Here is a 66,319-nt window from a genome sequence, read left to right on the forward strand (position 1 = left end):
GCAGGCTGTGTTGCCTCAAGTCTTCCCCTATATAAAGCAACACAGCCACATTGTATTAAGTGCGTCTTGCCGTCTAAAAAGTGTGTATCACTTGTAATTGCTTAAGTTTTCCTTTTCTGTCTAGACTTAGCAATTATCTTTGTTCTTTTGTATTCTTGTAAGTCAAGTGTAAGATCAACCATGTATTCATCGTTTAATCAATGATACATATGATTATCCTTGCATTGATGTATTACAATTGAACTTTACATTGTTCTTGTTATTTACTTGCTTACTTACCTTCTTTCTTGTCTACTTAATTAAAACATAAGTTGTGCATTCGTGGACCATCAACATTATATTATTTTTTATTAATTTAATGATAATTATCTTTTTTCAGAGTAGATTGTTTATTTTATCATGTCATTGGTTGGGTTTCTTTTTGATCCAGAATAATTTTCATGGATCTGTATGCAAAGATGTTTATTCGATTTTTATTAGTTTGGGGTTTATTTTTTAAAATTGCATTAAATACATAGAAACACGTTAAAAGAACTTACCAGTTTTTCCATATTTTTTTTTGCTATTTGCAATGCAATGTCATACATGGTTCGGTCAATGGTGAATGAACGTACAATTTTATGAGTATTTAACCGATGGAGTGGCTATTCAGTTTGTAAATTTCCAAGTTGATTTCGGTATGTCTATTTAACATATTTTAATTCCAGTTTTTTAGCTTTGATTAATATATTTTGAGACTACCCGTCCATAAGACTAGCCTGAATACTAGTGTATATATATACACGTACGTAATGAAAATTCCACTTCGTCATACCCTTTTAACTGGCAATATAATTAAATATAACTCTTCTAAAATATGATCGAGTAGTACATGCTTGGATTCCACGAAACAGAAATTCGAGTTTAAGTGCAATACTTACCCGACTTACCTATAAAGTTAAAGCCTTCATGAGTCGTCGTAGGCATTTTCCAACAAAATTAAATCCCTAATTAAAAATTAATTAAACCAAAAGCGCATCATAATGAATCGACAATCGATCATTCTTTTCGTTTTCATTTTTCTACTCTCCGTTTCCTCTTTGGCTGTAGGTGCCAATAACAACGAAAAGAAGATCGAGGAGCTTTTCAGGTTTTCGGTTATTAAAGCCAACACGCGCCAAGCAATGCAGAGGCCCAAGAAGCTCGCCTTCAAGCGCTAAGTATACCCCTCATCACTCATCAGAAGATCGAAGCTTTCAGGTTTTCGGTTTTAAGGTCAACATGCGGCAAGCAATGCATAGTCGTAAGAAGTCGGCTGCCCATGGATTCACTCAGTTTTCTCCTATAATGACGTGTCTTGATGTTCATATTAAGTATATATCTCTACTTTAATCGATCTTCCTAGCTTGTTCGTATCTATATATTATCTCTTCAAATATAATTAGATACATATATCAATAAGACCAATGTACTTTTGGAACCAAATAAATTAAACAATGCGATTATGTCTTTTAATTAAATATTATTAGTTTTAACTAATATCATTTGTTTTAATCATAATTAATTTCCTGCTTTCCTTAGACCGGGGTTAATTAATTAGTCTCCTAGCTAGATAAGAGAAGAGACAAGCTTTTGGGGCAATTTTCTGTGTTTTCGTTTTATTCAATTAATACTTCACACTTAAATACACCACAATAAGAAACATAAAAGTACAAACAAAGACTTTGGTAAACTTAAAGAAGAAAATATATATGCGTGTAACAATTTTTTAGGATGACTTTAATTTTTTGGGTCTTAATTTGTTGATGGTCTTGTTGACTTGGACTGGAAGAATCATCGATCACTTAATTAATTCCATACAGAACTTTGATTCCTTGGATATCATCAAAGTTCAAACCTTTGACAGCTCCTGGAGGGATGTTGGCAAACATTATGGCGTTTGGATCTTGACTGTGTTCTAACCCAAGTAGATGTCCTATTTCATGAAGCGCCACGGTCTTTAAATCAAAACGATTTCGAACTGGTCTTGGTCCAACTGACCATTTAAAAGCTGTATTATAATGAAACAATCCACCTGGTGGTGCTTGTGCATGCGCCAAATGATTCAGTTCAAAGTTTTTATCATCATGGACCGGGCGTTTGAATGAAATCTTTAGATCTGCGCCTTGAATATTCCTGACTCTAGTAAATGTGAAGTACTTAGAAGAAGTAGCCCATGTATTGAAGGCACGAACAACAGGTGGTACATATCGCCTTGGATAGGCGGAGTCGAATGCATAGGTGAGACGTGATTTACTTGGGGGCCATTTATCTTTGTTTGGGAAAAATGCATAATGGGACACCGTATGCAACGTATTTGTCCCGTGTTGATGAATTATCTTATCGGGATGTCCACAACGCGGTACAAGCATTTGTGAAACGGTATTTTCATCTAGCACCCCGGTAGCATTGAGATGGTAAAAGTTTTGGTAACTTTTGAGTGCGGCGTCAAGCTCTTCATCAAATGCGTCGGCATTGGTATGGTCGTCAGGGCTATGTTGGTAATTTAGGTAACCATATTTGGCAAGGTATAGTTTGAGTTTATAGAGGCCTTGTACTTTGTCACCCTTGTGACAACCTTGAAGGTGTTTGATTGGGTTATTATCAAGTACTTTTCCCCAGCTTGGAGAGATGAAAAAGAAAAAGACATATATAAATGGCAAAAGAGTACCTATAGATGCCATTAGTGATTTCTTTGTTGTGTTGGGTTATTATATATTTGGTATGTCTAGCTAGGCCTATTTATAGTAGTTTATGTTGTGTGAAAATCTTGTTAGTTAGATTGACTCATAATAAGTCTTCCTCGTTATCCATGTGGATATTCCAATTACAACTAGATATAAACCGAAACCAACACACGAAATCATTGAAATCCATGAACCAAGTGCTAATTTTATTATACTTAAGAACCATGACAAACGAAAATAAAAATTTTTTTTTGCAAGGCATCAATGAGAACTCGGTCAATTATGTAATCAAAGTTAAAATTTCGCTTCTCTGGAAGAGGTTGTATAAAAGAAACTTTGATCCACCATCCAACCTTGAACTTGATATGAGTTAGCATTCAGTATTTACATTTAAATATCTCAAAAAAACTTTAAGTATATTTTTACATTTTAAAATACAACATTATTTTTTATTCCATATATTAATTCTTGCATGAATAATGTTATAAAACCCGTGTATTTAACAGAGACTTAAGATATAGTCAGTCTATATAACTAAGAAAGGATAATTTTTTGCTTAATTGACAATTATGAGAGAATGTCATGTAGGATTTTTCATGATGTGTCATTTTTCCATTAATTTTTTAATTTTAAGCATTCCATGTCCTTTAAATTATTCCTAATCATTTATCTTAATCATCATTAATTAATAATAAAAAAAATTAAAACATAAAAATGAAACACTACATGATAACAAGTCAGTTGCGCTGCAATGTGGGTACGTATAAATGCCTAAAATTTGATTTTATTATTATTTTAATTAATTGTTTTAAAACATATATATTTTAAAACATATATAAATTGAATGGTATATATGCATGAATAATCGAATATTTAAATCTCTCTATATAATTAAGAGAGGATATATTTTTTCCTAAGTGGTATTTTTAGTTTTTTGCCACAATGAATTTTTAATGAGTTGTTATTTTTTCCATTAAAATTGTTATATTTATGTTGCCATATATGATCTTAATTATCAATTCTAGTCTTAATCATCAATCATAATACTTTTAACTAATATTTACTTTTTTATTTTCGATATGAGTTCAAAGATGTTTATATACATTATATTATTTTTTATTAATTTAATGATAATTATCTTTTTTCAGATGAGATTGTTTATTTTATCATGTTTATTTTTTTAAAGTATTTATTATATTATATTTAGTATATATATATATATTTTAGAAAATATTTTTATGATTTATTAATATTTATGTTTCATTAGTCATGCTTTAATATATTTGACATATATTATATATTCATAAAACATAACTTTATTGTTTGCATCAATTGTAATCTAACAGTCTTTTATATTATCATAAATTATGAAAAATAATGTAACTATCAGTTATTGTATTTTTTATTTATGTTCTCAGTCAGTCTCGCACAACATGCGGGTTTAATCTAGTATATATCTCTACTACATTATAAAATATTTGTTCCTTCCATTGTTTTAACTTTACACAAGTGAAAACCCTAAAATACCTCTATCACTTATTCATAATATCTTTAGAATAAATTTCAACCGCTTATTTTTTTTCTCTCTCCTCAAATCCCTACCACTCATTTTTCTCTCTCCTCCATAAATTTCTCTAATTCATTCAAATTCTTTTATCTCAAAAACCGTAAATTGATAAATTATAAAATTATATTGGTGTTCTTAAAATTTCATGCTCTTTCATTAGAGATGTCATTCGATATACTTTCGACGAATTTTTAAATCCGAGGGTGGAGCCCCTACGGCTAAAGCATTTGGCTATGACACTCTATGTCGACATATCACAACTTATGACCTATCACCCTACCATCTTACCTACTCTTGTATATATATATATGTGTGTATATATAATATAACTAAAAGAAGGGTTGTGGGTACACTTGACACCCCTGATCCACCTCCTTGAATCTAATACTTTCTCCTTATTAATCCTCATATTTTTTTACACTTTTTGGTTTTGCATCACCAATTTAGACTTTAACCCCAATCTAAAACAATTAATTTACACTTTTTGATTTTCAATCAGCAATTTACAATTTAACCCATTTTAAAAATAATTAACTTACACTTTTTGATTTTTCATCATCAATTTACACTGTAACTCAATTTAAAAATATTTAATTATACTTTTTGGTTTTCCATCTTCAATTTACACTTGAAAATAATTAATTTACACTTTTTGATTTTTCCATCACTAATTTACAATTTCACCTCAATTTAAAAATAATTAATTTACACTTTTCGGTTTTATTGGTAATCTATAATATAACTCACGTACGACAACAAAAAAGACGCTACGCTCAACTATAAAAGGGTTTTTCTTTTTATATACTTTGCACATAATTAATCATTATTATTATTTTTTAACATTGAATTCTTATGTTATAGTTATTATTATTTCTTTTAATTAGTTTGTTGTCCATTATAGGTTCGTTATGGCTTTTTCTTCAACAACAAAAAATATGACCACATTAGTTCATCTTGAAGATCTTAATCCAACACATATTAACCATCATTTAAGACTTCGTGTTGTGCATGTATGGACTGTTTTGGAGAAGAACAACCCAAAGAAAATCAAAACGTCCGACATGGTCTTTGTTGATGAATTGGTGTCTTTTTCAAGTTATATAGTTTACACTTTTAGAATATAAGACTGTAAATTTTTTATCTAACTAAAGTTGAAAAAAAATGGGTAAACTGGATATAATATTTATATGGAGTTAATTTTCGTATGTTTCTTCTTTAGCTTTCGTATTGATTAAGTTGTGATATATGACTTAACTAATCTAAATATTATATATTAAATTTTGTATTTGTAACCTATATTAACTCTTAGTATTTACGATTATATCTTTCTATAACCTTTTAGATATGAAGTCTAAATTTGCTATGAGTAGATTTTTGATTACTTTAATATATTGACTTTTATTATTTTGATATCATTTTGAAAGTAGCTCAATAATGGTGCATACTTAAGATTTACGATTATATCTTTCTAATAGCTTTTAGATAAAAAGTCGAATTTTGCTATGAGTAAGATTATGATTATTTTGAATCTGATTTGAAACTAGCTCATTAATGGTGTAAATTTTTAGCCGCTGTTATTCTATCAGGGGAAAACGCTACTTATTGAGATGGTGTTGAATGTTTAGTATGATTATTTAGCATTGTGGAACAATTCAGCATTTTACTTTATGTATGACAGATATACTTCGGATCTTATGAAAAACATGATATCAATTTTATATAATACCTTTAGATAAAATCCTTTGATCCATGTTATGTTTAAGATTTAACACAACAGGAGATGGTTTTGCAAGGTTTTTGGCTCGACTCCTTGATTGGGTTATTATCAAGTACTTTTCCCCAGCTTGGAAAGAAAAGAAAGAAAACTACATATATAATGGGTAAAAGAGTACCTATAGATAGGGTTATCAATGGGTTTAGGTTCGGGTTGGTGGGTTGAAAAAATTCGACCCTAACCCAACCCGCTAACAGTTTCAGGTCAGAAATTTCAACCCTAACCCACAACCGCCAACCCATGACCCAACCCGTATGGCCTGATAAGATAATATATATACATATAAAATGGAATAAATCAACCAATATAAAGCTTTATCATTGATGGTGTAAGCTGAAAATGAAGGGTACAAAAAAAAAAAAAAATGCGAGCGTATTGTTAATACTTAGCACAATGTTAATAAACTTATCGTCTCATTCAACATGACTTATCATCTTACAAAATTTTGAATCTACCTCTTATTTCAGATTTGGAGTAACTTTAGGTTAGAAATATAGAAAATAAGAATGAGGCGTATGAGTTTGTGTAATGTGGAGTAGAAAATAAGAAACTTTATAGAAATATTTGATACACGTTTCCCAACTTTTATGGTGCAAATATATCAGTTGACTTTATGTTATGTAATCAATTTTTTTCATATATATATTTGCTTCTTTACTGGTTACATAATATTTTTTAATAAACTACCATGCTTTCTAACATAATTCATCTGATTTTGATTTGGTTTATATTCTTAGCACCTAACACATGAAGTAGTCGCATTTATCAATGAAAAATTGTTGGAAATGATGGTTGGTGATCCTCAAATATATCTGAGTTCAGATTCATTGTGTGAGTCAGAACAAAGTACAAAAATTGATGCAGCTCTGTTCTCCATTGAGGTTATAAACAGCCTTAAATTATCCAGTTTACCAAATCACAAATTGGTATTAAAGGTTGGAGTTCCAGTCATGTTATTACGTAATCTTGATTAAAAAAAATAGCTTGTGTAATGGAACATGTTTAGTCTCATTTATCAATGAAAAATTGTTGGAAGTGATGGTTGGTGATCCTCAAATATATCTGAGTTCAGATTCATTGTGTAAATCAGAACATATTAGAGAAATTGTGCACCTCTGTTCTCCATTGAGGTTATAAACAACCTTAAATTATGCAGTTTACCAAATCACAAATTGGTATTAAAGGTTATTATGGAATCTTGATCAAAAAAATGGCTTGTGTAATGGAACACGTTTACAAGTTGTTAAACTGGGAAAGCATGTTATAGTAGCAAAAATTATAACAGGATTGGAAATTGGTCACCAAAATCTTATTAGAAGACTCACGATGACTCCCTCCAATAAAAGGATTCCTGTTAAGATATGTCGGAAACGATATCCAATTTTTGTTTGTTTTGCAATGCCAATTAACAAAAGCCAAGCTCAATCACTTGATCATAATGACAACTATCAAAGAATATCAATTCAAGATCAAAGTTTAATAGTAATCGAAGATATATTTATAAGGTTAGGACCGATTACACACACCATATACATATGTTGTTAACAAAAGTTATATATACAAATTGATTGAGTTTTAAATGTATTTTTCATTGATATAACTCTAATCAACTAATATATAACACAAACAAAGATATATACGGTTAAAGTCGGAAGAAGAAGACTTGACCAGTCAAAATAGGATAATTAATAAGGGACGGAGGGAGTAGATGACTACAGAAGACAACCACCAGGGATACAAGTATAATGATAAAAAAAAAAGTATAATCTTCAGAGACCAAGTACTTTCAATATCGATCAACCTCAACAAACACTAAATATAACCTTTCCAACTTGAATGCTTTTACTTTCCTTAAATGCAATGATCACTGAATCTCCAATCTTCAAACCTGTTACCTTCCAAAAAACTGTCACACCCAACCTTACGTGGAATCGTAGGATATGACGAAAAAACATAGCATAGCATATGAAATTTATAATAGAGTCATACTTAATGAAATCCAAATAAATGTATTTTCCACAACCTGGATAAGTCTAGGCAACACACCTCAAATAGCAATAGATGTAGCAAATAGCAAATAGAGTTCAATGTTTAAATGCAACTAGGAGTCCGTGAAGGATCTCTTTATTAGTCTTCCTAAAGTCCTTATGCTCAATCTCTTTCAGCATTGTTATTACCTAAAAATGAATGCTCGAAAATGTCAACATAATGTTGGTGAGTTCGTAGGTTTAAAGTAATACAAATGAATTGGTGTGCATGATATAAGTAGTTTGAACAATAGTGTAAATATAAACATGTAGTAGTATATATGAATACCAAATACTCAATGCCATCATAGTTTTGCAACAACATAAACTCATCAGTGCTTGCTAACAACTCAATCACACATTGCCTACCAACAACTCAATCACACACTGTATACCAACAAACTACCAACACCAGCAAAGCTAACATACACATTTCATAATTACACGTAATTGTCCAATAAAACAACTAGTTTGGCACAATTAGTAAAAGAAATGAAAAGTGTTTTGAGCATCATTTTCCCCCAAAGAAATAATATAAAAAGGGGCCACGAAACTCACCTCAACAAGTAAGTAGTTGTGCAAGTCCAAAAAGATCACTAGAATCTACACAATATATATAAGAACAAGTTACAATTATGGACATTGTCAATAATCGTCCATTGTAACCCGTATATGATGAAATACACATATGGCTACTTGTCAAAATGATCACAATTTAATTTGTCATAAATTATTAAGTTACAATTCACATAACTTAATATAGAGTGTTAGATGATGAATTTTACAATCTCATATTTACTAGAACTTTTCGTATTACTCTAGATGAAATGAGCTAACCAAGATCCTAAATTTTTACCACTGTAACTTCAGAGTGTTAGATGCTTACATGAATTTTTCGGAATTTATTTTGTACGTTACCTATTATAGAAATTCTATAATTACAGACTAGTCAGAAAAGTTACTGTTTGTGCACAGAAAAGTTTTATAAAAGTTAAAGACCTTCAAAGCTTCAAAAAAATCCATTCTTTTTGTTATCAACTCTTAACATCTTAAACATGTTCCTGGAAAAGCAAAAGATTCCAGTTCTTAAAATTGACCAAGATATGATTATTTAAAGTCGACCTAAATCTGTTCTGAAAATCCAGCTTTGTGCAGTTTTGTTATAAAATTCGTTTGACAAACTTAAACTTCATATTTTGACACGAAAAAAATTCCACCGGAAAGTACGCTTCCTGAACTTAATTTTAGACACCAAAAATGTGACTCAACCATCTTCCATGACCAATGATGATATACCCTATATGGAGCTCTAGCCCCGTATCTGAAGCAGAAGCAGAACCACCTTCGTACAGGTAAAATTACTTATCTATATACCCAGAACGGAGCTCGACCTCCGTTCAAAATAATTAATCAGGAGCTTAAGGTAACAAATACCCAGCTCCGAGAAAATAACAAAGATTGGATATAGATCTCTTCCACGATTATCCGATTAAGCATATATAAAAGTTCCGACTTACTCGGACACGGTTTGATAAAAGATTGACACAAATCTCCTCAAAAAGGAAATAGAATATATAAAAAAGAGGGAGAGATTTACCTTAATTTTCTTACCCTCCTCTCCAAGTTATTTATCCTCAATATAAATAGAGAAAGGAGCCTCACGGCATATATCATACATACGATATATATTATCATACAATATATTCGACCTCCAAATAAACCCTCAACACAATCTCTTAAACCCAATGTCATATATAACGGTTTGGGATCAATCAACAATAGGCGTAAAACGGTCTACGACCCTCTGATCGGAAGGGAAGCGCCCACAAAACACTACCAAACCCACTCACACCTCCGGTTGAGCCATAGTGCGATTATTTGATCAAACAACCAAGATATGACTCTTCAAAGTTAACTAACTGAATCTGTCTAAATTCTGAAATAATTCCAACTTACTGTTTTAAAGACTAATATAATTAAATATTTATCAAGACTTTCCGATCTTACTGACACTTATTTAAACCTGTTATTATGATGTACATGTCTTCATAATTAGGTTTCTTAGATTATATTAATTACTACACTAAAATTAATACGTAAACTCTTAAGATTAATGTGATGTATACCTCAAGCTTTTGATTTAACATTAAATAGAATTTTACTAGTTCTTGTAAATTTTGCCATAATATATATCCCTCAAATAGGTTACTTAAAATAAAAGATCAACAAATATAAGGATATATTTATAGAGTTGTATCCATAAGAAACCACCAAAATTGGTAAAACCTGTAACATCCTAAACATTTTATGTCAACCATTGACCATGTCGTTAGTCATTGTTTGCCTTCCGTTGAATTTGTAACACCCCGCTAAAGCGGAATATGCGGGATGCACAGATAAGCACAATTGCACATAGTACAAGTTCCAACACAGCCATTAAGATTAATCAAAGAACAAAAGTACGATAGTTATTACAGATCATAAGAAGTACTCAAACTCAGTCAATGAACAAAGACAGAACAATTGTCTTTAAGAACCATTACTTGAACTGAACAGCAAGGGAAAGATCTTCACAACTCCCGATCTTGGATGCTCGAACAATCGCCAAAAGATGAGCTTAAGAGAGGAAGACTCCTATGCTACAAGATCTACTTTAACCTAGCCTGAAAAACATGTAAGTTCAAAAGGTCAACTACAAAAGTAGTTGGTGAGATTCACATAATGTACTTTTAGTTTACATATACGTATATATGTATAGTAAGAACAAGATCATAAGTTTTGTACGTCGATCCAATGTACTTTATAATAATCAGAACTAGATTAAGAACTGCACTTTGAACATAAGTACTTTATAATAACATGAACTGAACAAGAACATATAATAAACTTTAGGTATAAGTTGTCACTGCTACACCGATTGACCAGAACTGAACTTTAGTGTAATAGTATGCTCATATAGCTCTAGTACTTTATTTAAGATCTATGTCAGAATAGATGACATATATAAGAACAAGTAATATGCATCCTCCTGAACTGTGGAGAATGAGAGTGCGCCTACCCTAAACAGCGCTGTCCATAATTACCTACGGTTCATTCCCTGAACTGTGGGATACGAATTGATAGCAGTGAACAAGAACTGAACAAGTACATATACGAACTAGAACATAATAAAGATCAAAGATCCTGCCCATTCAAGACTTAAATACTCCTTCAAACAGTTTAAGAATCATTTCATAAGTAGTTCAAGATCAAACTCATAATATAGTACGTAAAATAGTTCAAGAACATATGTACAAGTACGAAAATAGTTTTCATGCTTTTCAGTCCCCGATAAAGAACTTTGAACAAATGTACGAAAGGGGGATAAGTGAACTCACAGTGATTTGGTACAAGCACAAGTAGTATTAGTACAGAGAACTAGCACAAAGATAGATAAGTATATCTATCGAAATCCAAGCACGTCTTGATGGATGCCTAAGTACATGTTGACCATAAATAAGTACATATATTAGTTCATGTGATTATTCAATCACAAAATGCCCTTGATGAACTGATGATTTGGTCCTTTGAAGATCTTTGAACGTTTTGACTCAAAAGAGTTTTAAATTAACTTCAAGTACATGAACTAGACTCGAACTAAACGTATTTGAACTCACAAATAAGTAATTATCGTGTTAATGAGTTAAACATGTCTTTAATGATGAACTTTTAGTCTTTAGAACTCATTTTAATTGATCATAGAACTCGTACTTTGATAATCAAGATAGAACATGCTTTATTTGCACTTAATTAGGGTTTGCACTTTATATGTTGTCTTATATCGAACCATGATCTAGCTTTGGTGTAGATGATTAGCCTTAGATGTGTTTCATCGAGTGATGATGTTGTTATGAACAGATTAGATGATTAAGGATCAAGTGTGGTGTGTTAAAGAACAAGTACAAGTTGTTTAATGAATGTACAAAGTCGTCTTAGGGTTTTGGGATGCAAAATCATCCAAGCTGTTGGGTCTTTTGGGTTTTATCAAAGTCATATTTTCCTTATAAACATGAAAAACGCAGCGGAAGAAATGAACCTTTCATTATGTTATATGTAGTTAAAATCAAATTTTAACATATAAAAGAAAACCCCAAACAATAAGGATCCATGTATATGAATGTCATACAATCAAAATAACAACCATAGGGTGTTTAGAAGACTACCTTCTTCCAAGCTTATGAGAAGGTTGATATGAAGAAGATGATGTTCCTAGAAAGGCCAAGTGTTCAAGATAGAAGTACCTCAAGCTTGCATACCCCAAGTCTCCAACAAACACCCAAATATGCTAGGATTTAGACTTAAAAAAAACTTTCTCCTTTTGCCTTGTTTGTGCCAAAATCAAGAGAAGAAAAAGAGAGAGTTTTTGCACTTGAGAGTTGAGAGAACACTATAGCAAATGCATGTAACAATTGTGTGTTTCCAATGTAGCTAGTGGGTTATGTAAAACAAGCAAATGCATGTGCATTTTTGGGTGGGGTTGGCTGGCCACAAGGTGAGACCACATGGGTCTCACCAACTCAAAATCCACTTGCATTTTCCTTTTATACAATATATATAAATGTATTATAACATGTTATATACCTTATGTAACATATTATGTATTATACATAACACACATAAGTGTTTATTTTGCCAAATAAACACATTCACATATTTCTCAAAATAAATTATCCATATAATTTACTTATATTTCTCAAGTGCATTTATTTAGAAACCCATTTCCTAAATGCTTCAAGTATTGATATTTATTTAAAGATCATATCATATAAATACATATCATAAGTGTTTGTCTAACTTGTTATTGGGTATGACCTGACTTGGATCATCACATACTAGCCACGTCAATTTAATATGTGTCTTGGGCATCCGAAATTCCAACAATAGCTTCCCTTCAAGATCGTTCCACTGCTAGCAAAGATCGTTCCAAGGATCCCAGTCACAAGATCGTCTCACATAGTCTAGCACAAGATCGTCTCAGGTGTACATCAAGTGTAAGGTCGTTTCTAGTATTTATGGACTCAAGATCGTCTTAAAGGAACAAACATTAAGATCGTCCTAGGGAACCAGAGGCAAGATCGTCCTAATGGACAGCTCATGATCGTCCCATTCCAAGGACATGAACAAGTGTTTGAGCAAAACCAATCCAAAGGATCGGTTACCCATTATACGTACCAACAACATCACAACACCACACGAGATCAAATGAACACGAACAATGAACAATGTGGGTTGGCCAGGACGATCTTGGACTCAAGATCGTCCCACCTAGACCGTTTTAGGTGCCAAACACGGCTGAACCAAGAACAAAATCAATACACAAAGATCTAGGTCGAATCCGGGACAAGTTAGAACATGAAACTTGTACATACATGCACATAAACACTAACCAATGACACTTTCAATGCTTTTCAAGATTAAATAACATATGAACAAATCATGACACTCAAGAACAAGTTGTACCTTCATATTCAAAAATGGGTTTTGTAAATTAAAGTATGTTATGACCCAAATTTGTTCACACAAATGTTGTTAGACACATTTAGACACAAACCCATTAAACATTAACACGATTTCATATCAAAATTGGACCAAATCATCAAGAACATAGAGTTGGAAAAGTTCACTTTTAATTTGATCAAAAACTCATAATTTGTTGTTGTTACCTGAGATTTGATTCCAGAAACACGTTTTGATTATCACAAGGATGCTAAAAGTACAAGTGATTTTGATTTAACAATCCAAAATCAAAGGATGAATTTTGTGTGTGAAAATGTGGCTGCACTATGTGTTTTAGTGTGAGAAAGAAGAAAGAAGAAGAAGATGAAGTATAAATGTTTCTCTCTCTAGGTTTCCATCTTATTTCTTTATATACCTTTCCCATATTAAATGAACCCAATAAATGTAAGAACCATTTGCGAACATTTTGAACTAGAACTTTAATGAACATGAACGTTTATGAACCGAACTTTAATATTTCATTGTACATAATTATGAACTCGTCATATCAATCAAGATTTAAGATCAATTTGACCTTCATATAAGCACATAATTGAGGTCTAAAGCACGTTAAGAACTTAGATAAATTGAACTGTCTGGCCGTTCTAAAGGCAAATGTACGTTTTTAAGAACTTAATAAGAACATTTCTAAGACGGTTGTTACAGAATTTATACGTCTCAATAGTAAATATGTCTATGTGATAATGACTACGGTAATTATATATGATTAATGTGCCTATGTGTTAATGATTAATTTCATTAAATATGTTTAAGTGATGAAAATAATGACGAATGATAATTAATTAAGTCACAAAGTGTTTTCGATAAGATTTGAAAGTCGTTAAGCGTTCCCGTAAGTTAAACGAGCAATTAGGTAACAAAACGAGTTATTGTAAAGTGCAAGGACCTAAATGAGAATTTTAGAAAGATGGGTCCAGCAGATTTAGGGTCATACGTGACCTTTCATTATCCCTAATCTGATTTTAATCTCAAAACAATCCTCCCTCAAGAACCCTAGAGCCTTTCCTCAAGATTTGTGCGATTCGGGAGCAATTCGATGGTGATTTCTTATAGTTTTTGACCCATTAATCATTCCTTTAAGTAAAGAAAGATTTATTGATCAATTGATGTGTCTTTTCATTAGGGTTATTCATTCGTTCCTGGACAAGAAGGGTTGAGTATGATTTAATTGCAAAATTTTTTTCGATTTGATGTTATTCGGGTGATCAATCAAGTGATCTATGTTTGAAAAGGATCAAGGAATCAATTGATGGATTAAAGTCATCAATTGTACCATAAAAGATGTTAATTTTATGTCTCCGGGTCGATTTAAGGGGTAAAAGTCGTATAGGTTTCGGTTGGGAGCCAAAAAGGGTTTAGATCTGATCTGCACATCGATATCACCGATATGCACCACGGTACCTTCGTGGCCACAGTTTGGTTTTTGGGTCTGGATTGCGATATCGCCGATATCCACCAAGGTACCTTCGCGCCCACTGTATGGTCTTTTGTTTGGGAACACGATACCTTTGATATATACCAAGATATTCACCACGATATCATACTTCAGAGTGTTCCAAAGTGTGTTTAAGTGTCTAGTTGACTTATATTTCAATCATTATTTTACCATCGGTTGTCGGGAACACTTGTCAAGCACGGTATACTCGTTTATGATTGTTGAGTACTCCATTGAGGTAAGATACACTACTTTGACATGCGGAGGGTTCAACAAAAACATAGTTTTCATATAATAACTTCCCCAAATGTTATCTTGTTTGCTTATGGGTATTCAGGATTATACGGGAGGCGATATGGGCTATGTAAATGACTATTGAGGCCTGAAATGAAGTCCTTATGGTATGAAATGTAATGATATGCTATGATATGTTATGCAATGATATGAGACGTAATGGTATGCTATGCAATGCTATGTAATGTGATATATGTTGATGATATGTGAAATCTGCATGATTATATGGCTTGTTCATCTAGATCACTAGACTTTTTAATTTGCCATGACATGTGCACGTTTAAGGGCACAGACGTAAAAGATGAATATGTGATGATGTTTAGGTAACGTGGATACCTAAACTATATGTGATGTAAACCGAGCTCGTAAATCATGTGAGAAGTGTTAAGCTTAACCCATACTTGCCCTTTCCCGGCGGGTGCGTATATATGGTTGCTTGGGTGGCTCCTTGCAACATAATTACGTGGTTTGAGTATCTTCGAGTGGCGTGATTACCCACCAATGTCTTTGAACATACGGACTACTCCTGGATTGGTTTGTCATTTCTTAACGACATTGATGTACAACCGTAAGGTTTGTCCATCTAGTCGGGTGTGACTTCTGTCACACTTAATGAGATGCATATGTTATATGATATGCGTGTATTATATCACACTTGCAAAGATGATATGTGAAAAAGATATGAAAGATGTCTAGGCACATTTAAGGTGGTTCATCTTAATATGAAAGATGTTGATGCTTTGATATGTATGTGTGATGATATGATTGATGATATATGTCTTAACGATTCGAATGACTTTTCTATAAAGTTTTAAATGGACAAATTTTATTAATAATGTGTTATCTTACTTAGCTAATTCGTTAGCTAATACTTGCTCTTTTAAAATGTGTTGTGCCCTCAGGTTCAACATGGTGAGCAGGTAGATGTGAGAAGATGTGAGGCATGGGTAGATGGTCTTAAAGTTGGCTTTAGTTTACCCATAGTGGCTGCTCATTTTAGACATTTGAATTATGTCATGATATTTATGATTTTGTAATGACTTTGTGGTCGGTTGTTTAATGTTGGAAAACCGATGGGTTTTCATTTGAATCTATTTTGATGATATGGCTAGTAACACCAACTAATAAATAAACCAAACAGATTTTGTTGGTTTAGTCGTTTAAAGTTTAATTCCGCTTTCTTTTAACGTCGTTAGGCGAATATTTTTGGAAATCTAATGACGGGTATTTCAAACTCAAGGGCTCAATATCAACCATTGGATCAAATCTAATGAATATTCAAGATTAAAGGGAAATTTTCATCTTCGGTCGTTTTCCGTTGTCATCTCCGACGATCCCTTCATCTCCGGCAAATTATTCCGGTCACCACCGCCGTCCAATAACTCCGGCGAACCAGTATCCAATCAAATTTGATTGGTAATCATCACCGCCGTCGAAAAACTACGGTGAATTGCTCCGGCGTCGTTTTCGGGTGGATACGGTACGGGTCAGTTGCCCTTATCCGTTCTAAACTGACCGTCAAGGGACACATATAAGAATCGTATGGATTTGATGGGCGGCGATCCAAGGGATGGTGGCAGTTTGATAAGGTACGGGGTCCGCCCTTGATGCCGGCACCAGCGCCGTGTCTAGTGGTCGGAAAAGAAGGAGGAGGTGGTGGTGACGACGACATATTATGAATTAGCTTTACGAAGACTAATAAACTAATAAGTTGATAAGTCGATTCGAATGAGAAAACACGTCGTTTATTCTATCTATAACTCTTTATAAAGCGTATCTACATTAATTATCTACATCACTCGACGCCGCCTCCACCACCAACAGTTGCCCCCACCACCACACCGTTGCCGCCCCCACCACCACACTGTTGTCGCCACAATTACCCCGCATTGCGGGGGTACCATGCTAGTTCTTAATATAGTAGGTATTAGAATTATGAGTTAAGCCTTCTACTCCTAAAAATTAATTGCCTACACATATGGAACAATAGAATTATGATTTATATTTGAAAATTCAACGATTTAATTATATTGTTGCACCAGATAGTACGCACTCGATGACAAAATTGAATATAGATTTTCATCACAGTTATTATTTTCAATAATAATTTTAATTTATAACTTATATATAAATTCTTTTTGTAAATTAAAAACATATCTATATTTATAACTTATAAATTAATATTATTAATTATTTATTCATCTATTAATATAATAAAACGTTTTATCAACATGTGGCTTTTATTTAAACGACATGTGTCATACTAAACCTATATTGAAAAATCCTATTTTTTGGTTGCCATATAAAATTAAACTTTTAATTAGTTCAATACATCCTAATTTTTAGTTGCCATATAAAATTAAATTTTTAATTAATTTAATATATATATCTATATATTTATTAAAACAATAGGAATCTTAACCTTTTAAAACCCTTATCAATATAAAGCTATTTTTAAAATTTGCCACATAGGTTTTTATCCTATGTGTCATTATCACATTTTTTTGACAATAGTTATCCATTAAATATTAAATAAAAAAGATATTTATACACAAACTTAAGAAACCAAATCCCTTATATTTAAGAAACAAATCCCATATGCAAAAAAGAAAACTAAAACCGTATAAACTTAAATATGAGTTTAAATTTTCTATATATCTTTTTTTTCCCAGTAAAAGCAATATTTTTTATCTAACTTTTTTGATCTTGGATTCATTTAATCCAATCGTATATTATTACACAAAAATTTAATTTTATTTTTGTTAGCCATAGCTGTGAAGAACAATAAATAACAGTTGATTCGTGGAGTTTTCAATGATTTTGTGTGTTGTGATATTATTTGTAGGATTCAGTTAATTTGAGAAAAACTTGTATCCTAAATATAGCTTGATTATAATTACTAATAACAACAATAATTATCCTAATTAGCATCTGATTACAATTACTAATAATAGATTATATTATTATTATTATTATTATTATTATTATTATTATTATTATTATTATTATTATTATAAGATTTGTCTACAATAGGAAAGGGTTAATAGATATGTATAAGTTGGCTTTTATGTACAATCTTGAGATTTATCCATACGCAAAGGTGGACTTAGATGTGTAATTTATTTTGAATTATCTACTATACGTATCTTAGAGTTAAATTATATTTATTTATTTAGATATATCCATGAATTTTATATTATAAATTTTATACTTATATTTATGACATCATCAATTTTCAATTTGATGAAATCAAGAGATATGATTAATTAATAAACTATTACATCAATTATCTTTTAGTATATATTAAGTTCTTAATATAGTACGTATTAGAATTATAAGTTAAGCCTTCTGCTCCTAAAAATTAATTGCATACACATATGGAACAATAAAATTATGATTTATATATGAAAATTCAACGATTTAATTATATTATTGGACCAGATAGAATGCACTCGATGGCAAAATTGAATACAGATTTTTATCACAATTATTATTTTCAATAATAATTTTAATTTATAACTTATATATAATTTTTTTTTAAATTAAAAACATATCTATATTTATAACTTATTAATTAGTATTATTAATTATTTACGAGTATGCATCTATTAATATAATGAAATGTTTTATCGACATGCGGCTTTTATTTAAACGACACGTGTCCTACTAAACCTATATTGAAAAATCCTACTTTTTAGTTGCCATATGAAATTAAAGTTTTAATTAATTTAATAAATCCTATTTTTTAGTTGCCATATAAAATTAAACTTTTAATTAATTTAATACATATAATATATATATATATATATATATACACTAGCATGGTACCTGCGCAATGCAGCGGTGACCGTGATGGCGATTGGTGGTGTTGGGTGACGGGTGGTCATGGTGGCGACTATTGGTGGTGGTGACAATGTCGAATGGTGCAGGTTGATGTAATGTAAAGGTGGTGGTGGAAATATTTAGAATATTAAGAACCCATGGTATAATTTATTAAGGGTAAAATAGTCATTTCATAACTCTTCTTTTCACCAAAGGGGTATAATTTTTATATAATATGTATGTATGTATGTATATGTGGTATAGATTCCTAATATTATTAGAGCACTTATATAAAAAATCATATTATGAATTAGCTTTACAAAGACTAACTAGATCTATACCCGGTCGTTGATCGGGTTTGAAACAATATATATATTTATATATAGTTAAGAGTACACAAAACATATTGAACTTTATATATAAATATGAAATAAATAACAAAAATGTAAAGATCCAACTTTTATTAATAACGCGTAACATAAAACGTTGCAAACCCAAACGTAAGATGAGTGAAAAACATATAAACTCTAGAAGTTCAAACAAATAAATTGACGGTGCAAAAAGTAAATGAAAAATATATAAGGCTATGTACTTTCGAGCATATCATTAGAACCGCCAACTTCTGTAGTAACTTCAACTATGGAATCATTAGCATCATCAATTATCTTATTATCTATATCGTCAATAATATCTCCAACATATGAATTTTCACCTTCTATAGTAACATTATTAATCATGTACATTCACCAATCTTATTAAATAATTAATAAATACAAAGTTACCTTTAAAAATTGATTAATTAATAATATGATTAAAAAGTTGCCGTATTTTAAAGAATGACAGTCTTTGCAATTTTAATTAGTAATCTAAGTGTCCAAAGATGTTCAACTCGTTCATGTAAGTAATAAAGTCTAACATGTTATACATATACATATTTTCAATTCTTACATGATATCACTTTTACGATTACAATGGTAAAATATAGATGGTATTCCCGCAAAAACTTATTACAAATGTTATGTATAGAAATAAGGTTTCAAAAAAAAACTTAGATGCAAAGAAACAATAACCTTATGAAAAAAATTACAATTTTGCAATGTCATACATATCAAAATAGCATTTAAACATTTGATAAAAATCAGTTATAAAAAAGAACTTTAATTGTAAATGAATATGAGCTTTGGTGCTTAAAGCTTGAAAGAGAATAACAGTCTTTATTGATAAGCAAATATAAAAATGAATTAACACAATATATATAACCTTGTGGTGGGAAATTTTTACTTTGTAGTAAATAAATTTTTTTAGTAGGAACACTTTTACTAATTGACTACATGTATTGACTAATTGTATTAGTGTAATTTTGATTTTAATTGAAGCAGTAATTGTCGTAAAACCAATTGTTTAGTTAAGGTACATATCTTCTACTCTTCCGTCCTAATTTAAATGTCTAAATTTAACTTGTTGAGTCTTTATTTTCTAATTTTGACCGTAAGTATTTTTGTTTGTATAATATAATACTTAATAAAAGTTATATCAACGAAAAGTAAATCTAAAACTCAATCTATTCATATATTTTACATCAATTATGGTATAACACACACGAAACAATTTACGGTCAAAATTACAAAAGAAAGACTTCAAAAGTTAAAATTGGACATTTAATTTGGGACGGAATGAAGTAATTAATAAGATAATGAATTTTATTTGAAATATGGATTTGGTAGTATAGTTGTCTAATTTATTTGAATATAGTAAATTTATTGACAGTATTTTTTAAATTATAATGTTTGTTTTGGTAACGTTGACTTTATTTTGAATGTATATGTCAATTACATTGATGTAAATAATTTCTAAAAATGTTGTAGACATTAAATAGATTTATAAGAATTTTGCCTATAGGTGTTTCTAACTTTCATTTTGGTGGAATGTTTTTAGTTAATTTTATTAACGTTTAGATAAAATCTTTCAAGAATAAAAAAACATTATTTTAAATTAATATCTTTTATGTTGCCTATGTTTCGTTGTTATCAGTCCAATGTTTGTATTATACGTAGAGTGGACGTAAATAAATTTAGATATTATAAAGAAAATAATGGTTCGATTTGAATTTAGAATGGATGTGATATATTTTATTCAACTTTTTGTGTAATTAAGGATGTATGTATTAGATATATTTTATTCAACTATTTTCTGTAATTAACAAAGTGTATTAAATACAATTATCATTTATAAAACAAATTAATTGATTTTTAATTACCATCCATTATTACGTAGTACATGGCATGATTTATAAACCAAACTTTAAGTTGACTTTGACTTTTATTTCAATGATTTAGATTGTTTTTATTTATATTTTCAATGGTCAAGATCTATCCTTAAAATGATTTTTTTCTCTTGGCTATGATAGTCATATATATATATATATATATATAATAAACTAATAAGTTGATAAGTCAATTCGAATGAGAAAACATGTAGTTTATTCTATTCTTGATATAGTACGTATTAGATTTTAGACTTGTGTTAAATACACGGGTTTTACAACGTTATCAATGTAAGAATTACTTGCGTTAAATGTAAAAATATACTTAGAAAGAAATTGAGATATTCAAGTTTAAATACTGAATACAAAATCACATCAATGCTAGATGACGTAGCAGAGTTTCTTTTATACAAACTCTTGAAAAGTAATATCTTAATTTTGATTACACAATTGACGGAGTTCTCATTGATGTCTTGCAAATAATTTAATTTAATTTTTGTTAGCCATAGCTCTTAAGAACAATAAAATTAATAGTTGGTTCATGGAGTTTTCAATGATTTTGTGTGTTATGATATTATTTGTAGGATTTAGTTAATATGAGAAAAGCTTGTATCTTAAATATAGCTTGATTCTAATTACTAATAACAACAATAATTATCCTAATTAATATCTGATTACAATTACTAATAAAAGATTATTATTATTATTATTATTATTATTATTATTATTATTATTATTATTATTATAAGATTTGTCTACATTAGGAAAGGGTTAATAGATATGTATAAGTTGGCTTTTATCTATAATCTTGAGATTTATCCGTACGCAAAGGTCGACTTACATGTGTAATTTATTTAGATTTATCTACTATACGTACCTTACAGTTAAATTATATTTATTTATTTAGATATATCCGTGAATTTTATATTGTAATTTTTATACTTATATTTATGACATCATCAATTTTCAATTTGATGAAATCAAGAAATGTGATTGGTTAATAAACTATTAGATCAATTGTGTTTTAGTATATATATTAAGATAAGATTAAGATTAGAATTATGAGTTAAGCCTCCTGCTCCTAAAAATTAATTGCGTACACATATGGAACGATAGAATTATGATTTATATATGAAAATTCAACGATTTAATTATATTATTGGACCATATAGAGCGCACTCGATGGCAAAATTGAATATAGATTTCATCACAATTATTATTTTCGATAATAATTTTAATTTATAACTTATATATAAAATTTATTTGTAAATTAAAAACATATCTATATATTTAACTTATTAATTAATATTATTAATTATTTATTCATCTATTAATATAATGAAACGTTTTTAGAAGTTGTGAAACGATGTGAACTATATTTCAAATCACTTATTAATATATATAGTTAATCCGTATATCGTACGCATATTAAGACTGAATACGAAGATGAATACCTCAAATAACTAAATCTCATCAAATTAAAATATACTTATGCCATAATTAATCAATTAAAAATATTAGTAAACGTTAAAAAAAACTATAATGAAAGTATTAATCTTAATAAAATTATACATAGAGCAATCTCAATTATCAATTTCTCAAAATTAATTAAATCAACATCATGTCTAAATTATTTTACATTTTTTGATTTTGTATCAGCAATTTACATTTTAACTGAACTTAAATATAATTAATAAATTATTGCATAATGTCTATCTAATAACAAAATATAGCTAGCAATTAGAAATTCTTCTTAGAAAAAATGATTAATTCAAAATATATATCTAATAAAATTTTATCTAAATGTAACTAGACTATAATTAGGATAATCATTGTTCTTATTAGTAATTAAAATCAAACTATATTTAGGATATAAAATTTTCTTATATAAACCGAACCTTACAAGTAAAATCAGAGGACAAGAAATCATTAAAAATCTCACAGATGAGCTGCTACTTTTACTTTTTTTAACAATCATGGCTAATGGTAATAAAATTATTTTTTTTCAACATATCAATGAGATTTCGGTCAATTGTGTAATCAAAGGTTAAAATATTGATTCTTTATAAAGATTTGTATAAAAGAAACTCTGTTATATCATCCAACGTTGATATGATTTAGCATTCAATATTTACATATGAATATCTCAATTCTTTTTTAAGTATATTTTTACGTTTTAACGTACAAGTAATTTTTTTTGTTCCATATACTAATTATTATATTGATAATGTTTTAAAACCCGTTTATTTGGCACGGGTCTAAAATCTAGTAGTAGTTGTAGTAGTAGTAGTTTTCTGTAAAATAAAAAAGAAGTTATACAAACAAAAGGATTTATCACTGGGAAATGATGGATCCTTTTTAAAAATTAGCCTAAAAATTCTCCTAAAATCTAATAGTTGTGACATGTGGATTCCATTAATTATTTTTTCAAATTTTATTTTTTAATTTTGCCACTTGTTTCCATCTCTTAGTTAAAAGGATTTTTAGAAGGATTAATCATTCTCTTTTTATCAGTAAACATGGGATTAATCATTCTCTTTTTATCAGTAAACATTTATTCACTGCAACTAGTTATGTCCATAGAAAACTTTGATTCCTTGGATATCATCTGCATTCAAACTTTTGACAGTTCCCGTAGGGATAGCACTCCACATTACCGCGTTTTCATCTTCACTGTGATGCAACCCAAGTAGATGTCTGATACGATCCGAGATCATGTGCACGTACTAGAAAACCACTCCTCATACATTCATGCATAATAATAGGAGTAGTGGCACCTTTCCATTTGCTTTCACACTTTCTGTAACCCTATTAATTACTATTTCATAGTAATTATTTATATATCCTATATATATTATGAATGAATGAAATGAAAGTTTAATCTTTTTCTTGTCTCTTGTTTTTGGAGTCTCACCCGCTCTACGGATTTTATCTTGGGAGTTTGGAGGTTTTCTCCGTAAACCTATCAATGTCCTATTTCATCAAGTGCCACAGTCTCTAAATCATTAACATTACGAGCTGGTCCTGGTCCGTCTGACCAACTAGTATTTGCATTGTAATGAAACCTTCCATCAGTTGGCGCATAAGCATGCGATGTGAAGAAGTTCCAAAAAGATGGTACTTATAAGAACAGGCCTAAAATATGATAATCGTGTAGTAAGTATTACATACTTGGATTCCACAAAACAGAATGATCGATTTTATAATTTGGTATCTGAGTCTAAGTCCAATACTAACTAAACCGTCTCACATATAAAAGGCTGTTTCCCCCACCATTCGATATCGTCACAACTAAATCAAAACCCTAGCTACAAATTGCTAGTTTCTGTTTTCTCCTTGGTTGCAGGCGCTTATAATGACGACATCCTAATCCAAAAGGTGGAATGGGATGGAGAGGAATACTGCCTCCAGCACAATTTTAACGTCTTCAAGCACAAGTTTAACAAAACATACGCCTCCCAAGAACAAGAGGCTTTCAGGTTTTCGGTTTTCAAAGACAACATGCGCCAAGCAATGCAGAGGCGCAAGAAGTTTAACGACCCGTTGGCCACCCATGGTTTCACTCAGTATTCTGATATGACGGCAGCGGAGTTCAAGAAGCATCTTGGGTTAAGCAGTTGAGGTTTCTTCAATTCTTGGGTTTTTGATGGGGATGCGGATAAATATAAGCCTACGATTCTACGTATGTACCTGATGGATGATGATCTACAAGCTAGATCGATGGTTTCGTGGTGTTGTTACTACTTATACCAAGAATCAAGATTTTATCAATAAATGAAGATCTTATTTCGCTATAGATTAGTTTTGATATTTTGACTGTCAATCTTTCATGCCTCATGCTGGTTTGATATAGATTAAATTTTTTTCATATTTTCTATAATGTAATGGCACAGATGTATTATTTTGGGTAAAAAAAACCAATGATATACTCGTATTCATTTATATATATGTACGTCTGGGGGAAAACTTCATAATTAATTAAAGCATTGAATTCATAACTAATTTAATTGAAGTTTCATATCATCACGACACACAAAACTCAAATACTTGAGGAAGTAATACAACTAAAACCACACACTAGGCAAGTAAGAAATCAAAGCAGTGGTTCTAATTAAGCTAATTAGGAAACATGAAACGATCGACTAAATATTCTCTGAAAACCTTGAGAAGTTACGTTATCATTTAAAGAAAAATCATTCTGGAAATATATCCTCCAACTAATTAATAATCCAGTTCATACAGAACTTTGATACCTTCTATATCATCTGAATTCAAACTCTTGACAGTTCCATGAAGGATACTACTCCACATTATCGCGTTTGGATCTTGACTGTGATATAACCCAAGTAAATGTCCTATTTCATGAAGTGCCACGGTCTCTAAATCACAAGCACTCGGAACTGGTAGTCCTGGTCGTGCGGACCAACTAACATTTGCATTGTAATGAAACCTTCCATATATCTGGCGCATAAGCATGCGCCAATTCTGATGGTTGAAAGTTGTTACCATCTCCATGGTTCCGGTTTTCAAATCCAATCTTTAGATCTGCATTTTGAAAATCATCGGCCCGAGAGAATGTGAAGTAGTTTGTAGAAGTAGTCCATTTGTTGAAAGCACGAACAACCGGAGGTACATAATTACTTGGATAGTTGGAGTCAAATGCGTAGGTGAGATGTGATTTATCTGAGGGCCATTTAGGGTTATCCGGGAAAAATAAATAATGAGACACGGTATGCAACTATAATGTTGTTTTCCCGTGTTGATGAGGTATCTTATCGGGCTGTCCACAACGAGGGACAAGCATTTGTGAAATAGTGGCTTTATCTAGTACGCCGGTAGCATTGAGATGGTAAAAGTTTTGGTAACTTTTGAGAGCGGCGTCAAGCTCTCACTACAAATCATATTGCATTTGTTTACACTTTTAGGTAAATGTGAACAAATTAAAAATTTTGTCACACTTTTTAGTGTGTAGAAATATATTGAATTAAAAGTGTGTGGAAATTTCTCCACGTTAAAAAGTGTGTAGAAATAAAAATTCACACTTTTTAGTGTGAACTTTCATAATTATTTTGTCACACTCCATTTGTCCACAGTAACTAAAAAAAAGTTACCGTGAACAAATGAGGTGTGACAAAATGACTATGAAAGTTCACACTAAAAAGTGTGAACTTTTATTTATACACACTTTTTAGCGTGGAGAAATTTCCAAACACTTTTAATTCAATATATTTCTACACACTAAAAAGTGTGACAAAATTTTTAATTTGTTCACACTCACATAAAAGTGTGAACAAATGCAATATTGTTTGTAGTGTCTTCATCAAATTCGTCGGCATTGATATGGTTAATTAGGCTATGTTGGTAGTTTAGGTAACCATATTTGCCTATTTGGCAAGGTATAGTTTGAGTTCATGGAGGCCTTGCACTTTGTCACCCTTGTGACAACCTTGAAGATGTTTGAATGGGTCATTATCAAGTTTTCCCCTGCTAATTAGAGAGGAAAGAATAACAAAGATATACATAAAGAGCAAAAGTGTACCCATAGATGCCATTAGTGATTTCTTTACTTTGGTAATTTTATGTTTTGGTGTTTCAAGCTAAGACTATTTATAGTCATTTGTGTTGTGTAATGTGTGGAAAGTATCGTTAGTTAGGTTGAATGCTTCAATTATATAAGCAGATGTATGTTACATTTATTACTCGGAGAAAATTGGAAATCATAGCTTAATCCAACAAAAAGAGACGAATACATTTTCTGAATTTAATAGGAAAGATCGATACAAGCGATATGATGATTGTGGAAATTTTTATCCCTTTTGTGTGCAAATTGACTTAATCTTTTCTCTTAGTTCAAAGACGGCTACTAATAGGCACTAAGATCTGTTTTGAAACTTCTAATCTAGAAAAAAAAAAAAAAAAATGCATTCTTTCCTTTGAAACTTTGGAAAGAAATTAACTTCGATTAATTTATGTATACATTAAGTTACTTAAACGTACGTCTTTGTTCATTCACAATAATCATACTACTGATTTTGAATACAGTACATAATTTATGTTATCTTTCTTGAAATTAATAATGTAAAAGAAGTTATACTCAATGAACCAAATGCTTATCAAATGTCCCGTCTCACTTTGAATATTCAAAGTCTTAATTTTTAAAGTTTGACCTATTATATATATTTTTGTGTTATTCAAAACTTGAAGAAAATTAAATCATTGAAAACACTTATAAAACACAATCAATTTATATAACTTTCATTGAATATTATTTAACACAAATAAAATTATTTAAGGTCAAAGTTATAAAAGTTAGACTTTGAAAATTCAAAACATGACATTGTAGTGGGACGGATGGAGTAATAGATTAACAACTCTACTTACAAATTATTTTCAAAACAACCAATAATTTAGCTTTCATATCTAAACTAGATTATTAAGATAGGATTACACATGTATACTATATATACCCCTGAATATAAGGTATATCTTACTGTACATTCGATTAAATGTTAACATTTTTACTTTTGAAAACATGGGTCAAAAGTTCGATTACTGTTCTTTGCAAGACTGGAGAGTCCTTTTTAACTTTGTGTAGAGCAGGAAGCAAACATCTCTACTATAGGTAGGCGAATATTATATACATTTCAACCTCTCTCGTACACTAACATATATAGATGGTATTGAATCTCGTAACCCGTAAAACATGGTATTCTATATTACTTACTCTTTTTTTTTTATTGATCTTTTAGACATGATAAAAACTCACAAAGCCACTCCCAAATTTCATAATAATACATTACATGGTCTATTATCTAATCAATGACTAAACTCTTATCCCTCAAGTTACAATGATATCATCCAGATGTACAATTTATTTGGATGTCAATATTAAAGATGTTTCATTCCCTCGTCATATATATTTGATATGTTATGCTCATAATAAGTATCGAAATAGACAAAGAAATGTACACAATTACACATTTAAGTAACTTGCAATTATAGCGTAATTATAAAGAGTTAAATAAAATGTAATTAGCTTCTAGGGTCCATTTAGTTCTCATACATTTTTTGAAAAAATTTAAATCAGTTAAAGAATTTAAAATCTAAAGAAATATATGGGAATCTGATGTAACTAAAATTTGAATAATTAAGTCGATTGGCTTGAATCTACCTTTCTTTTGAATCGTAATATAATTAATGTATTTGTGTTTGAATAATTAAGTCGATTGGCTTGAATCTACCTTTCTTTTGAATCGTAATATAATGTATTTGTGTTTAAGTCGATTGGAATGAAATTCATTATACTAAAAATAATACGGAGTAATAAATAATTAAAAATCATATTTTTATAAAATAAATAGTACGAGTATTATTTTCTATAAAATAAAAAAAAAAAGAAGTCATACAAACAAAATGATTTATCAGTAAAAATGTGTTCACCGCAACTAATTAAGGCCATACAACACTCTGATTCCTTGGATATCATCTGCATTCAAACTTTTGACAGTTCCTGTAGGGATAATACTCCACATTACCGCGTTTTCATCTTCACTGTGATGCAACCCAAGTAGATGTCCTATTTCATGAAGAGCTACAGTCTCTAAATCGTTAACGTTAGGAACTGGTCCTGGTCCGACTGACCAACTAGTATTTGCATTGTAATGAAACCTTCCATCTGTTGGCGCATAAGCATGGGCCAATATGCTTGGCTCAAAGTCGCTGCCATCTCCATGTTCCGGGTTTTCAAATCCAATCTTTAAATCTGCACTTTCAAAATTATTGACTCGAGAAAACGTGAAGTAGTTAGTAGAAGTAGTCCATTTGTTGAAGGCACGAACAACAGGAGGTACATATCGCCTTGGATAGTTGGAGTCGAATGCATAGGTGAGATGTGATTTACTTGTGGGCCATTTGGGGTTATTTGGGAAAAATGAATAATGAGACACGATATGCAACGTTTTAGTCCCGTGTTGGTGAGTTATCTTATCGGGTTGTCCACATCGAGGTATAAGCATTTGTGATATAGTGGTTCCATCCAGCACCCCGGTGGCATTGAGATGGTAAAAGTTTTGGTAACTTTTGAGAGCGGCGTCAAGTTCTTCATCAAATTCATCTGCATTGGTATGGTTCGGGCTATGTTGGTAGTTTAGGTAACCAAATTGGGCAAGATATAGCTTAATTTCATGGAGGCCTTGAACTTTGTCACCCTTGTGACAACCTTGAAAGTGTTTAATCGGGTCATTATGAAGTTTCCCCCTGCTTAGAGAGAAAAGAAAAAAAAAGACATACATGAAAGGCAAAATTGTACTTATAGATGCCATTCCTGATTTCTTTGTTGTTTTGGAATTTTGGTTATATGTTTTGGTGTGTCTAGCAAGGTATATTTATAGTAATTTGTATTGTGGAAAGTATCGTTTAGTAGGTTGAATTCTTCAATTACAACTATATTTTTATTGCATTTACTTGGAGAAAAATGAAAATCATGACTTAATCAAACATAAAGAGACGAATAAATCTTGTGGAATTCAACATGAAAGATACAAACCAGTAAGTGTGCAAATTGACTGAATCGTCTCTCTTCGTTCAAAGACCGCAACTTCTATTAACTTAGAAAGCCCATACATTAAATAAAAGCCCAACCCCTTTCAACGTAATGCTTCCACAATCCATATTACATCTAGCCTTAACCTATAGTGCTATACAAGTCATGCTTTTCTTTTTTAATAAACTTGACATAAATAGAATTAATATATATATATATATATATATACTAGAAATGTGTCAGCGCAATGCGGCGACAGTGGTTAGTGGTGGCGGTGACGACGACGGGTGACGCCGGTGGTGGTGGCCAGGGCCGGCTTAAGGTTTGTGGGAGCTCTAAGCCGGACTAAATTTGGGGGCCTCTTTTTAACTTAATAGATAAACGGTCATATTGAATTGCTGTTTAATTTTGACGTTGTTTAGTGTTTATTTTTCAAATAGTTAGATAGCAACCCTGTTTTTTAATTCGTAAGAAATGTAGGATACTTTTACAAAGCCCAAAAATTCTTTCTCAAATTAATCTATAGTCACTGAACGCCCGATTTGTTGTCTACATAATACAGTATACTTTATTGTTTAAATGTCTATGGTGCCTTATCTTAATTAATTCTAGTCCAAAAAACAACACAATTATAAAAATATGGGGGCTTTTACTTTCGGTGGGCCTTAGGCCTATGTCTGACCCACTATGCTATTTAAGCCAGCCCTGGCAGTGGCATCTCGGTAGGTTAGAGAAAAATTAATTAGTTTAATGAAATAGTATAATTATTTTAAGTATCGAAGGATGTATGTTGTAAGGGTAATATAGATATTTTAGGGTAACTTAGTTTAATTATGTAATATATAGAAGATGTAAATAAAGGAGGGGCGATATAGTCTTTTTAAGTTCTTAATTACTTAAAATGAAGGGTCTAGTTTGCATTATAAGGTATTATAGACTATAGATATAGTAAAAAGTTATTTTAGGAACCAAAAGCCAGAAACTTTTAAGAACTTTTTAAATTAAGCTTAATCATTAGCATGATGATTGTTTTTTAATTTTTAGGTTCAATTTTGGGTTTTACAATTATATAGAAACATGGATTATCATTGGTTATATAATTTTTGGAAACATGGGTTATCATTGGATTTTACAATTATTGTCATAATCGGTATTGAGACTCATAACTCGTAAAAGACGGTACTCGAGATTACTTGCTCATAAATATCCTTATCTTTGACGAGTATGGTACCCGCGCAATGCAGCAGCGAGCCGACGATGACAGTGGTGACGACATCTATTGGTGTAGGTAAAGGTATTTGATTAAAATGAGTTAGTAAAGAAATTTTATAATATAATCGACCAATGATGTAATTTAATATTAAGAGTTGATGGTGATTTAATTTATTAAAGGTATTTTGGTCATTTCGTATGTCCCATTTTTGTAAACTTTCAATATGTGGGTTATAATTTTTATATAGTAGTATAGAAGTATAGATATATGTCCGGTTTTTATGCCTCAAATTACAAGGATGTCATCCAAAATGTAAAATTTTGGATGTCAATTAATATGAATAATGAAGTTGTATTTCACGTCATATTCTATATTGTATGCTAGAAATAAGTCTCGAAATAGACATAAAGAAATGTACACATTTAAGTAACTTCTAATAAGTGCGTAACTATAGAGTTGATGAAAAAGTAATTAGTTGAAGTAAGGGTCCATTTGGTTTCCAGAATACTTTTGAATGAATTAGAATTTGCAAAAGAATTGAAATATGATGTAAATAGAATTGGAATGATTTTATAATCTATATATATTGTATTTGTTCCTAAATTCATTATATTAAAAATAGTAATTAGTAGATATGTTTTTATAAAATCATAATAAACAAATTTATATAAAATAAAAAAGAAGTTATATAAACAAAAGAATTTATCAGTAAACATGTATTCCCCGCAACTAATTAAGCCCATACAAAACTTTGATTCCTTCGATATCATCTGCATTTAAACTTTTGACAGTTCCTCTAGGGATAGTACTCCACATTATCGCATTTTCATCTTGACTATGACGTAATCCAAGTAGATGTCCTATTTCATGAAGAGCCACAGTCTCTAAATCGTTAACGTTAGGAACTGGTCCTGGTCCGACTGACCAACTAGTATTTGCATTGTAATGAAACCTTCCATCTGTTGGCGCATAAGCATGCGCCAATACTCTCGGCTCAAAGTCATTGCCATCTCCATGTTCCGGGCTTTCAAATCCAATCTTTAAATCTGCACTATCAAAATCCTTGACTCGAGAAAATGTGAAGTAGTTAGTAGAAGTAGTCCATTTGTTAAAGGCACGAACAACAGGAGGTACATATCGCCTTGGATAGTTGGAGTCGAATGCATAGGTGAGATGTGATTTACTTGTGGGCCATTTGGGGTTATTTGGGAAAAATGAATAATGAGACACGGTATGCAACGTTTTAGTCCCGTGTTGGTGAGTTATCTTATCGGGTTGTCCACATCGAGGTATAAGCATTTGTGATATAGTGGTTCCATCCAGCACCCCGGTGGCATTGAGATGGTAAAAGTTTTGGTAACTTTTGAGAGCGGCGTCAAGTTCTTCATCAAATTCGTCTGCATTGGTATGGTTCGGGCTATGTTGGTAGTTTAGGTAACCAAATTGGGCAAGATATAGTTTAATTTCATGGAGGCCTTGAACTTTGTCACCCTTGTGACAACCTTGAAAGTGTTTAATCGGGTCATTATGAAGTTTTCCCCTGCTTAGAGAGAAAAGAAAGAAAAAGACATACATAAAAGGCAAAATTGTACTTATAGATGCCATTAGTGATTTCTGTGTTGTTTTGGACTTTTGATTATATGTTTTGGTGTGTCTAGCAAGATATATTTATAGTAATCTGTATTGTGGAAATTATAGTTACGTAGGTTGAATACTTCAATTACAAGTATACTTTATTGCATTTACTCGGAGAAAAATGAAAATTATGACTTAATCAAACATAAAGAGACGAATAAATCTTGTGGAATTCAACATGAAATATACAAACCATGAAGTGTACAAGTTGACTGAATCGTCTCTCTTCGTATCAAAGACGGCAACATATATTAATTTAGAAAGCCCATATATTAAAAAAAGCCCAACCCCTTTCAATGTAATGCTCCCAGAATCCATATTGCATCTATAGCCTTAACCTATACAAATCATATATGCTTTTTTGGCCATTATTTAAGGGCAATGTTAAAACCATGTCCAAAATTCTACTCCATTAAAGCCCAAATAAAAGAACCTAAAAACGGAACAAAAACAAAAAGTATTAAAAAAAATACTACAAAACAAAAAACTAGAAAACATATATATGAAACAAACCTTATCAAATGAAGAATTTAAAAAATTAATAATAATAAACAAAGGTTTTAAAAAAAATCAACTTATTATACAGGGAAAAAAGGTTAAAAACAAAAATCTATAAAATACAAAATACTAAAACAATTAAAATATGAATTATAAGATAAAACAAATTGTTCACAAAACTTTAATAAAAAAAATGTTTAAAAATCAAAAATCAAACGTGTTAACAAAAAACTTATAAGAAAAATTAGCAAAAAAAGGTATAATTCAATTAAATACAACTAAAAAATGATCAAAATATTATAAAGGAACAAAATTGTAAGTTTAAAAAAAGTATAAAAAAATAAATTAATAAAAAAAATTATATAAGTGTAAGGGATAGATAGAATAATAAAGAAAAGCAGAGGGGCTGAAAAAAAAAAAAAAAAAAAAAAAAAAAAGGTAAGGGGCAAACTGGAAAACCCTTTAATAAAAAAAACAAAACAAAAAATAGGGAAGGGGTGGAGGGTTTTGAATCCAAGACCTTGAACCCAAAAGACATAAGCCTCAATCACTAACCCAAATAAATATTTAGCTTTATAAATGGTAAGCTTTATATATGTCTTAAAAACGCAAATAAAGACAAAAAAAAATAAAAATAAAACCACCGTTCATTAGCCTGACCTTTAATGATTATACAATATGTGCGTGAATATATACAAGTTTATTGCAGAAAATAGAATACAAAATGAGAAATATGTCACTTGGATTATTTCACAAATCGTTTAGTCACTATTAGATTAAACATATTTATGGGTACTATACACAAATGATTTAATAGAATTAGATGTGAAATTTCAAGAACAAAATTTGGATATTTTTCGTTCTGAGAATACAAGAGAGAGAGAGGACCGGTACACTTCAAAAAAGATATATAAATAAAAGGGAAACCATTGCATCCCCATAATAATCTAATTTCCCTGTCCCCTTCTCTTCTATGTTAAATTTATTATTATTTTTTAAAAAAAGCACTATTTTGATAAATATTTTTTAAACTACACCATTTTGATAATTAATTTTTCTAGATACACCATTTTGGTAATTAACTCCTTATTTGTTGTCTCATTCCATTTACTTATATATACTTCTATACTACTATATAAAAATTATAAGCTCATGTTAAAAGTTTACGAAAAATAAGACATGCGAATTGACCAAAATATCCTTAATGAACTAAATCACCAACAAACCTTAATGTTAAATTACATCATTAGTTCATTATATTATAAAATATCTCTACTAACCCCCTTAAATCACATAACTTTACCTACACTTATAGATGCCACCACCACCCGTCACCATCCGTCGTCGCCATCACACCACCGTCATCGTCGGCTCGTCGCCGCATTACGCAGGTACCATGCTCGTAATCAAAACAAATAGGCACTTTGTTTTACAATAAAGTATACGTACAATAAAAATCATATAACACATACTTTATATATAATAAATAGACTAATTTTTAATCTTATTATAAATAAATAAGCATGCATTCTTGCATCTCCTAACTTGTTAATTATAAATAAAATTAATCTGGTCAACGAGTTAATCCAATATCACTAAAATCATGTTAACTATAGTAACTAATCAACAATATACCTTTATCTAACATGAACTTTGATCAATATGAATTTGAAAAGAACTTGGGGGTCGAATCGATCACCATAATCCATTTAATGCTTGACAACCTTCCATTCTACTACTTCTCACAAACGTAATACTAGGTCCCGGCATATATTACTATCTATACTTTATATTAAAGAAAATACCCCCATATTGAAAGTTACATGGGGAAAAATGTCTAAAATGTCATCCTATGTAATATTTTCACCTACAAGGCTACAACCCTTTAAAATATTTTCACATACATTATTCTCTTAACATTAATAATTAAATTACACTATCAATCATTTATTTTTCAAAAATATCTTCATTAACCTTTTAAATCAATTACTTTTATATGAATTATCTACGACACTCGACGTCGCATCCAACACCAACACTCGCCTCCACCACCACACCGTCGCCGTCACGACCACCGCCGCATCGCGCGGGTACAATGCTAGTATATACTAAAAAGCATGAATCGGTTTGCGTGCGTCATACATTTTCAACACTTTTAGTCCCTATCGTTAAATTTGTTGCAGCAATGGTCCTCATCATCTAACGGCTGTTAATTTTCTCCTACAATTATAGTCCTTGTCATTAAATTTGTTACAACAATGGTCCTTATCAGCTAACTTTAACCTTTTAACTTTAGGTTTCTTAATATTTGCCACATAACTTTAACGTTTTAACTTTTGTCACATAACTTTAATTTCTTTTACTTTTAGCACAAAAGTTTGCTTTTATTTAGTTTTTAAACATATGTTTTTCTAACTTTTGCAACGAAAGTTTCAATTTTTTTTACTTTTTATGATGGAAACTTTTAATTTTTTGTCACATAAATTTAATTTCTTTTATTTTTGGCACGAAAGCTTTGTTTTATTTAGTTTTTAAACTTTTGTTTTTCTAATTTCTGCCACGAAAATTCATTTTTTTTACTTTTTATCACAGAAACTTTTAAACTTTTACTTTTTGTCACATAACTTATATTTCTTCTATTTCTTGCACGAAATTTTTGTGTTATTTACTTTTTATACATTTGTTTTTCTAACTTTTGTCCCGAAAGTTTCATTCTCTTTACTTTTTATCACATAAATTTACAAATTTTTCGTCATTCTACTTTTTGCCACATCACTTTTATTTCTTCTACTTTTCACACAAAGTTTTGTTCTATTTACTTTTTATACTTTTATTTTCTCAACTTCAGCCAACAACGTTTTATTTTTCTTTACTTTTTATCACATAACTTTTCACCTTTTAACTTTTGCCACAAAATTTTCATTTTATATAATTTTCCACATGTTTACATGTTACGTAATGTCTCCCGGGGCAACACCGGGGACAAAAAACTAGTTATGTCCTAGTTTGAATGAATTCGTATATCCCTTTTTTGAGAAGGTATTTTGAAAAGGAAAAAAATCCCGTGGGTCTCTTCTTGGTAAACTCCACATCTTTGAAATACTCGTGTTACTTTACTATTATTATCATTTAACAAATTTGAATTGTTTTTTTATTATTATTAATAATCAATTCTCGTTATTTATTTTTACTTTAAAATTATACAAATTTTAATATATAGATAAAACAACCCAAATTTTTATTAAGTAATGATACATATTCTTAAAAGTATACTTAATAATATGTCTACTTTATTTATTTTTCGTTCTTAATTTCGACGTTGATTCTATCATATGTCTAATCCACTTTGTTAAACACGGTTTTAAGCTTTTAGGCACATTAAACAATTTGGTTTTTATTTGTAAGAGTAATCGTAATGGTTCACACCACCAAACCAGGTGGTGTGACACATCAACGCCACTTCAGCACCATTTAACAACCACCCAACAATCACACTACATCGATCCGTAACAACAACCATACCACACCAAATTTCTATATTAAAATAGAACATATTTAATTATTTAACAAAAAGATATTTATGCCCTTCATCTAAATATATACAACCATTATATATCAATTAGTATAGTATTTACGATTATTATAGAACTTCTTTTTTGAAGCTTTACTAGAAAAAGAACGTTTAGGATTTTAAGAAGGGAGATGATCCCTACACAACACAATTTTACCATACACAATAATATATGCACATATTGTTGTGTATGGTAAAATTGTGTTGTGTAAGGATCATTTCCCTTTTAAGAAATGTACAAGGATAAAGATTTGATTTCAAGATCAAAAGACTTTAGAGTTATTTATAACGATATGAAATCCGTAGGTTTAAAATGTAAAGTAATATTAAAGTTTTTTAAAATAAAATAAATTGAAGCAATTATGGAAAGAGCGTCTTCTTCAACCTCTATTCCTCCAATCAGATCTCCATTAGAACATGTTCAATAAAAAATCTATTGCAACAATGTCCTTCCGTTCATATAAACTATACAAATAACAACAAATGAAAATTAATACGAGTAAATAATAGAACGACACCAACAACCCAGAGTTCCATCAACGTCGATACATCCAAGGCGGTTCATCCACACCACAACAACCCCGCTCAAGTAATGACCCTAATTTTTTTTATTTATATTGTTTTGTTTTTAGTGGTTTTACCTTAGGTTTTTTGTTATGTATTTTCCAGTTTCCATTTAACTCTTTGACTGCATTCTTGAATTTTATTTTGAAAAGATAAGAAAAGAAAATGTAAGAAACTTTTAGTTTTTGTATTCTTGAGTTTTTGTTTTAAAAGAAAGAAAAGGGAAAGAAAAAAAAAATATGATGTTTTGATTCCAAAACTTTCTTGCCACTTTTGACAAGATTTGAAAGGAAAAGTGGTGAAATTATTATTATACCCCTCAAACTCATATAAAGGTTTTAATTACTACAAGACTATAAATGTAAAATTGTATCTTTTTATCATTTCTTTTCCTTCCTTTCTAACTCAAGAATACATTTAACTATCAACTTTTTTTTCTTTCAACTCTAGAATGCCTCTTTTTTATGTAATTATCTATCCTTTCTTCTCTGGCTTATCCAATCTTCTCTTTTCTTTTCTTTTAATAAAAACTCGAGAATACAGTGTTTTGAATATATAAAGTAATTTTGTATAGAGATTTTTACCCATCTATTAAATCTTTTATTTTCTGGAAATATTTCAAGTTATTTAACTACAACAAATAATAACTATAATTAAATGACTTTTATATACAAAGATTAAAATTTTGGTTGAAAAACCTTTATGCCTCGTTTGATTGTAAAAAATGTGTAACACCCTAATATTTTTAGATAATATAAAATTTATCTTTATCATAGTTTTGACATTAAATTAGTTTCCTGGTATTTTATTTTGAGATAAGGAGTTAATTGAGTTGAAACTTTAGTGGCTAGCGGGTATAATACCCATTCTAACTTACTAAAAAACGTGGCAAAGCCACAAAGTGCCAGCCATCTTGACTTAGATGATTCACAACTCCACCATTCTTCCTCCAACTTTCTTCAATCTTCCAATCTACAAAAAAAAAAATAAGTATATGAATTCACTCCCTAAATTCTCTAATCCAAATTAAAGAACTAAAATTCAATTGAGGGTTTAATAATTTTTGGAGGGGAGTTCAAAATTGGCAAGGAAGAAAGGGTGGAAATTGGATTTCAATTGTCTTATTGTTCTTTTGAGGTAAGAAATTCTTCTAAATTGTTAAATTAAGAAATTAGGGTTCTTGATGATTGAAATTGGGGTTTTTGTTATTTTTGGATTTTTAGAAAAGAACCCTAATGGAATTAAAAGGGAGAAATTTGGGGTAAATGCAAATGAGCTTTATGATGAAACCCCAAAGTGATAAACCTTATGTTTTTAGGGTGTTTGGCTAGAATTGTGATATGAAAGTTTTTATGAAAATTGTGTTGAAATGTTTAGTTTAGCCAAACACCATAAGAAATGAGTTCATGGGGAATTAATTTAGTTGATTGGGAAAGAGTTGAGTTTATAGAACTCATAGATATATATTACATAATGTGTAGGTGATGAATATCTTCTTGTTGAGCCTAGTAGCCATATAGTGCCAAATAGCCAAGTTAAGGTGAGTGTATATGCATATGATCATGTTCTTGTTAATAGAGGTCATAGGTGGGTAAATTCCTATGACCCATATGTTTGTTGAATGAATAAGCTAGTAGGTGGGTAAATTCCTACTAGCAAAATTTTGCTTGTTGAATGAATAAGCTAGTAGGTGGGTAAATTCCTACTAGCAAGACTTGAATTATGAATATGTGAGCTAGTAGATGGGTAAATTCATACTAGCCAAATTATATGTATAAGAACTAGTAGGTGGGTAAATTCCTACTAGTTATGTTGTATGTAAGAACTAGTAGGTGGGTAAATTGCTACTAGCCAAAATATCCATGGCCATGTTGAAAATGATTTGTGATGATTTTTGTGTTTATGATTGATATGAATGAAATGGCTATCAAAAGATAGGCGATGAATGATGCTTGATGCACTAATGTTTTGGTTATTTTTATTTTGATCATATGTATATGCATTCACTAAGCATTGCTTACGTTTTAGTTGTTTAATCCTTTTATAAGAATTGGTAGTAGCAAGGGAAAGGATTTGGCCAAGTGATGGATTTGAAGTGAAAGTTGTTATTGAAGGTATTTTGCTATCTTGTAAGGTTGACAACTTGGATAAAGGCATAGTAGAAAATCCCTTGGTATATTATGGCTCTTGATACAAACCTTTCTCTTGGATTGAACAAGTCTAATTTTGGTATAAAAACTGTGGTTATGTCAAGATATTGGTCATTTGGTTTGTATGTGTCACAACATTGTTAATTAGGTCGTTCATTAGGTTAAATGACCTGTAAAGTTGTAGAACTTTCTCTTGAATATTTGAAACCTTTTGTAATGTTAAGTAATGTGTTTATGATTTATTTGTATCAGGGAATGATAAGGAAAAGTTTGATTGTGAGTCGAAATGTTGAAAGACGTCAAAAATAGGGTTTTTGGTGTACAGCAGAGAGCACGGCCTCTGTGTCACAGAGCACGGCTCTTGCCCTGTGCAAAGGCCGTGCTCCACTGTCCTCGAGCCTTGTTTTTTTTTTCCGAGCCTTCGTTTGACCTTTTTAGGTCCTGAAACTTATATAGTAATCTATTTACATCATTTTAAGAACACTACAAGTGTCTTTTCTTGAATTGCAATATTTTGATTTTTCGCGAAAAATGGCCATATTTTTCTAAGTATAAAGTTTAAAGTTTTGGTTTCTAATATTTAAGCTTTCTTTTGGGTTGAGACGTTACAAAATGTTTTCCAGTTTTCATTTTCAATTTTTCAGAAAATGAAAGGGGTTTTTTATTTTTTAAAAAACAAATTAAAATTTTGAAAATGTGATCTAATTAGAAATTAGAAAACATGTTAGAAATGTGAAGGGATGGGTAGAAAGAAATGGAAAATGGAAAACAAGAAAAAGTTGTTTTCAAGTTTTCTATTGAAAAGTGGAAAATATTATTGTTTTAATCTCTTAAAAAACATTCTTAAAAAACTATGATTAGAACGAGTTTTCTGTTTTTTCATATTTTCTTAGAAAACAAAATTGGAAAACAAGGAGAGTTGTCTGCAACCAAACGCCCCCTTAATTTTTCAATTATAAGAAACGCATTAAATAATTATCGAAACTATAAACGCGTATTGCATTGTTAGACAAAGTTTTAAGAGTTTTCGTTAAGATATATTAAATAGTTATACACTTACTATAAAATTCAAAAATGAGATTTTTATATGAAAATGTACAAGTTTTTTTATGCCAGTTAATATCCTTTTTAGAGTTATACTATAGATACACCGTCAACTATTCATATAAACACATCTGAAACGCCTCGTTTTATGTAAAACGTTGCGTTTATCGCCCCGTTTTATATAAAACGCCTCGTTTTATGTAAAACGTTGCGTTTATCGCCCCGTTTTATATAAAACGCCGCGTTTGGCCGGTATGTAAAAAGTAAAAACTATAAGGAGAATTACACGTGATCTGACACACATGTCAGTCATTCCCCCGTTTTAAGTAAAGTTTTACATAAAACCCTATGTATTAGGTTAAACGGTACCAAAAACGGAGGAATGACTGACATGTGTGTCGAACCACATGTAATTCTCTTTGTAACTTTTACTATCTATACACCGGCCAAACGCGGTGTTTTATATAAAACGAGGCCACAAACGCGGCATTTACGTAAGACGGTGCGTTTTGGATGTGTTTTCAGAGCAGTTGATGTGTGTAGATAGTTGCTTCTTTTTTTAAAAAAAAATAAATGGTAAGATAAAAAGAAGTGGAAAATAAATCAATGTACAAAAAGTTGTATATGGACTTATAAAGACAATTTTGGTAAAAGTATATCAGGCTTTTCTTTTCCAATAAACTTAGACATAAATATATATTTGTGTATTATACTTTACATATGTAGTTCCATTGAAACTTCATATGGAATCTTAGTCACTAAAAAGGAAAACCGTGCAATAATACGGAAATAAACAAAAGAAAAAGAAAGATGAGGGAAACAACTTTAGATACAACAAACCATAAGCTATGTTCCAAGGCTAGAATACATGAACACGTGAAAACAGAGCGAAAGTGTGTAGTGATCCCCATAAAAAACCAAAAAACAATTAATAATTTAACCAAAAGTTTTCATATCCAAAGTTTCCTAGATGAATTTTTTTTATTGGCTATTTGGATGACTGACGGGTCATTGATGATCCATTTATCATAAAGTTGTGGCCGATGTTTCAGCCAAGAATGCAGCATTGTTATTATTAGTAGCAACATTATTTTGATCGATGGTCACTTGAATAGGCTGAATCTGGAGTGTTTTCATTTCGAGTCCTCGTCTCTTGCAAAGATTTACGTTCCCTTTCTTATCTCGATGATCATATTTCACTACTGGCAATGGTGGATCCAATTCTTGTGCTAGCACAACACTACTAGTCATAGAATAGCTTTTGGTACTAATTGGTATCCGTGCTCTATCATTACAACTCTTACTTCTCTTTGTAACACATTTGTTATTAGGATTGTTGATGAAAGTTGTATCAATAGCCGGAGAGATGAGGTTTTTACCCGATAAGAGTTTGTAAAGCTTAGTGTAATGGGCAGATGATCTCGAGTTGGTGGAAGCTGATAATCTGCTAGCCATGAAGTGAGTGTTGTTGTTGTTCTTTTCATTGTTGTTGGATCTCTTTTTAATTTGACCAGTACAACTTAGTTTCGGTGATGATGGATCATGTGATGACGAGGTTTCGTGTAATCTGGTGGGTTTGACGGTGTCGTTTAACGAAAATCGACATAACATTGGCATGAAGAAGCTCTTGTGTGTTTTGTTAGCCATTATTGTTTGATGTAAAGAGATAGAGAAGGATAAGTGGAAGTGTTCGTGGAGAAGCTTGTTGGTTTTACAATAAAAACGAGCATTGTATAGCCTGTCAGTCAAAAGTATTCTAAAAGCAGAGTTTGAAATATTGATGAAATGGACGGATGATATAATAATATTGGACCCTACAATTATTTGAGTACGTGTTAAATGGGCGTATATATTTAGTAGTGTTCTTTCAAAATATTTACATTGATTATTTTGGACATAGAGATAGAGATTTGGTTATTTGTAAAGATTAAACAAAGTGTGTAAAGAATAAAACCGAAGGTATACTTGAGAATTGGTTATTTATATACAATGGTTGTTCTGTTTTTAAGTCGTTTTGATATTTGTCCAATATTTCCACTCGTTGATAATTTTTACATAACACAATTAGTTGAATCCGTGAAAAATCTAAAAAATGGTAGGATTTAGATATTTTTCTAATTTTAAACTATACAATTATAAAATAAAGATTCTTTCAAGTTAATTTAACCGGTTGTGACAAATTTAACCAGTAAATTAAAATTAATAGTCAATCAATCAGTTTTTAAATTGGGTATAGACGGTATCTCACCTCTGATAATGCTTACCAGGAGGCCGGAGGCAAGCCCTGATTGGTTTTCGTTCCAGCTGACCTTTCCATTTAATCACTGACAAAACCTAACATTCAACTCATTTTAGCCAGGAGCTTAATTTAACCTCTGAGTTTTGATCTTAGATTTTGATTTTAATTAAATGGTCCATGATGTATCAACATAAGGGAATCGTAATCCCAATTAACACTAGCCAGACGGAAACTCGGAAAGGAGGATCCTTCTACACTGTTGGTTTGTGAATTGTGAATTTGTGATGCGATGTGCACAGTGCTCTGATAAAATTGGGCCGGCCTAAATGCTAATTTGATTCCGAGAAGGTTTAGTCCAACAATATGAGATTTAATTCCTTCTCAAGAAACTTCATTTGCTTAAAGTCTCATCCAAATTATCCATTTAGAATACTTGAGCAACACCCACATTTACAATGAAATCCTTTTGTGGTAAATAGAAAATTCTAATGTTTTTAAAAAGTTTTATGTTTTCAGAAGCTAGATATACTTTTTTTTTTTTTTTAAATTTTATATATAAACTTTCAAGTATTTTGGTTGCTTACAATTATATATACTACACTTAGTAAATAAGATATTTGTATGCCTTCAACAACACACGGCATTATTATTCTAGTTAATATTAATGTTAATATGCATACTATATACAAAATATGTTTTGTAAATTTTTTTTCATAGAGTAGATAATATATGATTTTGTAGTTCTCTTAATTTCCTATATATAGTTTAAGGGAAAATTAGAGATTATAAACACTATCTGATAAAAACAAAGAATCATTCCAGAGAAATGAACATGATAATTATAAGTAATGATATTTAAGACTAATTAATAAGCTTATAAACAAGAACTGTCGCAAAAGAGGGCAAACTTAAAATATTAGTTTTAAGACTTTGTATATTTCTTTTGTAGGACAAGATTTTATCTTTAATCTTTAACCTCTTACTCTTAATCTTTAACCTCTTACTCTTAGAAACAATGCCGTCTCTGAGAATTTATAGACCTCGGCCGAGCCAGAATGACCCCTAAATTAAACGCAACGATTCATATTACTAATTTTATTGAAGTTATTAAGTTATCAAGTATAAATTTATAGAGGTCCTATTGTACATAAACTTTGTTTATAAAATGACGAAAAAAAGTATATTAATTAACATAACAAAAGTTATTTTCAATGACATATGAAAAAATTTATAAAAAAAAGAAAAAAAAAAGAAGATTTAGTAGAATCCATATGTCATCACTGATGTAGTTTTATGAGGATTATTAAGATAATCTTTAAAAATATATATCATTTTACAAATTATAGTTAACGGAACAAAAAATTATTACAATTGAATACATTAATACATATAACTTGGATACACTTATACACTGTTAAATTATATGGTTTAGTTTTTGGTTAATTGTTATGATTTGTAATAAGCTTTGTTAATTACATATATATTTTCTATATATATATATAAAAAAAAATCGGATCTCGGCCCGTCGTCCACTTTGTACACCACCTAGACCGGCCTTGCTTAGAAAGAGAATTAGATTAAAACTTTAAGCATATTTTTTGTTCCCATAATGTCCCTTTCAGCATATTTGCGGTTTCCAAAATGTCATCTACACACTACAACACTATTTAGTGTATGTATAAATATTACTTTGGTTTGTTTTTTGCTTTATTATATTAGTTCACTGTTTTTGTTATCAGTTTGTAATTGATTCCAATTTCATTAAGAGAGTGATTTTTCTAAATGGTTATAAAACAATTGACCGAATCTCATAATCTATATTTTTGACACACTCTGTAACCAATGTATTCATCCAAAAAAGTAATTATAAAATTCTGTCGCAACGCTCGTAACTATAAATTAAAAAATTGTACGTTGCACCAAAATAGGTTAGGACAGCTGCCTACGATTCCCTTAAGGTAGCTTCGTCCCTGTGTATAAATAGGCTTAAAAATATGATCCTAAAACATGTCAAGATTAATAGGTAAATTTAAAAAGAGAATTTACATAATGTTGTTTTTTTCTCTCTCTATGAAACTAGACCATTACATATCATAAGTATATTTATAAATTTATCAAATTAGTCATATTTATCATCATATTTCTAAAATTATTTTTGTCTGATAGCATTAACTATTGGAGTGGGAATGAATATAGCAATAAAACTTATATCTCTTAAGCAAATAATTTTTATTCACCAAACATTTTGACAAGCCAAAAACTGCAACCAGACAACCTGTTTAGCATAAGCTACTTTTTTCAGAAAAAAAATAAGTACACGTAATTTTAATAACCAGATCCGTCTCAAACCTAATAAGGAAATCATTATTAGGAAAATGTAGAGAATCAAGCATACAAAAATTCATGAGTATTTCTAAGTTCTGTTCAAGTACCTTACTTAAAAAAGTATCATTCCCCATGCCAAATATATACAAAGGGCAACATGTGATATTGCTTGCACTTGTACTTTGAAGTTTTTCATTAAGGATCAAATTTTGGAAGATGGAATTAATTTCGGATATTTTAATAAAATTAAGTTTTAACATAAAATCAAGAGTATATGATCGTTAAAGTTAAAAAAGAATTATATCATCGTAGTCAATCAACCATACATAAAAAAATCCATGACTACAACTGAACTCTATCCAAATACCTAACTTAAATATCATTGTCTATATAGCCAATGTGAGAGTAGTCTATTTAGTAGAGGCGTATACCTCTTAGATTGGAGCTCATAAAGTTCAATCCTAAATTTGAGGTAGTTTAAAATATTTGTTCTAATGAATTAGGAATTCATTTGCATTTAAAAAAAATATATCATTGTCCATGCCAAAAATAGTAATATAACAAAGCACAACACGTGGCATTCCTTACAATGGTGGAGCCAAAATTTTACTCCAAGATGACAAAGGATTGATGTTGCATGTTGAATTTTTTTTTTATTTTTTATTTTCCATGGTTATATTTTATGATGGATGCTTTACGGATCTTGCACTCGTAACGCCCCACAATGCATACTACATTATTCCAGGGGCGTTATGGGCCAAGATTTTCTCTCCGCCCTATATCGAACGCCCACTATTTTCTCCCTCCCCAATGGTCCTTTTTTTTAAAACATTTTTTTATCTATATTTAATTTGTGGTTTATAGAAATCTCTCACTTTTAAAAAAGCACGCTCATTCTCTTTCTTAGACTCCCCATGTCATTATGTCATGAATTTAGAAGGTTACGGAAACCCATTACTCCCGTAAGCCTAATTGCTCGATAAAATCATCACTTAAAAGATATATGACATCAACTTGGAATAGTTAAAATGTTGACCCCTCAAGGGCCAAGGCCTCAAAAACTTTTAGTATCGTTTCAATCAGAAGGGGCAGCTCCACCTAGCATATCATCCAATGACGACCATTTATCGTATTCTTGAACATAACTAATGCCTATGAAACATAATCGAAAATCAGAAACCCGAACAACGATAGCAGTGGACGAAAGCTAGCACTCTTTCTGAGTTGGATGGGTTTTTCAGAAGTCCGCTTACACATTTTAGTAAAAGAATCTGCACAACAAAGAAACTACAATATTAATTAATCAGCAACGCATACAAGTCTATACGTATATATATACCATGGAAATGCTAAAAGGAAAAAAAATATTATATATAGGGCATATGCGCCAGTCATTACATCATATTGTCAAGTGAAGTAATATTTGATTATTTTTTTTCATCTACTATAATTTACAACTTATACACAGACACATTGTACAAGTTAATGAAACATTGTGGTAAATGTATCAAAAGTAATGGTACGAAGCTAGGAAAAAAATACTATAAAGGGACCTGATATATATGGCCATGGACCGTCCAAAGTTTTCGTTTATATTGACATACGTTTTAGTTAGAACATGTCAACATATATGATTGTTTATATACATGAAAAATGTACGTTTTACATACTCCGTATTAATTTAGCGTGGCCCACCAAACAAATTGGTCTCTGCCCATCTAACAAATTGGTCATGTTCATTTTTATTTATACTTTTTGTTCATTTAACACATATGAAAATTGAGAAACATCAGTCACTCTTTGATTATCATTTTTTTTTTTCTACCTAAAACAAACTTTGGTAGATTCCGTTTGAAATCAAAGAGGTAGCTGGAAACTCAAGGTCTCTTGACACCGAGTGATGAATTTTTTGCCAGCCATATACAAGTTTGAATCTTTTTCATAGAAAATTAATTGGCCGGTAGGAACTTAATCGATTAATTATTTTTCCAATTTTAAACTAGACAAATATAGTAGTTTGCAGATAGAAAATATCCTTCTAAAATTTTGGTATGTGATGTAATGTGCACTAAACATGTTTATAGATATCTATATTCTATACCTTTCAATTTTATGATTCTCATTCCATTCACGCATAACATTTTAATTCTAATAGCTACTATATTGTAAACCATGAATAACGTAATTAAGGTGAACCACAGATAAACTGAACTACCATTACAGTTATCTAATTAAGTAGCATCATCTAATGGTTATTACCCAGTAATGCTACTATAAAATACCAAATGATTTTGTTTACATAATATTCCCTGTCAATGGGTTAGCCCACTGGCATCGCAGACCTCTAAAGAAGGTTTGTTCTTTGGGCAACTATGGTTCGAATCCAAGGGGCGCAAATTTTACCCCAAATGACATTCAATGTCGTAGATGTCGTGTTGTTTGGCGATCTATCCGGGGGTTTTCCCTGTGAATTACCGCGATGGCATTCTGCCCGCTGAGTGTAAAGACCACATATAGGGTGAACAGGCTCTGACCAGAAAACAAACGTTCAAAAAAGTAATCCCTCACGAATCTAGGTACATTATAAGGCCATGTGCTTATACATGCGTTTCCCGGCGTCGTACGCGCGCCCCCGTGAAGACGTTATAAGCACGGCGGCGTCCGAGGCTGCGTCTTGGTCGTTTCCTCCATTTCCAGACGCACGGTTGGAGTGTTTCGAGTGGGGTCCGCGTGTGATGAAGCCATAAACGACAAAAAAAAGATATCTGAAGTAGCCGTTGCATTTGAATTCAAGTGGCACGCTCCTCTTGTTTTTTTGTTTTTTTTTTGTCTTTTTTTTTTTCCTATTTAAACCACCATTTCTTCACACCTCTTTCACATCTTCACCATTTCACACTTCTTTCACTATTCCACATTTCTCTCAATTCATATTTTCTTAATCTTACTCAATTCATCCACCATGCCTAGAAGAAACAAAAACCAAAACCAAAACCAAAACACAAACCAAAACCCATTCCAAAACACTATCGATGAGTTTGACAATTTGCTTCTGGGGGTTCTGTTCCAGTGGGATCTCTCCCGTCCATGTCGTCTTCTAATATGATGGGGGCATCTACCAGCTCTGGTGCTATGAACCCATCTTTTACTCATTTGTTGAATTCGCCACTGTTTAATGAACAATTTCAGCAGTTCATGTTAATGCAACAATTCAATCAATTTCAAGCTACCAACCCACAATTTCATAATCCACTTCTTCCTCAATTCCAGAGGCCTGTAAGGGAGACTTCGTCTCAACCGACACGAACTAGTGTCGCCTCTGTCAAGGAAGAAGTGGAAGAAGTTCCTGCCCCGCCCAAACGGTTGACGAAAAAAGGGGTTGCTGTAGCGGATAAGGCGAAGTGGTCAAATCAGGAGGCGATTTTGTTGGCTCAGGCGTGGACAAATGCTTCACAAGACTCGGTTGTGGGGATAAGCCAAGACGAGACTATGTTTTGGGCCAAAGTGATAGAGGGGTTCAACGAAAACCGGCCAGCGGGAGAGCACAACAAAAGCCAACTACAAGGCAAATGGAACAAGATCATGAGAACCGCCAAGCTGTATGGAGCAATCTTGAAGAGATTGGTAGATCAAGGCTGCCAGAGCGGTGCAGATGACAGACAAGTGTATAAGACAACTCATGAAATCTATGTAGATACTCATGGGCATCGATTTCCATATAAGGATTGTTACGATGTGCTGAAAGAGTGTCCCGCATTTTGGCAAGACCATAGTATTGCCAAAAGAAATGCAGCTGATTTTGTTGATTTGGGTGAGGATGAGGGACACGTTCGGGCTGGTCCGAGTGTGGAACCGGATGTGGCTTTGAACCAGTTGTTTGAAGACGACCCAATTAGGAGACCACCGGGTCGTAATGTTAGCCGGAAATGTCTAGTGGCTCAAATGCCACTTCTAGTCGTGGTGGTTCGACTGGGTCAGAAAAGGCGTTGAACACCCTTGATCGAATGCTCATGTTGCAAGAAGAGCAAGCTAGAAAAATTGAGGAGGATAGGAGGAGGATAGAGGAGGAGCGGAAGATGGGAATGGATGATCGCTTTCGAAAGAAGGTCAGGGCGGTGTTTAAGCTTCTGTAGCAGCCAATTCCGACCGGTATAGACGAAGACGAGTTGCAGCAGATCAGGACTACGCGCAAAAACCTCATGGATAAGTACGAGCCTTATTTTAATGATATGTAGTTTGTATTTTTCGATTAAATGTGTTTTAATTATTAGGTTTAATATATGTTTTTAACATGTAATGTTTAATTTCCATGTATTTGTTTTATGTTTTTTATTATAATGTAATGTGTGTTTAATTATAATAAAATGTGTTTGTTTAATATTTTGTGTAAAAAAATGAAATAATAAAATAGTAAATGAATAGTGAAGAAGTGGGGAAGAAGTGGGTATTATAAGGATGGGGTGTTCTTGGAGAGAGAAAACTGATGAATAGTGGAAGAAGTGGGGAAGAAGTAGGCCTTATAAGGATAGGCCTAATTCAACATGCCTAGCTAGTAACCGTATATTCTCGATGGTGAAACGTTCCATCTCTTAGCTAAGTTATGCTTGAAATTGCCTTAAGTAGTAAAAATCTAGCTCACTAATTTATACACTCCTAATCTATATCCATATCTATATCTATATCTATATCTATATCTATACTAACTTATAAAGTATTTGACTCTTTTCATTTCTTAAAAAAAAAACTTGATTTACTCAAATTATCCCTCTTCTTTATTCATCAATTTGAATATCTACATTTAATATACCTATAATACCTTAATGAAATTTTTTACAACATGTATATAACTCGGACCTTTAAAATAACTATATTACTTCCTTTTATATCAATTATTGTTAAATTAATTACCACACCACTACCACTACCGCCACAACCACTACCATCACTGTTGCTGCCACCGCCACCGGCCACCATTATACTGTCGCATCGTGCGGGCATGTAACTATATATTGTAATCTCATTAAAGGCGAGCCCAATGAACAGTGCCACGTGCCACGTAGCGCTGTTCTATTGGTCCACCTTTAACCTATGTTTTTTCCCAAATTTTGCCATATCGGATTCTGTTAAGGTTATTTTTTGTTCGGTTTTTCTTGGTTTCCTACATAGTTTTTTTTTGCTTTTGTGTTTTTTTTCTATTGTTCCACCTATACCCCGCGGGTTTTTTCAGATTTTGCCATATTGGATCCCGTTAAGGTTATTTTTCTTTCGGTTTTTGTTGGTTTATTACATAGTTTTTTTGCTTTTGTGTTTTCTTTCTATTGGTTCATCGTATACCCCACATCACTATTTAGATTTTTCCATTTTGGATCCCGTTTGGGATTTTTTCTTGGTGTTCATCATAGTTTTTTGGCTTTTGTGTTCTCAAATAATATATTGGAAACTTTTACTCAACATTTTATTTTTCCTTTGTTATTTCTGTTTTCTTTAAGGTTATTTATCTTTCGTTTTTTCTTGGTTTTTTGATACCTTTTTTTTTTGCTTATATGATCTCTTTTATTGGTTCATCATATACCCTGCATCACTATTTAAATTCTGACATTACGGATCCCGTTTGGAGTTTTTTCTTTCGGTTTTTTTTGGCATGGTTATCAATAGTAACCATGCTTATTAAAACTTGACACGTGGCACTGGTTATAAAGTGACACATCGCACGTTTCTTATAGATTCCCAATGAACGGTGTCATGTGCCACGTGGTGTTATTGAATTGGTCCACCTGTACCCTGTGTTTTTTCCTGGATTTTGCCATATCGGATTATGATAAGGTTATTTTTCTTTTGGTTTTTCTTTGTTTCTTACATAGTTTTTTTTGCTTTTGTGTTTTCTTACTATTGGTCCACCTATAACCCGCGTTTTTCGGATTTTGCTATATCAGATCCCGTTAAGGTTATTTTTCTTTCGGTTTTTGTTGGTTTATTACATAGTTTTTTTGCTTTTGTGTTTTCTTTCTATTGGTTCATCGTATACCCCCCATCACTATTTAGATTTTGCTATTTTGGATCCCGTTTGGTGTTTTTTCTTGGTGTTCATCATAGTTTTTTGGCTTTTGTGTTCTGAATTAATATATTGGAAACTTTTACTCAATATTTTATTTTTCCTTTCTTATTTCTATTTTCGTTAAGGTTATTTATCTTTTGGTTTTTCTTGGTTTTTTTGATACCTTTTTTTTGCTTATATGATCTCTTTTATTGGTTCATCATATACCCCGCATCACTATTTAGATTCTGACATTACGGATCCCATTTGAAGTTTTTTATTTCGTTTTTTTTGCATGGTTATCAATAGTAACCATGCTTATTAAAACTTGACACGTGGCATTGGTTATAAAGTGACATATCGCACGTTTCTTATAGTTTGATTTTGCCACATTGCATCCTGCTCGGATTTTGTCACGTCGTTTTTCCTTTTCGGATTTTTTATTAAAGGTTACTTTTGTTTTTTTCACACTTTTTATTTGTCATTCAACCTTATTGTGATACACCCCGTACCACTACTTGCATTTTGCTATATCGCATCCACTTGATATCTGAATTAATATATTGATATTTTTGTCATATCACATTGTTGAGTCTTGAATTCGCTGATTAGACTTACTCGCTGACATGTATAGTCAGCAAGTCTTCAGCGAGTCTAGTGACTCTCTTCAGCGGGATGTATGCTGACCAAATGTTCATTATGGCGGGAAGTATTCAAACCATATGAAGACAAGAGTCACATGGTGGTTCTTCCAACTGTAACATGCCTTACTTGATAAAGGTACAGTTTGGGACCAAAACTTGGGTCTTCTCTCTCATACCCATTTTGGTAAAGAAGACAAAGGCTCTTGCTTGGAAGTACAAGGAGCCAATGGAATGTCGACAACCACCATCTATCACAATCAAAGAAAGGCTGTGTTGCCCTAATTCTTCCTCTATATAAAGCAACACAGCCGCATTGTATCAAGTGTGTTAGTCACCTTAAAAGTGTGTGTCACTTGTAATTGTTCAAGTTTTTAGTGTGTCTAGACTTAGCAATTACCTTTGTTCTTTTGTATTCTTGTAAATCAAGTGTGTAAGATCAACCATGTATTCATCATTTAATCAATGATACATATGATTATACTTACATTGATTTATTACAATTGAACTTGCTGTTGTTCTTGTTATTTATCTTCTTATTTACTTTCTTGTCTAATTTAAATATAACATAAGTTGTGCATTCGTGGACCATCAAGTGGTATCAGAGCCAGGTTCCTAAATCATTGGAACAAGATCTGTTTGCCTCCTTATGTTTACATCTAAAATTTATGTTCTTTAATCTTTCTTGAAACCCTTTTTCTAAAACAAGAACATGTCTTCTGTTTCCAGCCTAGTGAACACACGTGACTTTGGCTACGTGTCGACACCTCCTAAATTCGAGCCCAAGGATTTTGGGTCTTGGAAGGAGAGGATGCTTCTTCACATCTCTGGTGTGGAACCCTATTTAATAACCATATTAACTGAGGGTCCATACGTATCGATGTATGTCCAAAGGACTCCAGGAGCTACACCTGAAGCTCTTGAGATAGTCACTGACCTGGTTAAACCAGAGGTTCAATGGACAGATGAAGAAAGAAAGCTGGTAAATCTTGATGCTAGGTTGAAAAACATGATTATCGTCACTCTTCCCACTGAAATCATGAAGCTAGTCATCAAATATCCCTCTTCAAAGGAAGTATGGGATAGACTGGTCAGCACCTATGAAGGATCTGCTGACCTCATCAAAATCAATAAAATTGATTTGAAACGAGCTTATGAAAACTTCTTCTCTCTTCCTGATGAAAGTCTTGAGAGCACCTATACTCGCTTTAAAGGGTTGCTCAATGATATGACAAATGTTGGCATTACTCATGATAATTTTGAAGTATGTCATAAATTCATCGACTTTCTTCCTCTTAAGTGGCAAAACTTAAGACAAACTCTTCGTACAACGAAGAAAATCCAAGATTTTGATCTTGAAGAACTTTTTGGCACTCTTCAATTTGAAGAGAGAGCATTGGCTCAAAACGTTCGAGCCTTTGTTGATGCCAAAAGACATGCTGGCCCCTCTTCTTCTTCTTCCTCTGTCAGCATCTCCTCCCATCCTATTTCTGACCCTATAGCTCTTATTTCTACTGAGCCCATCGATCTCTATGATGGTGCCAGTATTTCAAATCTTCCAGCACCTATTCAGACTCTCATTGATGAGCTGGATGATGAAGAGAAACAAGATTTGTTTAATGACTTTATGGGCTTTGCCCTTGTTGCTGGTAGAAAATACTCCAGAAGGTGGAACAATCGCAAAACGGTTGCTCCCCTCAAACCTCCTGTTGATAACTCACAAGAAGAATGCTGGAGGTGTGGCAGAAAAGGCCACTACCAGAAGGAGTGCAGAGTCTCTATTCCCACTCCTGCTGCTCCTAAACCTAACCCTTCTAAATCTGCTGATGAATACAGGAACAAATACTATCAGCTGAAGGCAAAGGTGGCTGAAACAAAGGATGCCAAAGTTCCAGCAAAAGGACTTGTTGCTGAAGAACATGATTGGGCTGACTCAGATGATTCTGATGATGACGATTATGTTGATGCCATGTGCCTTATGGCACTTGCTGACAGTGATGCTCTGACAAAGGATCAAGTCTCCTCGAGTCAGTGGGTAAACGTCACTGTTAAAAAGGTACACCCTCTTCTTTCTTCCTCTTCTGATCATGACAAGACCAAAATTATTGAGTCTTTGTCTTGTGATCTTTAGTTCGTAGAAAGTCTACGTGCTGAACTTCAATCTAAACTTAACTCTGCTGGAGTAGAGATAAGTGAAAAATCTGAAAAACTTATGAAATTGAAAAATGTTCATATTGAACTTCAATCTCATGAGTTAATTACTCAGAAACTCCAACTTGAGAATGAAACTCTCAAGGCTGAAGTTTCTAATCTGAAGAAGATTGTGACCTCCTGGTCAAAGGCTTCCAAATTTCATCATCAATGCTTGAGTGAGCAAGTCCCTGCTCAAGTACAAGCAGTGATTGGTGGTAATTTTGATGATGCTGCCTCAATTGCTGACTCATTTAATGATGATGTAAAGCCTGAAATCTCTATTCCTCCACCTTCTTCATCTACCATCTCTCTTGAAGAGATGAAAAAGTGGTATTTTGTCAAGGGACAAAATGAGTACCATGCTGAGATGGATTCTAAGGCTACATCTTCCACCAGTGTGCCCTCTTCCTCCAATGTTAAAAGTACCAGTTCCTCAACCAGTACTTTTGACATGTTCACTCATCTTCCCATTGTTGGCATGATGCCACATGAAAGGAGAACTCAACATTCTCCACCCAGAACCTTTAAAGGGGATATTACAAGTAATGGATATGTACCCATTGCTCCTCAGAGACTATCTGTAAAATGTGTTGAGCCCTTTAAAAGAAGCACTATTGCTGCTCCCTATGACTATGGTACTCCTCAGCGAGTTAATCAGGTCGTTTAACAACACTCTAGTGCTCAATCTTCCTCTCAGCTGGAACCTACCCATGCTAATCCCATGTCTGAACATGATCGTCTAATGAACAGACGGGTTAAGTTCGCTGATGCAAGACATCAGCAAGTACTTCCCACAAAGGCTGTACCTGCTGATACTCAAACTCATAAGGCATCTTAATCTATGCCTTTAAAATCAAATCTAAGGCATAACACTCCAAAAGGGGGAAGACTGACTTCACAAAATAGGTCTATAACTCCTCAGCGGGGACATTTGCCACATCAGCAAATGAGACCTACTACTCCACAAAGAGGACAAGAGCCTTCTCAGAACAATCAATCCTCAGTGTCGAACATGGAGTACTTACCTCATAGGCAAATGAGGTCATTGACTCCAAATCGTCAAATCAGATCCATAACTCCTAACCAAGTAAATCAGTCTCAGCAGGGTTCCTCTTCTTCTTATCCTGCTAAAAAGCAAGCATGGACCATGATTAGAGGACATCAAAATCCTCAAAATCATCATGGTGAGTCCATCCTTGGTCCTGTTCCTCAATTGCCCCCTCCTAAACTTAGACAAAGGAGTAAATCCAAGTCTAAGCAAAAGAGCAAGGCTTCATCTTCCTCCTCTCCTCAAATAAATGAGCTTACTCGGCGAGTGAATGATCTTTCTTCTCAGCTGAGGGACTTTCTCATTCAGAATCAACAAGGCAACCCCTCTGACAAAAAATGCTATCTTTGTAGCAGCAGAGGACATGTTGCCTCTGAATGCGTTTCTGTCAGCTCAAGAGATGCTCCAGCGTTTGTAATTCAACCAAACATCTCTATATCTGCCGAAACATCTTCCTCTACAAGGATCAGTGAGAACCTCTCTACTGAACCTGTAATCAGTCTCAATTCTTCCGTCACTAATGCAAGCATCACTGAATACATTGCAGCTCAGCACATTGAAATTCCCCATTCTTAGAGGGTTATTTCAAATGCTTGGGGGCAACCTTCAATGCTGGTTGAGTATAGTGCTCCTGATGTAGTGAGCAGCTATGCATATCTTCATAGTAATGAAACCAGTGTAATGCCCTCCAATGAAGATAACACCTTTGGTCTTGTCTCTGTGGGAAATCACACTACTCTTGAGGCGGCTCTCTCTAAAGAGCCAATATCCTCCTCTGAAGTACCTTCAGTTAATCCTGCTGACATGGCAATGGATGAACAAAGTGAACCCTAAATCCTTTCTTTATATCCATGCAGGGCTCGCTGGGAAAAGGAGTGTGGTATTTGGACATCGGTTGTTCAAAACACATGACTGGCTCTAAGTCCCTGCTGGATAACTATACAGAGGCACCTGGTCTTAAAGTGGTGTTTGGTGATAACTCCATTGGACAGACTGAAGGGTATGGTCTTCTTTAGAATGGCCTCATAAAATTCTCAAAAGTTGCTTATGTAAATGGACTAAAGCATAATCTCATTAGCATAAGTCAACTATGTGATGCTGACTACAAAGTAATCCTTGATAAACATCAAGGCACTGTAGTAAACATCAACAAGGAAGTCGTCTTGGTAGCACCAAGAAAACGAGAAGTATATCTTGTAGACTTCACTCCTATCAAGACTGATAGTGAGACTTGTTTCTTTGCTAAGTCAGCATCCGAGTTAAATTGGTTATGGCACAAGCGTATGTCGCATGTGAACTTTAAAACCATAAATTCACTGGCCAAAAAGAACCTTGTTCGTGGCCTTCCTCCTCTTTCTTTTGAAAAAGATAGACTCTGCGGTGCTTGTGAAAAAGGCAAATGCCATAGAGATACTTTCAAAACAAACAAGCAAATTCTGTTAAAGGTTGCTTTCATCTTCTTCACATGGACCTTTTTGGTCCAGTGAATGTCCAAAGTCTAAAGGGTAGTAGATACACTCTAGTAATGAATATTCACGATACACTTGGACAATTTTTCTTAATTCTAAGAGTGATGCTGCTGATGAAATTATCAATTTCATTAAGAAAATGAAAAATCTCAACAACATAAGGGTTAAAGAACTCAGAAGTGATCATGGCACTGAGTTTAGAAATCACACTCTTGAATTGTTTTGTGTTGATCAAGGGATCTCACAAAACTTCTCTTCTACTAGAACTCCTGAGCAAAATGGTGTTGCTGAAAGGAGAAATAGAACTCTTATTGAGGCAGCACGTACAATGCTCAGTGAGTCCTCTCTTCCTAGTAGGTTTTGGGCTGAAGCAGTCAACACTGCTTGTCACACTCAAAATCGCTGTCTCATTGTTAAAAGACATGACAAGATAGCATATGAAGTGTTAAGAGGAAGGAAACCTCAAATCAAATACTTCCATGTATTTGGTTGTCATGTCTTTATTCTTAATAATAAAGATCATTTAGGCAAATTTGATCCTAAAGCGGATGATGGTTACTTTGTTGGATATTCTGCCATTAGCAAAGCTTTTAGAGTATTTAATACTCGACTTCAAAAAGTGGATGAATCCATTCATGTCATTTTTGATGAAAGCTCATCTGCTCTTAAAGATATCCAGTCATATTCTACTAAAGAGATCTTCAATGAGTTCACTAATCCTCCTACGGAGGATGCTGACTCATTTGTTAATGCTTCTTGCTTACCTCCTCTTGATCAGCAACTCACTGAGGACAGTTCAGCAGATCCTGAGCTGGAGCAAGTTGCTGCTCAAATCAATACGATTGAGCCAGTTGAGCCTATCTTAAGGTCAATCCATGATGCATCAGCCAAACCTAGATCACTGGCTGATGATGTGCAAGTTGATGACTCTGCTGATGATTAGTTTCATGATGCTTCAGCTAACGCTGAAGACATGGAGTCTGCTGATGACCCCATCATTATTGATAACTCAAATCAGTCAAATGGCTCCACTGATCAAACTCCTGTTGAACCTTCAATTACCATTGATTTCTCCTCTTATTCTTCTCCTGCTGATTCCATACAAATGTCTTCCGCTGCCACTCTAGATTCATCAAGTGTCCCATCACTTAAATGGACTTCAAGTCATCCTGCTCACCAAATTATTGGTGATCCTCAGCAGGGCATTGTGACCAGATCAGCGACTAGAAACACATGTCTATATGTTAATTTCTTGTCAATGATCACTCCTAAGAATATTGTTGAGGCTATGGTTGACCCATCGTGGGTTGCTGCCATGCAGGAAGAACTAACACAATTTCAAAGACAGCATGTCTGGTTCTTGGTTCCTCTTCCTCCTAGCAAAGAACCCATTGGAACTAAATGGGTTTATAGGAATAAAATGGACGAAGATGGTGTTGTTATACGCAACAAGGCTAGGTTAGTCGCTCAAGGTTACCTTCAAGAAGAAGGTGTCGACTATGACGAAACCTTTGCTCCACTGGCCAGACTTGAAGCAATACGCTTATTCTTGGCACATGCTGCTTATCAAAACTTCACTGTATATCAAATGGATGTCAAAAGTGCTTTCCTGAATGGAAAACTCGAAGAAGAAGTTTATGTGGAGCAGCCACCTGGTTTTGAAGATCTAACCAAGCCGAACCACGTCTATCGTCTTTATAAAGCATTATATGGTCTTAAACAAGCTCCTAGAGCTTGGTATGAGACTCTTTCTTAATTTCTTCTTTCTCATGAGTTTTAGCGGGGATCTATAGACAGCACCCTCTTTATTTATAGAAAGGGTGCTCATGTCCTATATGTACAAATATATGTCGATGACATCATATTTGGATCTTCCAGCAAGAAACTTTGCAATAAGTTTAGCTCACTAATGTCTTCTCACTTTGAAATGAGTATGATGGGTTAGCTGACCTTCTTCCTTGGTCTACAAATTCGCCAACTTTCTGATGGCATTTTTATAAACCAAGAAAAATACATACGAGACATGCTGGCTAAATTTGATATGTCTAATATCACTACAAAGCCTACTCCCATGTCTCCTCCAAACAATCTCCATGCTGACCTTGATGGTAAGCATGTGAACCCCACTTTTTATCATGGGATGATAGGCTCGCTGATGTATCTCACAGCGAGTCGTCCAGACATTATGTTTGCTACTTGCCTTTGTGCAAGATATCAAGCATCACCCAGGGAGTCTCACCTTCTCGCTGTTAAGCGTATCTTCAAATATCTCAAAGGGACTTCCTCTCTAGGTCTTTGGTATCCCAGAGATTCTAACTTTGACTTAGTTGCATACTCTGATTCTGACTATGCTGGCTGCATGTTAGATAGGAAAAGTACCAGTGGTGGATGTCAACTGTTGGGGGGAAGGCTGACTAGTTGGTCTAGTAAGAAACAGCATACAGTCTCCATCTCCACTGCTGAAGCAGAGTATGTGTCAGCATACAGCACCAACTTGCTGACTATGACTTAGATTTTTCTAAAATCCCAATTATGTGTGACAACACTAGTGCTATTGCCATCACACATAACCCTGTTCAGCATTCCAAAACTAAGCATATTGACATTAGGTATCACTTCATTCGTGATCATGTCATCAAGGGGGATGTTGAAATTTACTTCATTCCCACTGATGACCAACTTGTTGACATCTTCACTAAACCTTTAGATGAAAAGAGATTCAAGGATCTCGTCAGCAGGTTTGGGAATGCTAAATGGTGAGTCTACTACTTAACTTACATATCTTTTGTAAGTTAAAATCTCTTGACTTATATCAAGATCCTCAGCAAGTTCAAGTGTGTCTTACTTGCTACAAAACAAGGCAATGAAGAGCCCTAAAGTCTTCATCTAGTCCAGCAGCAAACGGCTGCTGGTAAAGACATCTAAAATCCGTTGATCCCTGATGCTTTGGGAAAAAGCATAATAAAAGTAATAGGGTGCTGAAAGTCCCTATATAGTCCAGCAGCAAACGGCTGCTGGTAAAGACATCTAAAATCCGTTGATCCCTGATGCTTTGGGAAAAAGCATAATAAAAGTAATAGGGTGTTGAAAGTCCCTATCTAGTCCAGCAGCAAACGGCTGCTGGTAAAGACTTCTAAAATCCGTTGATGGTTGACAATTTGCCAAAAATTATTTAATGCTCATCAGCATCCACGCTTTCTTTCTTTGTGGTGCTGATTAAAACTTGGTAACTATTCCTTTTAATAAAATAAACTCATCAGTGGATACCTCAATTTATCTGAGTGTATTCCACTACGTATTTTGTTAATATTTTATTATATATATCTCAAACGGTTACCTCGATTTTCTCTCAAATGGGCAACTTGTACACTGTACGCGCCGTATGAACTCGAGTACAGTTGAAATCGTGGTTCATATAGTCACATCATACTTCTCTCATACGTAAATATAAACAGTGTCTTTCAATTTAATATAATTTTTTTATGCCACATATGACAGAGGGTACATGTGACAACTTACTTTTTGCAGTCATTGGACCCATATCCATGCCATATATATGCAAATTTCTTCCTCTTCACCTTCTTTTACGTTCATTTCCTTCTCTCTAAACTTCCAAAATCTCTCATATTCTCTCAAATTTCTAAATTTCTCTCAAATCTTTCATATTTGCTTAAAACATTCATCTTCTAATCTTCTTTCATCTCCACTCTCATCTAAAATGGCTTCTTCATCTGCTCCTGAACAACAAAATCTCTCTTATCTCAACTCTAAGGTATATGATAATGAAGGCATTAATCCTTCTAATCAAGTATCTTTCCAAGCTTCAAAATTGGTCATCAAGGCCAACAACTATCTGGGATCTGAAGAGATCCCATCTAAAACCAAAGGATACTTCTCTATGTTAGATTTCATCATGGGATGTCCTGCCAGAAAGGCTATCTACTCTGATCCCAAGGAAATGTGTGTCCACCTCTTGAGGAAGTTTTGGTGGACATGTGATTATAAGGTTGCCAGTAGTACCATCACTGGAACTGTACTAAAAGGAGAACACACTATCTCCATCTCTGCAGACTCATTGAGAGATGCTCTTCGTCTTCCTAAACAATCAGAAGAGCATCCATATGTGGAGTTGGTCCCCATTGGAGTATGGAAGGAATGGTTGTTAACTATTGGGTATGGGACCAACATGGAACCAGCACAACCAGTGCACAGCAACCCTCAGAAGAAATATCTGCCAGGAGCATGGAGGCTGCTGTTCACCCATGTAATCCAGTGTCTGGGTGGCAACAGTGGCTCATTCGATCAAGCCACTGCTGCACAGTTGCAAATGATATATGCGTTGGCAAATGGTCGCAACATTGAGTTTGCCAGCATAATTTTTGAAGACCTGAAGGGGAAGGTCACAATAAAGAATAGATCTAGCTCAGTGCCTTTTGCACGTTTCCTCTCTTTGATCTTTAGAAGGGAGCTGAAAGAAAAGTATCTCCCTGAAGGTGCTCAATTTATTCTCTCTCCAAGGGTTGCAAGCTCTGTTTATAAGATTCCTGCTTGCGACCCAGAGCAATTCGATTCAAAGTATGTTGTGCTCACTCCAGCGATGAAGCAGGTACTCTATTCTGTATATCCAGAAATCTACAAACCTAACCCAGCAACCTCCAAAGCTCCCAAGAAAGCCAAAACAATTGTATTTTTCCTCCACTTCACCTCCTGCTGCTATCCAAAAACAGCAGCAGCGAGTATCAAAGGGCAAAACTACTAAGGCTAAGAAGTCCTCACTGCCCAAGGACAATAGAGACCCAGCCAGCCCATCAGCAGCCTCAAAAAAGGCTGCTGACGAGAAAAAGGGTAACCGAAAGCAGCCACCTCAAACTTCTGTAGGCGAGGTTGGTGAAGATCAAGGGCCACCCCAGCCCATTAGAGTTGAGTCTACCGAACAAACTATTCCCTCTTTTTCTTCTCAACCCTCTGAGTCATTGTCAGCAGCCATATCACAGGTGATGCTAGAGACAACAAAGTCTACGGCCGATGATGTTTTGGTGGAACAACACACTGAAGCTGAGGCACCCGGTTTCCCTACCCCTTTAAATTTTGCTCTTGAAGAAAGGATAGGTGCTGGTGGTGAAAATCTTGAAGGAGATGTTAGTAATGATGATGATGAGGAAAGCGATTTAGAGTTGGGAGAGTTTGTTGTCGATGAATTCCAGCTGGATTCCTCCAACCAGGCTGATGAAATTGAAGCAAGTGATATGGAGGTTGATGAAGAGGCTGCTGCTGTTGATGTAAATGCAGCAGCCATCAATGAAAGAGCTGAAGCTGCTGCTGATGATAATGCAGCAGCTAATGATAAAGAAACTAAGGTGCTGACTTTCTCTGCCAGACCTCTAACTCCACCCATGCAACCAGTGAATACCATACTCTCCCTTGGCATGCCCTCTTCCTTTCAAGGTGTTCCTGGCTGTTCTTCTGCGGCCAAGCCTGTCATCTCTCATACTGCCAAAGAGTTGGGTATCTCTTACTCTACTAACTCTTCTAACAGGCTGGCCAGGGTGGAACACCAATTAAATGATCTCACCAAAGCTGCCACACTCGCTGTTCAACTTAAAAGTCATGAAGATGACAGATTGGTGAAGATCTTGGAAAGCTGGTATAGCAAACAGAATGAAAGCACTGCCAGCATCGAGACAGTTAAGGAAAAATCTGATTCTATGGCTGCTGATCAAGAGAAGCTGCGCACTTATACAAATGTTATCAAAAAGGATCAGCAGGCCATTCGAGGGTTCTCGCGATCGCTGTGCAAGATTGGAACTGCTGTTAGGTTCTCAGCAAAGAAAGCATCCAGCAGCAGTGAATCTGCTGCTGCTGAAGCGAAAAGGGTTGCTGACCTGGTTTCTCCTCTTATCTCCCAGGTTGAATGCAACACCAAGGCCATAAATGCCTTGGAGACTCAATTGGCCAGTCTTCTTCCTCAAGTCTCTTTCACTGAAGAAGATCGTAAGCGCCAAATACACCTGGAGCAAGAAGTTGGGGACATTAAGAAGATGTTGTCCCAACTTCTTCTGCAGCAGGCAGCTCCAACAGCAACTGTGGAGGTAGTTATTAATGATACTACCTCCAAAGGGGAGAAAGTTGATGCTGCCATGATGGCACTTGTCAGCGAAGCTGTTAACAACGCAGTAAATGATATATATGAAGCCTCTGCTGACAAGGTTGCATGTGAAGAAAACACTGCTGCAGCCACTGAAAATCAAGATGAACTGGGAATAGTGGCTGTCAGTGAGGACAAGGTAAACACTCCCCCTGCTGATATTGAGGGGGAGACAAGAATTGATACTGAAGTTCCCCCTGCTGGTGCTGAGGGGGAGACTGAGGAAAATGTTAATGCTGAAAGGGAGCAGCAGATTGTTGTCAAATCTCCCCAGCTCGAAACTTCTGGAGCTGAGCAGTTGGAACCAGAGACCATGAAGGCTGTATGGGAAGCTGGGTTCGCTCAGGAAATGGTTGAAGATAGATCTCGTGAAATGCTACCAATTTTTCACAGACGATATCTGGAAAATGCTGAAATTACTCCAATGACTGACAGTCAAAGAGAACAGCTCACAGGGTCTGGATTCTTCAAGCAACCTCAAGCTGCTGCCACCTCATTCTCAACTGAATCACTGACCATCCAATCCTCAGCAAGTCATCAACATCAAATGATTGACATTTTAGCCTTGACTGCTGAGGGAAGAACTCAAGAAGAAGCAATCAAGGAGCTGGACAGAATAAAAGAGAATCAAGAAAATGAAAAGAAAAACTTGGAGTTTATAAGACAACTGCCACTCCTTGAAAAAGAACAATTGGATGCTGAGCAGAAGATGATTCTACAAACTGGTGGTGCTGAAGCTCTCTACAGACATAAACATGATGAAGTAGAGAAGCAACTGAGTGAAAAGAGATCGAAGTTTGAAGCTGAAAAGGCAAAATGGTTGAAATACATGAATGACAGGAGGAGGCCTCAAAGAATAGTGGCTGCTGAAGCCTTTTGTGCTGACATGGGCCGAAAAACAAATTTGAAGATTTTAAGAGAAGGTGCTGACAAGCCAGTCAGACATGAAGGTGTCAAGGTAACTACTTTGAGTGCATCTAAATGGGTTGAAGTGTATATGCTCATCAAGGATAAAAAGGCTCCCAGCTATGATCAATTGAAAAACATGCTGAGGGAGTACTTTGAGAAGGCAAAAGAGTTTGAAACGAAGTTTAAATGTGATCTGCCTAGTGTTTGGAGCTCTAGCTGCTATCTCAACGTCTGCTGGCAAGAAAACACAAAGAAAAAGGAAAGAAACGCATCAATTCTTGCCAGCAGCTCTTCCTCCTCTAGCTGGTGATGCCACATTGAATCTTCGATTGCCTCCTAGAAGCATGTTTGAAGAAGGAAGGACACTGGAGTCCCCTGCTGGCATATTCTTCCAAAACTTCTAGAATGATCAACTCTTCTTCAGATTGGCAGAAGTAGAAAAAGCTTCCACTGGGTTTCTCATTAGCATCAGGAAGAGATTCTCCAAGTTAGCAAGTGCCACATGGTTCATCAACAAGATTGATGAAGAGTTGTTGAAGCCTCATAGAAGAGATGATCCTATACTGAGAATTGCCAAGCAGGAAGATGCTTGGGAGATAGAAGCTACCAATCTTTAGATGTCTTAATTTGTAAAAGCTTTATGCTTCAGCTTGTAATTCTCTTTAATGATATAAAAGACATCTTTCCTTCATATTACATTCTTCTTACTTACTCAGCAAGTCTCTTCAGCGAATAGGGGGAGATTGTTGAGTCTTGAATTCGCTGATTAGACTTACTCGCTGACATGTATAGTCAGCAAGTCTTCAGCGAGTCTAGTGACTCTCTTCAGCGGGATGTATGCTGACCAAATGTTCGTTATGGCGGGAAGTATTCAAACCATATGAAGACAAGAGTCACATGGTGGTTCTTCCAACTGTAACATGCCTTACTTGATAAAGGTACAGTTTGGAACCAAAACTTGGGTCTTCTCTCTCATACCCATTTTGGTAAAGAAGACAAAGGCTCTTGCTTGGAAGTACAAGGAGCCAATGGAATGTCGACAACCACCATCTATCACAATCAAAGGAAGGTTGTGTTGCCCTAATTCTTCCTCTATATAAAGCAACACAGTCTCATTGTATCAAGTGTGTTAGTCACCTTAAAAGTGTGTGTCACTTGTAATTGTTCAAGTTTTTAGTGTGTCTAGACTTAGCAATTACCTTTGTTCTTTTGTATTCTTGTAAGTCAAGTGTGTAAGATCAACCATGTATTCATCGTTTAATCAATGATACATATGATTATACTTGCATTGATTTATTACAATTGAACTTGCTATTGTTCTTGTTATTTATCTTCTTATTTACTTTCTTGTCTAATTTAAATATAACATAAGTTGTGCATTCGTGGAGCATCACACATCCCGTTCAGGTTTCTACTACGGGTTACGTTTTGGTTTCTTGCATACTTTTAAACAAACATATTAATGACAAAAATTATTTCTAATTAAGCGGTCAAAAATTCACGGCATATATATTAAAATAACGAAACGTTTCAACAAAGGAATTGAGACCCCGCAATGCCGGGTACAAAATTTTCTAGTTCTAATTATTAGTTAACCCTTCTTTAATAGTAGTTGCATTGAATGGCTTATGGTCATTAGCTAATTACCTAATGTAATCTAGCTATAGAAAACGCACACTAAATTAAATTGAACATTGAAATATATAGTAAGTTTATTTTCTTTGGTTATCTAGAGAACTATGGCCTAAAGCTATGTGAAGTCACCATAAGTATAATTTGACAATAGGATACCAGAAATTTTAGATGTGTCGCCCGGAAAACCGCTTATATATTCTAAGTTCTATTTTTATGCAATAAATGATGAAAATACTATAAAATTTTCGGGAACGACATTGCCGTTGTTGGAAGGTTTTTCCAAATGATTTGAATTTTTTAACTCACTTCAAGTGAAAATGATTCCCAAATTTTCCTTTTTTTGTTGTTGTTTTTCATTCCCTTTCCCTCAAAACAAAAAAATAAATAAATAAAACAATAAATAGTTGGCAACTAATAATGTCTTCGCAAAAAAAAAAAAAAAAAAAGGAAAATGCTAAACAAATCCCTTTGGGCTTCACTTAACGTGCATAAAAAGATTGTACATTTCCATATTAAAAGCCCACCTCCTGATCAATTTTATGATAAGTGTACAACTAATTAATGTACATTAATGAAATCCCTTAAGACTTCGTTTAGCAAAACCCAAAAAAAAATTATTAGAAAACATTTTGGTGACGAAATCGCAAATTAACTAACTATTAAGTTTAGGGTTTAATAGCAAGTTAATAGTTAGTAGTTAGCAATTGAAACACTACAATGACATTCAATTGGTCAGTATACGGAGCTCAAACCACGCATGGCTATCATGAAACTCAGGATTCTTGAAACCCCTAATAATCCACTTATACAAATGTAGGAAATGAGATTCGAACCCTGATGGATTTCCCTAAGGTCTAAGACCTTACCAATGGGTTAACAACCTTAATGACAAAATAAACAGTCCTTTGATTTCTCACAAAATGACCATTTTACGTTACATAACACCCACACACTTAAGAGGTAATGTCTGAAACCATGGTGAATCAAGATTTTATCCCCATAATTAATTAATTTAATCACGTGT

General features: G+C 33.1%; 4 protein-coding genes and 1 pseudogene across 4 annotated transcripts; all 5 read right to left on the reverse strand.

Annotated features, from left to right (window-relative positions):
* Window positions 1–1,609: 1,609 nt before the first annotated feature.
* LOC122608757 (metalloendoproteinase 3-MMP-like) lies at window positions 1,610–2,710 on the reverse strand. Its single transcript, XM_043781850.1, has one exon. The coding sequence runs from the start codon at window positions 2,700–2,702 to the stop codon at window positions 1,824–1,826; it is 879 nt and encodes a 292-aa protein (XP_043637785.1). The 5' UTR covers window positions 2,703–2,710; the 3' UTR covers window positions 1,610–1,823.
* A 21,300-nt stretch (window positions 2,711–24,010) lies between these two features.
* LOC122608859 lies at window positions 24,011–26,995 on the reverse strand (annotated as a pseudogene).
* A 1,814-nt stretch (window positions 26,996–28,809) lies between these two features.
* Window positions 28,810–29,778, reverse strand: LOC122608624 (metalloendoproteinase 3-MMP-like). Its single transcript, XM_043781717.1, has one exon. It carries the CDS (start codon window positions 29,762–29,764, stop codon window positions 28,889–28,891), a length of 876 nt encoding a protein of 291 aa, XP_043637652.1. The 5' UTR covers window positions 29,765–29,778; the 3' UTR covers window positions 28,810–28,888.
* Window positions 29,779–31,899: 2,121 nt separating this feature from the next.
* On the reverse strand, window positions 31,900–32,817 carry LOC122608622 (metalloendoproteinase 3-MMP-like). The gene has a single exon (XM_043781715.1). The coding sequence runs from the start codon at window positions 32,801–32,803 to the stop codon at window positions 31,928–31,930; it is 876 nt and encodes a 291-aa protein (XP_043637650.1). The 5' UTR covers window positions 32,804–32,817; the 3' UTR covers window positions 31,900–31,927.
* Window positions 32,818–41,686: 8,869 nt separating this feature from the next.
* LOC122608860 lies at window positions 41,687–42,307 on the reverse strand. Its single transcript, XM_043781935.1, has one exon. It carries the CDS (start codon window positions 42,305–42,307, stop codon window positions 41,687–41,689), a length of 621 nt encoding a protein of 206 aa, XP_043637870.1.
* Window positions 42,308–66,319: the final 24,012 nt, after the last annotated feature.

This window comes from Erigeron canadensis, chromosome 7, assembly GCF_010389155.1.
Source record: "Erigeron canadensis isolate Cc75 chromosome 7, C_canadensis_v1, whole genome shotgun sequence".
NCBI lineage: Eukaryota > Viridiplantae > Streptophyta > Magnoliopsida > Asterales > Asteraceae > Erigeron > Erigeron canadensis.

Bases quoted from the DNA above. Each gene is read 5' to 3' on its own strand.
- LOC122608622 (XM_043781715.1), bottom strand. From the start codon at position 32,803: ATGGCATCTATAAGTACAATTTTGCCTTTTATGTATGTCTTTTTCTTT.
- LOC122608860 (XM_043781935.1), bottom strand. From the start codon at position 42,307: ATGGCTAACAAAACACACAAGAGCTTCTTCATGCCAATGTTATGTCGA.
- LOC122608624 (XM_043781717.1), bottom strand. From the start codon at position 29,764: ATGGCATCTATAAGTACAATTTTGCCTTTCATGTATGTCTTTTTTTTT.
- LOC122608757 (XM_043781850.1), bottom strand. From the start codon at position 2,702: ATGGCATCTATAGGTACTCTTTTGCCATTTATATATGTCTTTTTCTTT.